Source organism: Apium graveolens, chromosome 10, assembly GCF_009905375.1.
Source record: "Apium graveolens cultivar Ventura chromosome 10, ASM990537v1, whole genome shotgun sequence".
Classification (NCBI taxonomy): Eukaryota; Viridiplantae; Streptophyta; class Magnoliopsida; order Apiales; family Apiaceae; genus Apium; species Apium graveolens.
In genome coordinates, this window is record NC_133656.1 from 103,704,857 (window position 1) to 103,776,945 (window position 72,089).

General features: G+C 34.9%; 3 protein-coding genes across 3 annotated transcripts; all 3 read right to left on the reverse strand.

The window, feature by feature from the left end:
• Positions 1-25,334: 25,334 nt before the first annotated feature.
• On the reverse strand, positions 25,335-26,226 carry LOC141690822 (uncharacterized). Its single transcript, XM_074495585.1, has 3 exons — positions 26,109-26,226; positions 25,896-26,014; positions 25,335-25,811 (listed from the first exon to the last, which is right to left on the reverse strand). The coding sequence occupies exons 1-3, from the start codon at positions 26,224-26,226 to the stop codon at positions 25,335-25,337; spliced, it is 714 nt and encodes a 237-aa protein (XP_074351686.1).
• A 42-nt stretch (positions 26,227-26,268) lies between these two features.
• On the reverse strand, positions 26,269-27,365 carry LOC141690823 (uncharacterized). Its single transcript, XM_074495586.1, has 3 exons — positions 26,900-27,365; positions 26,595-26,852; positions 26,269-26,492 (listed from the first exon to the last, which is right to left on the reverse strand). The coding sequence occupies exons 1-3, from the start codon at positions 27,363-27,365 to the stop codon at positions 26,269-26,271; spliced, it is 948 nt and encodes a 315-aa protein (XP_074351687.1).
• Positions 27,366-36,006: 8,641 nt separating this feature from the next.
• On the reverse strand, positions 36,007-37,210 carry LOC141688854 (transcription factor PCL1-like). Its single transcript, XM_074492978.1, has one exon. It carries the CDS (start codon positions 36,997-36,999, stop codon positions 36,163-36,165), a length of 837 nt encoding a protein of 278 aa, XP_074349079.1. The 5' UTR covers positions 37,000-37,210; the 3' UTR covers positions 36,007-36,162.
• Positions 37,211-72,089: the final 34,879 nt, after the last annotated feature.

Consider the following 72,089-nt stretch of genomic DNA (forward strand, 5'->3'; position numbering starts at 1 on the left):
AATAGGTATTTTGTTCAATACAGAGCCATAGTCCCGTAGCTGATTCCTAATCCACAAGATCTGAGCACAACAGCTTCTAGGAGCAATATATTCAGCCTCGGTCGTTGAAATGGAAACTGTTGTTGTTTCTTGCTATACCATGAGACTAGTCTGCTACCTAGGAATTGACAACTCCCTGAGGTGCTTTTCCTATCAACAACACTTCCTGCGTAATCTGAATCTGTATATCCAACAAGGTTAAAACCAGATTCTTTAGGGTACCAAATACCTAGATTTGGTGTTCCCTTAAGATATCTCAAGATTCGTTTAACAGCAACGAGATGAATATCTCTAGGATCCGCTTGGAACCTTGCACATAAGCATGTAGCATATATAATATCTGGTCTACTTGCAGTAAGATAGAGTAACGAGCCAATCATACCTCTGTAGCTTGTGACATCTACCTTAATAGAGTTTTCACATGGTCCAAGCTTGACAGCTGTAGTTGATGGAGTCCTTGCTGATGCAGAATCCTCTAGATTGTACTTTTTGAGGAGTTCCTTGAGATACTTGGATTGACAAATAAAAGTTCCATCTAACCTTTGATTTACTTGTAATCCAAGAAAGAACTTCAGCTCTCCCATCATGCTCATTTCAAATTTGCTGTGCATTAACTTAGCAAATCTCTTACAGAGATTATCATTAGTAGACCCAAATATTATATCATCCACATAGACTTGGACTAATACAGTATCATTCTTATGCTTTTTAGAAAAGAGAGTTTTGTCTATGACACCTCTAATAAAGCTATTTTCAATAAGAAATTCAGAGAGAGTGTCATACCATTTTCTCGGAGACTGTTTGAGTCCATAGATAGCCTTGAAAAGAAAGTAGACAAAATTCAAACAATCTGGATCTTCAAAACCAGGAGGTTGCTCTACATACAACTCTTCATCCAGCTTTCCATTCAGAAATGCACTCTTGACATCCATTTGATAAACTTTAAAGTTAGAGAATGCTGCGAATGCCAGAAATATCCTGATGGCCTCTAGTCTAGCCACTGGAGCATAGATTTCATCATAATCAATGCATTCAGCTTGAGAATACCCTCTAGCTACCAGTCTTGCTTTGTTTCTTGTAACCACACCATCTTCATCTAGTTTATTCCTGAATACCCACGGAGTACCAACAGCTTTCTTGTGTGTAGGTCTAGGTACCAGTTTCCAGACTTGTTGATGTTCAAACTGATTGAGTTCATCTTGCATAGAAATCACCCAATCTGGATCAATCAGTGCTTCTTCAATATTCTTAGGTTCCATCTCAGAAAGAAATCCTGAGAATAGACATTCATTTTAGTAGCACGTCTAGTTCTGACTCCAACATCTGGATCACCAATAATCAACTCAAAAGGATGAGCTTTATTCGAGACAGTCTGTCTTGGAAGATTTGATCTTGATGATTCGCCTCGAAACACATTGGGATGTTGTGTCCTACTAGTTGATCCTTCAGCATCTCCCCCTGAGTTATTGTCAGGTTGACTTGATGATTCTTCGTCAGTAGCAGTGGTATCTCCATTGTTGCCAATGTTTCCATCACCATTACCTTGAGTATCATCATGATTAACAGGTTCTTCACCAGCAACAACCTCAGGTTCTTGATCATGTTCTGATTCTGAATCTGACATATCATCAAACTTCAGTTTCTCAGAAGGATCTTCAGTTTGGATACTAGGGAGTTTAGTGTCATCAAATGTAACATTTACACTTTCAGTTACTTTGTGTTGATCAATGATATACACCCTGTATGATCTTCTTCCATATCCAACAAAAATACCCTCATATGCCTTTGCCTCGAATTTACCACGACGATCATCTCCATCCTTGAGCATGAAGCATCTGGCACCAAATACATGAAAGTATTTGATAGAAGGTTTCTGTTCATTCATAATCTCATAAGGAGTTTTCATGAAGTCTTTGCTGATTAGAGTTCGATTTTGAGTATAACATGCAGTATTGACAGCTTCAGCCCAAAAGTACATTGGAAGACCTGATTTACTTAACATCATTCTTGCAGCTTCAATCAATGTACGATTCTTCCTTTCTACCACTCCATTTTGCTGAGGGGTTCTAGGAGCTGAAAATTGTCTGGTAATCCCTTTGTCTGTACAAAATCCATTGAGAAGTGAATTCTTGAATTTTGTTCCATTATCTGACCTTATTGCTCTAACAGGGACATTAGAATCTAACTCGATCAACTTGATATGATCAATCACAACTTGTGGTGTTTCATCCTTAGAGTGAAGGAATAAAACCCACGTATACTTGGAATAGTCATCAACTATCACAAGACAGTAACACTTCTTTGACATCGAAAGAACATTAACTGGTCCAAATAAATCCATGTGCAATAATTGCAGAACACCAGTTATGGAGGATGTGTCAGTGCCTTTATGACTTGCTTTCTTTGACTTTCCTTTCTGGCAAGCCTCACACAGTCCTTCTGGGGAGAATTCCAGCTGAGGCAGACCTCTGACCAATTCTCTTTTGACAAGAGAATTCATTGTTTTGAAATTGAGATGGGAAAGTCTCTTGTGTCATAGCCAACTCTCATCTGACGATGCCTTTGAATAGAAACAATTGACTTCAGGATTGCTTCCAGAGTTCATGTCAGCTACGAACAGATTTCCTTTCCGGATTCCCATCAAGGAGGGTTTTTTATTTTTCTTGTGCAGAATCTGACACTTCAGCTTGTCGAATAAAACATTGTAGCCGCTGTCACAAAACTGACTAATACTAAGCAAGTTGTGTTCAAGTCCTTGCACAACATACACATTTTCAATGATAACATTACCAGCTAGCAAACAACCATATCCCTCAGTTAGACCTTTGCTGTTATCTCCAAAGGTAACCACTGGGCCAGCTTTCTTAACCATATTTGATAGCAGGGCTCTATCTCCGGTCATATGTCTTGATGATCCGCTGTCAAGAATCCACACTACCGGTTGTACTTGTTTAATGCCCTGCAATACAAATGGATTAGACCTTCTTCGGAACCCAAGCTTGGTTGGGTCCGGCATACTTGTAAAATTGGCCTTTATCAGGAAAAACAACATTCTTAGCTTTAATGTTCTCAACTTTCTCAATGACTGTACATTTGACCTTGTAAACAGCCTTGACAAATTTCTGTTTAGGCTTAGGCACAAATGTCTCCTTTCTAGCTTTAGAAGAACTAGCCGTCTTAGACCTATCATGCTTCCTATTATTCACATGCTGACGAGGAGTAGTCTATCATTAGAAACATGCTTACCATTAAAATAAGCATACATCAAATTAAAAGCACAAGACATACAATCAGGAACACCACATGCTTTATAAGAGGGATTAACAACAGGCAACTTATGCATGGTAGACATGGCATTTGGTTATCCAACTCATGTGTGTCTGAGTTAGTCTCAGTTGCTTTCACAACTTTGACTGGGACCTTTGATACACTTGACTTGGAAACAACTTTCTCATTAGCAAGATCTTCAGCATGGATTTCTTCTTGAATAATAAATGAGGTATCATCAAATGGTTCAACAATTGATTTTTTATAGAGGGGTTCATCAACACCCTTAAGCACATGTGGTACTTCCCTACCTTTAGCACATACATGAGGAGGGGAGTTTATGCCTAATTCTCCAATAGCAACATTATAATCATAACCAACTCCAGATGTTTGATTAATAGCTTGCTTATTGTAGAACTCTTTAGCCTTAGAGCAAGAATTAAAGTAAGCTTTGACCTTAGTCTCAAGACCGGTGATCTTGTCTTTGAGAATAGTTTCGAGTTGTCTATAACAGTCAACTCTATTCTCTAGAAAGATACTTGTTCTTTTAATTTATCTTGATTAATGTGCACAAGTCTTAATTCATTGACCTCTTTCTCAAGGTCTTTGATTTGTTGAGTTAACATTTCATTATCACGACGAGCACAATCTAAGGAGCCTCCTAGATGATAAACTAATTCAGCATCAGTAAATTTTACCTCTTTTCTTGACGATGAGGTGTTTGCATCACTAGCCATGAGAGCAATATTCCCAACTTCTTCATCTTCACTGTCAGTATCATCCCAGCTTTTCCCTTTGCCAGGTAAGCCCTTTCAGATTTACTCTTCTGATTAGAATCATAAGAGTTCTTCCTAACTTGTTTTGGCTTCTTGCATTCTGTGGTAAAGTGTCCCAACTCATTGCAGTTGAAGCATCGAATGGTGCTTCGATCAACCATCCCTGTTTTGTACCCACCACTGCTGGTGTTAGAGGATGAAGATCCACCTTTCTGGAATCTGTTGTAGTTGGACTTGTACTTGAACTTGGGATTCCTCTTGAATCTGACATTGGAGAATCTCTTGACAATCAGGGCCATTGACTCATCTTCCAATTACTCCAGTTCTTCCAAGGAATAAAATCATCTCCTGATTGATTTGTAGTAGGAGGATCAAATTCTGCTACTATCACATTTTCTTCAGCCTTGGAAGACTGTACCATTCTCTCTGACTGTTGAGATTGTTGTTGTTGTTGTGGTTGTTGTTGTTGTTCTTCAGCTACTAGAGCAGTAGACGTGCTGACCACTCTTCCTTTCCCGTAGACTTCCTTCTGCTGAATCTACTCCAACTCATAGGTTTTTAACACACCATAGAGCCTTCCAAAGAAATCTCACTCAGATCTCTTGCTTCTCTTATGGCAGTGATTCTATGTTCGAGATGAGTTGGCAGTGTTAAAAGGAACTTTTTGTTGACCTCCCTGATTTAATAGTATTTACCATTAATGTTCAGGTTGTTGATCAATGCATTGTACCTCTCAAACACTTCAGTGATTCCTTCTCCTGGATTGGATTTAAAGTATTCATACTCAGAGGTTAGGATTTCTAACTTGTTCTCCCTAACTTCCTCTGTGCCTTCATTAATCACCTCAATAGTTTCCCAGATGTGTTTTGGAATCTTTACAGTTCATCACATGTCTATTCATCAAGGGATCAAGGGAATCAACTAAAATTAATTGAAGGCTAGCATCCAGGGAGGCTTCTTCTTTTTCAGCAGGAGAAAAAATCCTCAGGATTCTTTACATAAGTTCTAGCTTTGGTAATCACAACATCATTTTCTATTACCTCTGGTTCAATAACCATCGGAATTTTTGGACCCTTCTTTAACACTTCCAGATATTTGGGATTTGCAACTTGTAAAAACAATAGCATCTTCTTCTTCCACATAACATAATTTTCTTTATCGAATAGTGGAATTTTAACGGTTCAACTTTTTGTGTAGTCATTATGAATTTTTGAGTAATAAAAATTCAAGGAGTGGAAGAATCACAAAAGTCTAGGATCTTGATTTGTTCGTTAATCAGAAGGCTCTGATACCAATTGTTAGGTCTCAATATGTTTGTAGAAGGGGGGTTGAATACAAACAATACCGTTTAATCGAATAAAATGCGGAATAAAAAAAGTGAAACAAAATTCAAGTTAAATAAAACTATTATTAAACTTGAAAGGTGTTACAACAACGGTATCGTTTACAAGTGATTAATCTTAAATAAATTATTCCAAATCTAGAATAAATTCGACATGAACTTTTTCTATTTTTGAAATAAAAAGGATCAAATGCTAAAAGCAATTTGAGATTAAGTTCTAGGGATTTTTATTCGCTAGATAGTTACACAAGAACAAGAAAAGGATTTCTAGTGGTTTAGATTTAACAATGAATACTAGAAATTAATGATCTGAGAAATTGCAATAAGTTCTCTGTTGTTTTCTTGGTTCTGTGTTCTTCTGTATATTTGATATTCAATGCTCTGTCTGTTGAAAATCAGCTGCTGCTTTTATATTAAATCAATCCTTGATTTAACTGGCAAGACAATCCTGTCAGCTCAGCAAGACAATCCTTTTAACTGGTACAACTTTCGGTAGGACAATCTATTGAACTGGCATGACTTTCGGCAAGACAATCTAAATGAATTGGCATGACTTTCGGTATGACTATTGATTGTCATACTGATTGTCATACTAATACAAAAGATTGACTTGCTGAATTAATTTTGAATTTAAATTCAAAATCAATTCTGAAAAACCATAATATTAATTCAGAATTAATTAATCAATTAATCCAATTAATCAATAAATTAATCTTTGCAGATATAATTTATTTTCTTAATTAAATTATACGACTTAATTAATAAATAGAGAATTAATACTATTCTTGAACAGCAACCATTCTTTTGACAATCTTCTGAAAATCATGAATCCATTTCACCACTTCAATGTTGACACTCGATGTACTGTCTGGTTCATGAATGACTAACTTCTGTGATGTTTCTTCATGTCTTGATTTTCTTCAGATTAAATCCCTGTAATTAATTGATACCCTGACGAGATCTCTGTCACTTGATTAAATTCACAATCTTGATTTATATCACTGAAGCTTGATCAATTTCTTGAGCTTCTTCCAGTGAATTAAGTCCTCAAGTCTGTAGATGAATAATGTTACTTAATCCTTTGACATATGTACTTTGAGAGATCTCTCTGACGATAGAACCACTATTTACTTGTTACATCCTTATTTGAGTTGAGTTAAATCCTCGAATAAACAAATAGGCTATGACATATGCCTTTCACCTTATATCTCACAATTTTATTTCTCTCATTTCGTTTTCGTACAAACACCCATCTATTCCCGACAGGACTACACCAACTGGTGTTTGGATTGCAGGTCCAAATATATTTATCTTGCGCAAGGATTGCAATTCTTCTTGAATCGCAATTTTCTATTTTGGCCAATCATCTCGGTGTCGACACTCTTCCACACTTTGTGGTTCAGGATCGGATTTCATAATAATATCATATGCCACGGAAAAAACATATACATCATCAACCTCAATACTCCCACGATCCAGTAATTTCGCGTTATGGACATAATTCATTGAGATCTCATAATTTTCAGGTACCTTTGCTTCTGTGGAAGCATTTGCCACTTCTGGGGCATGTGCCACTTCCGGGGAAACATTCTCTTCTGGAGGCAATCCCATGTCTGGGAGTTTTGTTACAACCACTTCAGGGGCTTGAACCTCTTCAGAAGGAAATACCACTTCTGGGGTATTTTCTGAAACTTTTTCCACTTCTAGGGCAATTCCAATCAATTTCTGTTTTCGTGGTACAATATTTTTTGCACCAATAGGTCTACCACGCTTCTAGCGTGGCTTTGAATCACCAATCAATTCTTCATGAATTGATTTCTTAGTAGGGATTTAAACTTGTGTCGGAGCATTAACAGCAGGTATATGTGACCTTATAATATGTCTAGAGTCATTAAAGGCATCCAACATTTGATTAGAAATATTTTGCATTTGAATAATTCTTTAAACTTTAGATTCACATTGATTAGTGCGTGAATCAATAGAATTTAATCCTGATGCATTCCATGATATTTCGGAATTTAATTTATGCAAATCATTATCTCCCCCTAATTTAGGGAACATGGATTCATCAAAATGATAATCAGCATAGCGAGCAGTAAAAACATCACCAGTTAATGGTTCTAGATACCCTATAATAGATGGAGAATCATAACCAACATATATACCAATTCTTCTTTGAGGTCCCATTTTATTTCTTTGTGGTGGTGATATAAGAACATACACAGCACAACCAAATACTTTTAAATAAGATATATTAGGTACTTGACCAAGAACTAATTTTTGAGGGGGTTGTTTGTGGTAAGCAGAAGGCCTTATTCTAATTATATTTGCAGCATGAAGTATTACATGACCCCAAACAGATATAGGTAACTTTGCCCTTAGGAGTAAGGGACGGGCAATAAGTTGAAGTATTTTAATTAAGGATTTTGCTAAACCATTTTATGTATGTACGTGAGCCACCGGGTGTTCGATTGAGATTCCTACTGACATACAATATTCATTAAAAGTTGCAGATGTAAATTCAGCAGCATTATCTAATCAGATTGATTTAATGGGATGGTCAAGAAATTGAGCTCGGAGTTTAATTATTTGGGCAAGTAATTTGGCAAAGGCTGTATTTCGGGTTGTAAGTAGACATACATGAGACCATTGAGTTGACACATTAATTAAAACCATAAAGTACCTAAATGGGCCAGAAGATGGATGAATAGGACCACAAATGTCACCTTGAATTCTTTCTAAGAATTTCGGGGACTCGGTTTGAAGCTTAACTGGGGATGGTCGGACAATCAGTTTTCCTAAGAAACATGCTGAACAATGAAGTTCATCTTGGGATATTATCTTTTGAGTTTTAAGAGGATGTCCCACAGAATTTTCAACGATACGACGTATCATAGATACTCCTGGATGACCGAGTCTTTCGTGCCAAAGGGAAAGTAGTTTTGGGTCTATGACTTTGGGGATGTTGACACTATGAGATTCAAGAACTCGTATACTCGTAACATATAATCCTAAAGAAACCGAGTGGAATTTTTCTAGGACCCGTTTATTGTCAACGGTGTTCGAGGTGATGAAAAGGTATTCTTTCTCATTCTCATTAGTAGTTTTAACGTGAAACCCGTTAAGTCGGATATCTTTAAAACTCAGTAGGTTTTTAGTTGACTTGCTAGAGTATAGAGCCTCTTGTTTGTGTATGTGTGTCTTATTTGGTAGAAGAAAACTAGCTTTCCCAAAACCTTCTATTATATTTGATGTACCCGATACCGTCCAGACATGTGAGTTGGTTTTAGTCAACTATGAGAAGTATTTCCGACTCTGTAAAATAGTGTGTGTGGTTGCGCAGTCAACAATGAATATATCTTCCATCTCTATACATATATAAACGAAAAACATCTTTATTAAAAACACACCAAGTACATAGAACAACAACATGAAACAAGTACGTAAAATGAGTACATAAGTAAAACACAAAGAAATTAAGTAAAGCAAGACATTACATATGAAGTCTAGTCGTCTAAACCATAATAAAGATTAGCACCAGTGTCTATTTCATTTGAGGCCTTATTGACTGGTTCATTAACTAGATTATAATTAACGAAGTTGGTTTCTACTCTCTTTCCATTATTCCTTTTGGATGACTCGTAGAGATCAACAAGATGTTTGGGTGTGCGACAAGTACGTTGCCAGTGCCCCTCAGATCCGCACCTATGACAGATGTCTTGGTTCTCTCCTTCTTGGGGTGCCTTTCTTTTATTTGGCACTTCACGTTGCCATTTCTAGTGGCCAGAGTTATAACCATCATGTTGCCACTTCAGGTGGCCAGAATGATATTGATTGTGAAACCGACCACGAAAATTTCCACGTCCATGGTTTCGTCCATAACCCCGTCCTCCTCTATGCCCTTTCCTACATTCATTCTTCAGGAATGACGTGTTATGTACTTCAGGTAACTGGGCAGAGCATGTGGGACGTATCTGATGATTTTTCAGTAGCAACTCATTATTCTTTTCAGCCACAAGAAGGAGACATATCAGCTCGCCATATTTCTGAAAATTATGATCCCTATATTGTTGAGCCAGGATTATAGTGTTGGGGTGAAAGGTTGAGAGGGTCTTTTCAATCATTTCAGCATCAGTAATATTTTCACCACATAAAATTAATTTTGAGCTTATCTTGAAAAGAGCAGAATTATATTCAGCTACAGATTTGAAATCTTGTAACCTCAAATTAATGTAGTCATATCGGCAGATGGCAAGTGAACAAGTTTCTGGTGATCAAATCTATCCTTGAGATTATTCCAAAGGGTGAGTGGATTTTTGATAGTGAGGTATTCACACTACACCATAAAATGCCTACTGTAACACTAAAAAACGTTACATTAGGGGGAAAATATGTTGCTCTTGACCCACTTTTAAGCTAAGGTAACATTTTCTTAAAGATAGGTTTTTCAATGCCGCCTTAGGGGTCTAAGGTAACATGTGACCCCGCTACTGCAACATATATGTTTATGTTACCCTAGACCCCTAAGGTAACATAAAACATGTCTATTGTAACTTAAATATATGTTACCTTTGAGTGGCACAAAGTTTTTTTAAAAAGGGACCCAATATGGGCCCCACACTATCGTGATGTGACATGATGACATGGCATACTGACATGGCATTTGTGGGGCCCACAATGCTAACATGGCTTGCAAACTCTATACTGGAATATGAGCCCACAATGGTGATGTGGCATGTGGGTCCCACTTTTTTCTTGTATCAATAATGTACCTAGGGTAATATTTTAGTAGCTTTTATAACATATGTACCTTGGCTATTGAAATAATTTAACAAGCTATTGTAACACTTTAATAAGCTACTGTAACATTTTACAAGAAATAAAATGAAAAACTATTATTTAAAAGTATACCATTTCTTAATTAAACATCACAAGTATAAAATGACAACCACAATATTCTTAACTACAAGTGTTGAGGACATTTCTAACAGTCCCCTTCTACATGCCCAACCCCCAGTTGACGCCTTAGATAAGGTTCCTGATGCAAGAGCTAGAACATTTGAATGCAACCTGTCCACATACCTCCAATGACCATGGAGGTTTTTCAGACAATAATAAATTAGCCAACTGGTTAACAATTGAAAAAAAAACATTACAGGAAACATTTAAACATAAGGGTATAAGTTCTGGACTTCAACAAAACCATTAAAGACTACTCTAAATTAACTAGTCGTATAAACTGAATAAAATACATGACTAGTATAGCGAATTAGTAGGCATTGTTCCCCTGGTTAAGCTTGTAACTATTATTACATAACTAGATAAATCTATGTTATTACGTTAGTACAAGTTATGTAAGCACATAACTAGAACTCCTGCATTCAACATAGTGTATCAAAAGTTTAATTTTCCTAAGCAAAAGTTGCAAATCTGAGATGTAAATGAACAATTTAATTAGTTGATTTACATACCTCATCTGATTTGGACTATTTAATTTGTCGAATTCCTTTACAATTCTCAAGGCTTTAGCAGAAGATATTAAAATAATAGCACCAGACTTGTATAACTATATTATAGAGCAAGAGAATTTAATTACCTCTGTGTAGAATGAATCTGAAATCCCAGACATCACACGACACAGATTGAAATTCCTCAATATCGGGATTGTAGCATGCCAATGGGATGCTTATAAGCCAAAACCTACAAGGGATTGTACATGCAATATTTGGTTTCAAGTAATAGGACAATATAGGGATTGTACACACACATAAATATGTTACATCCTTTAAAAAATAAGTATCAAACTTAATGACATTTGCATTAAAAAGGTTAAACATTATAGGAGTCCTTAAGACTCTATTAGCTACAACCATTCATTTATAAATTTAAACGAAAAGAGAATGAGAGGATATTATTTGGTAAAAGCACTAAAGAGACCAGGATGATTATAGTATTATATTTCTTATTACCATCCTGCCTTTCTTCCATTCCCATGCCAAGCACCAATCAGAACTAAATCAAGAGAATCATTTAGACCTTCTATGTAATCTCGCTTAACCTGCAAAGGTGGAGCTAATAAATAAATGCTCATAAATGGAGGCTTTCTAATAATGATAATAATTACTCGATTTTATGTAGATTAACAAATAATATATTTTTCTTGCAACTCTGATCTGCCAGTATTCACCGATAGTAAACTTCTCAGCTTATAGGTATTGCAGGATGGAAAAGAAAATCAGCAAAGATATGCAACATTCTTTGATTATTATTGTTGCATATGACCTTTCCAAAACATTGCAATTCAGTGAAACCAAGCATGGTAATCTTGGTTGATAGGTATTACAGGACAGAAAGAACTGCAACTAGTTAATAACATATACTTAGGACCTCGAGAGGAATATAAATATTAAAGCTTTACCTTAGGACCTAGAAAACGTGTATACATTTTTTTGCTGCTATGTACAACTATAAGTTCCGTGCTTGATAAATAGCTTCCGTATTCCATGTTTGTCATTGTTAACATTTGGCCACAACAGCCAGCTGAAAAATATAACGTAAAGATAATAACTTGAAAAATAGAAGCAGGTGAGTCAGAAGACTAATATTCCAATTGAATGCACGTAAAGTTAAATATGAAAGTGGAAAATATCTAGAACTAAACTAACATGATTTTGTCGAAACTCTAATCTGACAAACCATCCACAACGTTTGCAACTAGTTTTGATCATCTTCTCATTAGCAATTCATTTCAGGATGAATATTTTGAGGTACTTGGGCATCTCCATAAAAGGTCACAGTTCTTCCTTTATGAAGGGGAAGATAAGTTATTGGCACTTTTGTGTATTCTGGACATGCGCCAACACCATCTCTATACAGAAGGTTATCATCTACTGACTGAAATTTAACACTAAGCTTTCGTTCTGTTTTAACATCACAAATATATGTCTGGACTGTTAGCAATTTTCTACTAATACAATGCAACTCCAGTAGACTATCTTGCATATCAAAAACAACTAACAATCTTAAATAGATAAATATAGGATAAAAATTTGAAAAGAAAAAGGAAAATAACACCTTTAACAAGATGAATACTCCTTAGAGACAACTAACCTCCAAGTCATATGAGTTAGGATGGCTTACAGGCTCTTTAACTAGCAAGTAAAGACCAAAACAACTTCCAGGATATATTAAACACCATTAAGAGTGGTTAAGAGCTCAATAGCCATCACCAAGAATATGACAAATAAACAAGGGCAAGCCCGAGAGTCATAGCTTATAACCACATCAATAAAAGTTGCTGGTTTATGATAATATAACATTATACAAAGTCTGAAAACAAAAATAAAATGATATAATATATAATCACATCAACAAAATAATGTATAATCACACCAATAAAATAACATTACACAGAGTCTGAAAACAATCATCAAGAGATAATGGCGTTCTCTGAAGATAAAAACGTTACCTTGCATATTCTAAGATGACCATCGCCAATGAACAAAGAAGTAGATCTGCAAGAAAATGAAACTCTGCAATTACAAATTAACTAGTTGCAGCTTGCATCCCTTCCATCCCACTCATTCCAATGCCAATCTAACTAGAAGTAGATTCCCAATTATATAATCCCTAATTGAACTGGAATCAACAACCTTAATTTCAAAAGGAGAGATCAATTAATTAAAGTATAAAAAGAATAAAATTAATAAATAACCTTAATTTCAAAAAACCCTGATTTCAAAGAGGCCTAATTTGAAGAAACCAAGTCCTCAAATACAGTCTCTATAGATGCCCTTATTTAAAATCAGTTATTTTTGAAGAATTACGATATACACTGGACAAAGAGATTTGCTAGAGAGAGTTGAGAGAGAGAGTGTGAGACTGAGAAAGAGTGAGGCGAGAGAGACGAGACAGACACGGTGAGTGGTTATTTGGATAGGCGGCCCAAATAATTTGGAAAATCAGGTAAATTTTACCGCTCAGCATTTTCACGGGTCTCCGTGCCATTTTTACTAGTTTATTAAAAAAAATTATGTTTATGTGAATTTGTTTTCTTGTAAAAACTATTAAATTTAAATTTTATAAATAAATACTTTATCATATTAAACCTAATAACTCATTTATAAATTAAACTCTTACATTTTATAAAAAATCAGTTCATTTGAAAATAAATATAACTTAAAAAATTATTTTTAAAATTTTATGCAGGAAATTAGTAATAAAATTGTTTATAAATGACCTAAGGCAACTTATCCTTACATGTTGCAATATGAAACATTTTTTAGCCAAAAGTAACACCACTTTATAGCTAAGGTAACATAAAAAATAAAGTGTTTTACTATGCCAAAAGTGGCATAACTAATGTAACATAATTTAGCAACACCCAGCTACGAGATGTTCCCGTAGGTCATTTATGGTGTAGTGTCAGATTTTAGATCTTCGTGGATGTGATGCCTAAGAAAGATAATCGCTTTTGCATTTTGTTCAACAGTTGGGATTTTTTCCAGGTCAATAGTATCTTTTAGGCCATTAGCACTAAGGTGTAATTCCGCATCAAGGACCCATGAAAAATAATTATTATCCTTGATATTATTCCAAAGGGTGAGTAGATTTTTGATAGTGAGGTATTCAGATTTTAGATCTTCGTGGATGTGATGCCTAAGAAAGATAATCGCTTTTGCATTTTGTTCAATAGTTGGGATTTTTTCCGGGTCAATATTATCTTTTAGGCCATTAGCACTAAGGTGTAATTCCGCATCAAGGACCCATGGCAAATAATTATTCCCCGAGACATCCAAGGCAACAAACTTTAATTTTGCAAGATTCTCCATTCTAAATAGATTTTAAATAAGATATAATATGTCACATAATATGTTAGGTCACACACACTGTAGAAGGGGGTTGAATACAGTGTTTACTACAATCAAATCGAATATAAGAACTCAAGTAACAAAACACAGATTTTATTCAACACAATAAACTCTGTTATAATAGAACTGTCCTCTCTCAGTGATGAACAAATATCACGAGAGCTGCTAGGGTTACAATGAATAATAATCACGATTAAGATAACACATATAGTGTAAACCCTATGTCTGTGTTTATATACTACACAGTTATAAGATAATCTTCTAATTGATATCGAATATGATTCTGCTTCCTAATATATATCAACTAGTTATCTTTTCTTCCAAGTATTCTATTCTTCGTAGAATTCTTCTCCATGCATATCTCTTCTTATGTTTGTTTAGATCTTCTTTCCTTTCAATCAGCCGCCTTCCTTATCTGAACTTCTCCTTAAGTCCTGATATTATCTCCTGATAAATATCTCCTGATAACTTAAGTTCGGACAACTTAAGTTCTGATATCTTAAGTCCTGACTTCAGTATAAGTACTGATTTCCAGTTAAGTCCTGATTTGTCCTGTTAAGTAAGATCTAAAAACTAAACACAAATCATATTAGACATGACATCACAAATATATCTAACAATCTCCCCAACTTGTAAATTAGCATAATATACAAGTTTAACAGATATTTGATGATGTCAAAAACATTAAGTACAAATGCATGAGAATTTGACTAGATAACTACAACTTACAGTCCTTCTAGCTTTATCATCCTCAAAGTTTGATATCAGCTTCAGTCTGTATACACTTCAGAATTTAAGCAGTTATAAATCTTTGACTTGGCTTCAATTTCTGATCTCTTTGATATCAGGAGTTGTTCTGAGATAGTTATTCAAAAGACATCTCTCAGCATATTCAAGTTCATTGACCATCCTCCTTTTAGCATTTTTCAATTCAACTGTATCTTCACCAGTTTGAAAGATAGCAGCCCTGAGATCATTTATTTTAGCTTTCCTTATATCCTGATCTAGTCTGATGATATAGGCTTTATCAGACTCTAGATTGAATTTAAGTCCCTTAATACCAAAAAATGTAGTGATGATTTTAGCAGTAGGCTTCATTTCAACAATTTCTCCACTGTGAGATCTGTACTTAGGACATTATGGGCTGTCAGTCTTTACAGAGTAAAGCTTCTTCTGTCTTTGAATATTTGATTTTAAATAACCTGCAGCACCATCTGTTGATCTATTTTTCACTTGAAGTAGAAATAGAACATGTCCTAGTTCTTCAAAATACTTCAATAGAATAGCATTCTCCCTGATCTGGAATACTCTCCCATCTGTCATAAAGTATAGCATGATATCTTCTTTCAAAACAGAGTGGTAAACTATTTGTACAGATTCAAGTTGATTCAATCTCTCAGGAGTTGCTCCTACACCTGGTTCACTTAAGGAAGTTGGATCATTGGTAGTATTGTTTATTCTCTTCTCTTTAGAACTACCCAATCCTGATTTGTCTCTTGTTTCCTTTCCTGTAACAACTCTTGCTTCAAAACCACTTGATGTAGCCTTCAAAGGTTGAGTCTGTTGAGCTTTTGTGAATCCTGGTAGTAGCATCTTTGAAGGTTTAAAATGAGCAATGTCAGAGGTTTCCTTTTTATTATCTTCTGATATCAAGCCAACTTGAGCTATGTCAGAGGTTGCTTGCTTCACTGTAATATCAGAATTTACTAAGTCCTGATCTTGAACAACATGAGCTATGTTAGAGGTTAATTGAATATCCATTTTCTTCAAAATAAGACTAGCATCTTTATCATCAATTATTTCTTCATCCATGACTGGCATATATACCTTTACAGGTTCACCAATTTTTTCTTTGCCCTTGGATCTTGGATCTACCTCCACTTGTGATTTGGCTTTGGTTGCCTCAGAATTTGTCCTTTCTTTTATCGCAATGCCCTTAGGCTTAGGTGGTTTCTTTTCCATGACTTGAGCTTTAGACTTTGACTTGACATTTTCAGCTTTAAGTCTGGCTTCTTCTTCCTTCAGACTTTCAATATCCATGCCTGGATTGTCTTTTAGGAATAGCATTTTGGAAATCTCTTCATCAAGTTCCAGATGTTCACTATAACTTATCTTTTTACCAGTATCAGAACTTATTCTTCTCCCAGTATCAGAACTTGTTCTTTGACTTGTAGTTCCATCTTTGCTTGATGAAAAACTTTTTCCTTGACCATGACCTCTACCCATTCCAGAGTTTCCCTGGTCATCATTTCCATCATCCTTTCCTTTCAGTACTTGACTAGATTTCAGAACTTATTCTTCTCCCAGTATCAGAACTTATTCGTTGACTTGTAGTTCCATCTTTGCTTGATGAAAAGCCTTTACCTTGACCATGACCTCTACCCATTTCAGAGTTTCCCTGGTCATCATTTCCATCATCCTTTCCTTTCAGTACTTGACTAGATTTGCATTTGGACTTAATTACTTTCTCCCCCTTTTTGGCATCAGCAGGTAAAAGAAGAGAGACAAGCAATTCCACTGAGGATTGGATCTCATTGAGTTGAGTTTGCTGAGAAGCTTGATTCTTTAGAATTTCAGAAATCTGATCTTGATGTTTCTCCTGAGTCTTTTCAATATACCCAATTCGGTCAAAGACTGGCTTGAAAAATCTGTTCTTTTCCAATTTGATATTCATATCTTGCTGGATCAGTGATTCTTGAATTTTGTTCACCTTGGCATCAGTTATTGAGTGTTGACCTTGAAGGTGCCTAGTACTCATTGCAGTAACTCTCAGTTGTGCCTTGAAATCATCATTTATCAGCATTTCATCAGCCTTAGCAGGTGCTCAACAAAATTTTTCAGTAGGAACAAAACTAACTGTGTTCCATTCCTTAGTCCACTCCTTTCCTCTAGGAGTTTCACTCCAAGGTACTGGTGCATCCTCTCAAACAAACTTCTTGATCAAATCAGCTTTGCATGGAGCTTGTTGAGGTGCATGTCCTGATGGACCAACTGCATCAGCATCTACATTTGTAGCAGCTTCACCAGTAATTTCAGCATTGTCAGCATCAGAAATTACAGAGCCTGCAGTATCAGCATCCTCTGATAAAATAACAGTATGTGAGGCTATAGAGGCTTCAACATCATCCTCTAAATTCTGATCTGCAACTAAGTTCATATCAACATCCAAATTTTGATGCCCACCTAAAATCTGATTTTCATCATCCAGATTCTGTAACGCCCCCAGATCTGGGGTCGGGGATCCGGGTTGTCACGAGTTCTATTTTCCTTAATAACACTTAATCTTAATAAACAACCAACTATTACGCACTGTGACCCCACAATATACCCACACTCCACAAGTTATAGTCTCAGAGATGAATACCAAAAATAACACCACTCATTTTATTCCACAATTATAAACCATTACACCTTAAATGGGTTTCTGAATAAATTTACATATTCTTTGCCATTAGTACAATTCTTAAATATACATAAGTCCGGCACAATAAAAGTTGAAAGCCTAGCCTACTGGTAGTTCCTACCTCAGCTACAACGGCATCAGCGCCTACAGGAAACTGCGGAACGTTTCCTAACCGCTCACGAATTGGGAGATTGGTCTTGTTCATCTTGTCTATCTGTTGTTGTGTGATGAAAGAAGAAGCAAGGGTAAGCAACAAGCCCACCGAAATAATATGTATAATAATTAACAATATATGAGCATTCTCACAGTACTCATTAAAGTCTTGGTCAAGTAAAAATGAACCAAGTTTGATATCTTAACGCGACCAAGTCGCAAAATATTCAGTATATATGTATATGCACTTTTCAAAATCTTGGAAGTCCTCTTCTATGCATAATATACACAGAGTTCCAGTTTATAACTGTATAAAAATATCGTTGCAAGGTGATCTCATATATCTAACCTTGTCTCAACATTTTTGTGAAAATATTTGTCATGCATAAGATAATCATTAACCAGATATAAGTTGAAATATGAAGTTACAAGATACTTCAATATACTTATATCTTTTCCGAATACTACTTGAACTACCACCGTTCAAGGTATCATCAGTTTCAAAAGTTCATCACATAGATGAGATTACAAGAAAAGACTTGAATAGATTCAATCTTTGAAATATCATTATAAATAATGAAGTTATGAGATACTTCATTAAGTCCCGATATATATATACACCTATATATATACATTTCATACACTCCTTGAAAACCTCTGTTATGAAAATTATAAACAGAGTTGCAATATCCAATAAATTTGGAAAGGAGAAAACCTTAGCATAAACCTGATATCTTGTTGATCAGGCAAAGATACCAATAAGTAACATTTTCTACTAGTAGATGGACGAATTCCCCACTGGTCATCACCCTGGCCGTATTAGGACCTATGCTGGACTGCCACTCAGCCACTTAAGCATTGATGGACTCCCACTGAGCCACTTATACTTTCATGGACGCCCATTGAGCCCATGTTGCTTATGCCGACTCAAATAGATGGACTTACTTCCCGAATGTTGGGCAAGTAATCAAAATGCTATCTCAAAACAGCAACCTCATTGCGAATATAAAATACACCACAGAGCCGGATCCCTCGGGTTTTGAGCGAGTATTTAAATCCCCTTCGAAAGGAAGATCTTAAATCTAAAAATGAGTTTTGGGATCCACTCTAACTTTTAAAAATCATTTTTGAAGACTCGAAAACATTTTAAAGAATGTTTAGAGTAACACTGATTTAATAAAATAAATCAGTCCCGATATGTTGGAGAAAATATCTGAATATTATTACTTAAATAATATTCCCATAAAGGATAATCCTTATAAAAATAATTGAAGTGGAAGTTTTACAACTCATACTTGAAATGAATAATAAATAACCAAAGATATACTTATACGAAAGCACGATCTTTATTTGAATAATCAAAAATAAGTTTGATTATCGAAATATTATTCTTTAATAAAATAAAGAATATTATTTAATAAAATAAGCGGAGTCATAAGTTCTCGAATGAATATTCAAAATAATATTCATTAAATAAAGTAAACGGAGACATAAGTCCTCGAATGAATATTCAAAATAATATTCATTAAATAAAATAAAATTATCGAATAAACCTTATTCGATTAATAGTTTTGAAAACTATATCAATATACATATATATATATATATATATATATATATATTATACTCGGGAATATCGACTCCCGGTTTAGAAATTGTTCACCTTTGGGTCCCCTATACTAAGGGCATACGCAACTACTGTTTATCTCTAGCATAGGTATTATGCAACTTATAAGCATTTGAATCAACAATTAGATATCAAGATTACGAAACAAACATGCATATATACCATATCAGCATGCTCCAATATATCATAAAATTTGCTAATAACAATCATGCACTTATCACAAGATAATGCATATACATATATTTACATCACAACAACAGTATAACGGGTAGAAAACTTGTCTGAGTGTTCCCGGATAGACTTAAGCTTAGAGTGGGTCCGATAACCTATAAACAACAACATAAGTCGGAATTAAACCCCGGTCGCTTAAGAAACTAGACTTTAACCAATTGAACCCTAATGTTCGCTTATGGTCACTTCTACGCTTAACAAATCACATAAGTCGTTCGAGTACCCTCGGCTCCACCATTTTTAATAAATTAACCAATAAGAATTTTAAGGCGATTCTTTCGCGAGTACCCTTCCAACTGACTTATTAACCTTACACAATTGTTTCATACTCCAATTAGTTATTTAAGGACCTTAACCAAGGTTTCAAAATAAGGCGAGGGGAAATGGTTTGTTCGCGAAACGTCGTTACTTAAAACGGTCGTTTCTCCTAAACCGTTCATTGGAATCAAGCGAACCACATATCACAACGAAGCTCGTAACATGAACTATCTAAACATGGCAATGGTCAAAATCTAACAGTGAGTTCACGGGTCCTGAAGTTAAGAACAAAAACAGTCTAAGGTAAATCGGGCATTACGACGGTTATATTTACGCGATTACCAAATTTTAAACTACTCCAATCAATCCACAAATCAACCCACAATCATCATTACAACCAAACTCCATCCATACTTTACTACAACAGCCCCAACATCTCAAGATTTCCAATTTATACTACCCTCAAACATGAACTAAAAGCTATACTTAAGTTCATTAACCAATAATCCAAGATTTACAACTTCAAACTCATTACAAATCCAATAACACTCTAAGTATACAAGAATCATGCTTCTCATGAACCATACCAAACATAAAAACTCTAAATATTCAAAAGTAGGGCTAGGGTATGAGATTATACCTTCTTTGGTGAGTAGAAGTAACTAAGGAGCTTGAAACCACCCTTGAAAATCCTTACAAAAGCTATATCTAAACAAAAACATAAGATCAAAATTTTCAAGATCTTGAAAACACTATTCACCCTCTTCTTCCATGAATTATTGGAAGAGATTGTGAAGGAAATGGAAGCTTAGATTCATAGGATAACTATATCTATGTATAATGAACCTTGGATAATTACCTCACAATTTAACAATACTTGGATCTTGGATTTTGATTTTCTTCTCCTTGAAGAAATGAAGAAGCCGAGAGCTTCTTTCTTCAAAATGAAAGTCAACTTTTATTTTTGTGTTATGATTTGTTTTGGCTTGGTTGATATCCTTTTGTTGCTAATTAACTTTTTACCATGGTAAGAAATGAATGGCTCACAATCAACCAACCAATCCCTCCATTTGTCATGCTTAAGTCACCATGCTTATGTCATCTTTCTCATGTCATCTTCTTACACTTGTCTTCTTCTTGTTGGTGTGATGACATCATCATCCACTAACGTCTATGATTAACTCCTAATTACTTGGCTAATGATCGCTTATCTGTTATACGGTTCGCTTAACTTTCGTTCTTGTTTATCGTTTGAGGGATCATACCCGGGATCTTATTACTTGGGTTCCCCTAAACCTTTCTCAATATTTTATATTCCTTTTATGATCCACTTATATACCATATAGAGTACTAATAAGATCTCAGAATATCAATAAAAGAAGCCCTACATAGTGTGGCATGAAAAGTTTTCTTATTCAGCATAATCAGCATAATCAGCAAAATCACTATTCATAAGGGTTACAAAAAGTCCAAAAAAATTTTGTGGTTATTATAATAACTAACTCTTTTTCTAAATAATCATTCCTCTTTTTATAAGAAAGATTTTCAGAAGTTAATCTTTCACATATTAAAGTTTGATCTCTATAACTAATGAACATGGTTTTAAGATATCTTCTCAACTCAGTAACATCATCAGTATGAAAAGCATAAGTTTTTGAGGTACCTTTAACTCAGCAGCTTCAAAACTGTTATCAGCATTTGCCATCAAGGCATAGTTTACCTCACTTTCAGAATCTGAAGTGTTTGTACAGCTTTTTTTCTTTGTGACAAGAGCCTTGCATTTGTCACTTTTTCCTTTCTTGCAATCAGAAGATATGTGGCCTTTCTCACCACAGTTGTAGCATTTGACATTTGAGTAATCTCCTCTGTCAGACTTTCCTCCTTTGCCTTCAGATTTTCTGAAACCTTTCTTATCAGAACTTGCACCTTTCCTGGAAAACTTCTTTCCCCTTCTGAATTTCCTGTATACAATCTTTGTGATTCCTTTCACCATAAGAGCACACAGCTCCATCATCTCTTCATCAGGGTCCATCTCAGATAGACTTTCAGTTTCTGAATCCTCATCACTATCAGAACTTGATGACTCAGTATCAGACTTTGTGATGAGAGCCTTTCCTTTGCCTTTCTTTGAGACAGCCACTTTAGGGGATTCCTCCTCAGCCTTAAGAGCAACTGCCCTTGACTTTCTCCCATGTCTCTTGCTTCTTTGATCCATCTCAAGTTCATGAGTCTTAAGCATACCATAAATTTCATCAAGAGTAGTTTCATCAAGAGCATAATTGTCTCTTATAGTTGTGGCCTTCAAATCCCAACTTTCAGGAAGAGCTAAAAGGAATTTGAGATTAGTATCTTCAAGATCATATTCCTTATCCACCACTGACAGATCATTCAAGAGTTTGACAAATCTATCATATAAACCAGTTAATGACTCATCAGGTTTTGAGTCAAAGTGCTCATACTCTTGAGTGAGTATAGTCCTCCTGTTCTTCTTAATTGAATCAATTCCCTGGCATCTTGTCTCCAAGGCATCCCATATCTCCTTTGCAGTCTTGCAGTTAATTACCCTATTTGACATGACATTATCAATGGCACTGTGCAACCAATGTCTTACCTTTGCATCCTTTGCAATAGATGCGATATCTTCAGCTGTATATTCACTTTTCTCCTTTGGTATAGTCTGTGCTGGCTGATCTGCAACTACAATAGAGAGCTTGGTTGGCTTATGTGGTCCTTCATTAATTCTGTCAAGGTATTTTGGATCTGTAGCTTCCAGAAACATAGACATCCTCACCTTCCATATTGGATACTCAGAAGGTTTCAGTATGGGAACCCTAATAGTCTCATACCGATTATGGATTTGAGTCTTTGGAGTTTCTTCAGTTTTGGTGGGCTTGGTTGGAGTTTGTGCTTCTTCAGACATGATTGTTTTTGGATCTTTACTATATGTATGTTAACAGATGGCTCTGATACCACTTGTTAGGTCACACACACTGTAGAAGGGGGTTGAATACAGTGTTTACTACAATCAAATCGAATATAAGAACTCAAGTAACATAACACAGATTTTATTCAACAAAATAAACTCTGTTATAATAGAACTGTCCTCTCTCAGTGATGAAAAAATGTCACGAGACTTGCTAGGGTTACAATGAATAATAATCATGATTAAGATAACACATATAGTATAAACCCTATGTCTGTGTTTATATACTACACAGTTACAAGATAATCTTCTAATTGATATCGAATATGATTCTGCTTCCTAATATATATCAACTAGTTATCTTTTCTTACAAGTATTCTATTCTTCATAGAATTCTTTCCATGCATATCTCTTCTTATGTTTGTCTTGATCTTCTTTCCTTTCAATCAGCCGCCTTCCTTATCTGAATGTCTCCTTAAGTCATGATATTATCTCCTGATAAATATCTCCTGATAACTTAAGTTCTGACAACTTAAGTTCTGATATCTTAAGTCATGACTTCAGTATAAGTCCTGACTTCAGTATAAATACTGATTTCCAGTTAAGTCCTAATTTGTCCTGCTAAGTAAGATCTGAAAACTAAACACAAATCATATTAGACATGACATCACAAATATATCTAACATAATATTTAAACAGGCAAGTTAAAATAATAACTTTATACAAAAGTTACGACGGTATAGCCGGCCAGAAAACTTTTGATTATTACTTGACGGCAACGCCATCTTTATAGTTGTATTACTTGACGGCAGAGCCATCTCTATATTACTTAAAGCATAGACATCTTTATAGATTTCAATCAGTAACATAAATATGTAATAATATTTAGAAGAAAATGAGGAAAAGAAAACGTTTTATGAAATAGTTTTAGTTGATAGGGACTCGTGGATCATAATAAGTCGTAGCTCTTTCGAGAATAAAGCTTTAGTTGGCAGAGACTCGTGCTGATAACGTGTTATAAACCTTTGTTATAAACCTTGACTAAAAATATGAGTTATGTTTAATGTAGAGGAAGTATAGGAGAATAGAAGATGGAGAGAAAGTTCTGTTTTATTTCATTAGCTAAATGAGCTATTTATAGTAGTTGGTTTACAAGGCTTACTAAGTAAGCTATTCAAATCTTCTTCATTAAGTATTACAAAACTTCCTCAATAAGCTTTACAAGTCTTCCTCGATAAACTTTACAAGTCTTCCTCGATAAGCTTTACAAGTCTTCCTCGGTAAGATTTGAGAGACTTCCTCGATACGCTTTGACAATTACTTTATTTTTATTCAAATATTTTAACAATTCTTGTTATCCAGAAAATAAGTCTTGTTACACAGAAAATGAGGAAGGCTATTATTGTAATTACTAGTTACTGTGTTAAGCAATTTTTTACTGCCTTTAGCAATCAAGTTAGGTTGATTTTTATTGGTTTGAATTTTTATGCATGCAGTGAGTCATCATAATTATTAAAAATGAAACAATTAAAATTTATCACCTAACTCCTTAGTGTGTTATAGAATAATCATTCAAAATATATTCGATTCAAGTTAACAATGCTAATAAATGTACTTAAAGAAAAAAACTGAAATACACAGCAAAAAAAGAGGTAAAAAGATTCAAGGATTGATATTGTATTTACATGTTCTTCTATTTTGCATTAACAATGGAAACTAGTCTGTAATTTGTTTGTTTAATATAGGGTTGGCAGTTAAGTATTTCTTTAATACAACAAGATTGCTCGTGATATATTATTTGCTCGTGATATTCTTTTATTTTATTATTTTAGAAATATCTTCCGTAAGTATTAATATTTAGCATGTTAATATGCATTTAGCACCTTTTTTTTACTTCTGCATTTGACATTTTCAAAGAAAAACAGAGGAAGTACAAATCTACAATCCGGTGCAATACGTTGATATGCAGTGTGCACTATTTATTTATTACTACAATTTACAATCATGTGCACTTTACATCAATTTCACCGATAACTTCAATATAGGACTTGGTTTTATCCGCTTAATGAGATTATTCAATTATTAAGTTTAAAAATATATATCTCTATTATGCTGGAGAAAAATTATTTATTTGACTAGTATTAGGTCCCGAAGTATCGTAGACGCTGACGCCTAATGCAATCAAGGTTATCACGGCGCCAAGTCGAGGCTCGGCGCCCGGGTACCTTGGAATCGCCTAGTTGACAAGTCGTCCGACTAGTCGAAAAAAGTCGACAAGTCGTTCATATACCTATTTTTAGAATATTTATACATACACTAAAGGTAAACACATATCAAACTCATAGTTCAAAGCAAAATTAGTAGATAATAAGTTCAAATACCAAATATCAAGCATTTCTAAGGTCTCAGAAATTAAAAACATAAGCAATGAGTGAAATCAACTAATCAAACATAGTCATCCATCATGAAATCATCATGAAACTCTCCATCTCCTTGAGAATAAGTGTTCTCCACAAGTGAGTCGGGTGGTAAACCATAATCATCTTCCATATCCTCATCATCGATAATAATATTGTCTTCATCTTCATCTTCATCTTCATTTTTATGTGAAGTCAAACTAGAGTTGCGTCTAGTATAAATAAGCACATCATTAGTCGAACCTCCTCTAGCTCTCCTTGGAAGATTGCGTCCTTCAAGTGCTTCTGATGCACCAGAAGCTATATCCACTGCACTCCAAAACCTATCATCAATATCACCAATCCACTCATTGGTCCACTCCAAGTCTTCAAGTACAAGTGGATCATATTTTTTTCCTTGTTCACGCCTCTTTTTAAATCTTGTATATATCTTCCGGTTGTATGGGACATACACCAAATCATTTAAACGTTGATGTTCCAACCTATTCCTTCTCTTTGTATGTATCTAAATTAAAAAACAAATAATCAGGCATTAACTATAAATAGTTGCAATTTGGTGATAATACTTTAAGAAATAATAAGCTCTTACAAATTCAAATGTACTCCAATTCCGTTCACAACCGGAAGATGAAAAACATAAACCCACGATACGCTTTGCAAATTCTTGAAGCTCAATTGCACGACCTCCATAAGCATCCCACCAATCAACTAATTAAAATAAGAATAACATAAAATCAGAATTTTTTATTAACTAACCACTGACATGCTTTTCTTATTTTCATTGAATTTAAAGTGAACTTACGAGGACTTTTTTTTGTCCAGTGCTCAATTGCCATCTCCCTTGCAAAGCCTTCTCTTGAATTTTTGTAGGCATCGGCAAAACTGCTTATTTTGTTCCTTATCTGCCTATCAGTAACCATCTTCTCAAGAACGTCATTGAAGTCCTCTCTTATTTGAGAGGCTCAGGTAGAATCTTTTTCAAGTATATGGAAGTATTTCCCGGGGTTAAGAAATAAGGCAGCCCCGTACAATGGCTTCCCTATTTGGTTACTCCAACGCTCCTCCACTATCTTTACTATCTTGTTTTGAATTGCTACCTTTTGACTTCCAAATGCCTTTTTAACTTGTGTTTTTGCAAAGTCAACAACATAAGCAACCTCGGCCAAAGCAGGCCTTTCATCACCATCTGCAATTCACAATACTTGAAGAAGTGGTTGTGCTGATAGTAAACAGTCATCTACCCCCTACCAAAAAACAGTTGACAACATAGTCTCACAAAATTTCCTACCATTTTCAGTTTTCGATAACTTGGAACTGTCCCAATCAAGGTCAGTAAATATTAAGCGCAATGCAGGCCTATGCTTCTTCAAGCTCTGCAATGTTACAAATGCAGTGGCAAACCTAGTAGCTCCGGTCCTCACTAAATTCATCCCATTTGTTTTCTCCCTTAGAGCATAAAGGACACGTCCATGCCTATAAATAAAAGTTGTACATCTTCTGGCTTGATTAATTGATTTCTTAATGCTCGGAATCTTGCCAATGTCCTCTAGCATCAAGTCAACACAATGAGCAGCACAGGAGTCCAAAACAAACCAGGTAATCTGATCTCTAATATTCCACCAGCTAGCTTGTAATTTGATCCATTATCGAACACCACTTGCATCGCATTTTTTTCACCAATGTCCTTGATTAGTTTCTCGAGTAGGTTGTCCAACATCTGTCCATCATGTGACTCACCTGAAGCATCAACGGAACCCAAAAAAATTGTACCTTCAGGACTATTAACAAGAAAGTTAATCAGATGTCTTCCTCGTCTATCAGTCCATCCATCAATCATTAAAGTGCATCCATATTTTCTCCAAGCCTTATCGTGCTTCTCCCTTAATTTTTCTGTTTCTTCCTTTGATTTTTTGAGTAAAGGCATCCTTAAGTCATGAAACGTTGGAGGTTTTAAACCTGGTCCAAATTGGTAAATGGATTCAACCATAACCTTGTAACTCCGCGAATTTGCAGCATTGAAAGGAATGCCATTTTCATAAAAGAAGTTCGTGATGTGCATATGAACTCGTTCTTTTTCTTCTTTTGTTCTTACTCTGCTTTCTAGTGTTCTCTGACTTGGACCATTGGTGTGTCTCTCTTCAATGACTTGTTTAGGTGTCTTCATCAGCATTGACGCAACTTATTTTGGAAGGTGCATGCTTGCGAAATTTAAATGATTTATTGCCTTGGACAGCCTTACCTTTACTATGCCCAGTTGTTCTTGAATTTGTTAGAGTATTAAAGCCAACAGTAGATATGATCTCAACTTCGTCATCATCCTTTTCTTCATATACATGATTCTGGACAATTTTGCTTTTCTTTTTACTTTGCATATAATCAGCCATTTCTTTGGCAATTTTCTTTGTTGTTTTCGGGCATTTTCTGATGTCTGGAAACCCACCGATCAAATGTTGCTTGAACTTATTAATACCACCACGATTTTCGTTCCCACAAAGAACACACTTCACCATATCTTTATTATCGAGGTTTGGCCAGATAGAAAATTTCCATCCGGGATCGCATGATTTACCTTTCCTTTTAGGATCCTTAGCAAGCTCTTGCAGATTTTTCTCAGGCTCCATTTTTTTGTTGCAGAGACAGAGAAGACCACTACAAGAAGAAGAAGAAGAAGAAGAACAGTATAAAAAACGAAGCAGTGCTACAGGTGGCAATGGTGAAAGATTGAAAGTTTGTAAAATAATACAGAGGCAAAGATTGAATGTGAAGATAAATTTGTAAAGTTCAGAAATCAAAACATGTATCAAACAGAGGCAAAAAAGAAATATCAAAACATGTAATAATATATGTTAATTTCAGTTTAAAACTGATGAAATCAATTTCAAACGAAAGAAACTAAATAAAAATTGATTATTTTTTAGCAAAGAAGTATTAAAATAAAGAAATAACAAAAATTGGTTTTTATGTGTGGATAAATATTAAAAGTAAATAAAAGAAAAAAAGTAAGAAAAAATAATTTAAAAAATATTTTTTTACTAAAACTGGAAAGAAAAAAGTGAATATATACACACACACGCGTGTATATATGGGCTGTGTATATATGGGCACAGGAACAGAGAGATGAAAGAGACCAGAAGAAAAGAAAAAGGAAGAGATTAAAAGAAAGAGAGAAGAAGTCAGAGAGAGAAGAAGTAAGAAGAAGTCAGATAGAAGATGAGAGAAGAAGTGCTTACCGATTTGTTAATTGGAGAAGATGAGAGCGCTCTTTTCCTCTTGTAGCCGATTTTCTTTCTTTAGGATCCCTCAGCCTCTCTTTGGAAAGTAAAATCAAGTAAGTTTGACTTAAAAACCCTATTTTTTCATATCTGGGTCGGGTCGGGTTCCGGGTCGGGTCGGGTAAAATTCACAAACGACTTAAAAATTAGGCGCGTGTCGACTTATTTTCAGAGGGCGACTGGGCGACTAGTCGCCGACTAGTCGTCTAGTCGTCGACTTGATAACCATGAATGCAATTGGTCTGGTTCACAGACGATTAACTTAGATTCAGGTATTCGTATTATATCCTTGATTACATTATTAAACTTGCAACAATTTTATTGTTTCGAACACGGACCGTCAATAAACACATGTACTTTCACTAAAATCTTTTCTGGTACTCAGACAACGTCTTCATTGTTACTACAATCTTGAATACATCATTTAATGTTCTTCACTGAAACTTGAATATATAAATGAACTTCTTTCAGTGAGTATAACTTCAAGAATACAACTGTCTTCTTTAACGTCTGTCTATACCCTATCTTCAATTTTTGAGATTCTTATACTTCGTACACTGTCTATCTTCAATCATTGTTGATACACTGGAATCTTCTTGTGACGCTTATACACTGAATCTTCAACATTTCTGAAAGAGTTAATTGCACTTTACGCCCTCATATTATGTTTCAAAAACAAATTTTTACCAGAACTTTGGAAAATTCAGTTTGCACCCCTACACTTCAAGTTTGGGATTCATTATGCACCCCTTTCCAGAATTTTGTTGAATTGGGTAGGGGTAAAATTGAAAATTCAGAAAAAATATTAAGTAAATTAATTTCATATCTTTTAAAATAAAGTTAAAAATTGAATTTTGATACAAAATTGTAAGTTTCTAATTTTTTAAATGATAATAGTAATTTCAGTTTTGATTTCATTTTATATTATTAATGCTAGTTTTTGTAATTTTACAAAAAAAAAATTAACAATTAATTTTGATTATATAATTAAATTTAATTAAGTAGAGTAATAAAAGTTTGAAATTATATTAGAAAAATGGAAATCGAATGTAAAATTAATAGTGGTATTTGGAAATAAAAAATTATTGTTTTGTAGTTGATATAAAATAATATACAATTTTTAATAATATTTGAACAAACTAAATTTTATTTTGATTAAGTATATTGTTGAATTTCCGGTTTTACCCTACACAATTCAACAAAATTCTGGAAAGGGGTGCATAATGAATTCTAAACTTGAAGTGTATGGGTGCAAACTGAATTTACCAAAGGTTTTGTACAAATTTATTTTTGAAACATAGTAGTAGGGTACAAAGTATAATTAACCCTTTCTGAAATCCTGAATACATTGTTACTACAATCTTGAATACATCATTCACTGTTCTTCACTAAAACTTGAACATATAAATGAACTTCTTTCGGTGAGTATAACTTCAAGAATGCAACTGTCTTCTTTAACGTCTGTCTATACCCTATCTTCAATTTTTCAGATTCTTATACTTCGTACACTGTCTATCTTCAATCATTGTTGATACACTGAAATCTTCTTGTGACATTTATACACTGAATCTTCAACATTTCTGAAAGAGTTAATTGCACTTTACACCATCATATTATGTTTCAAAAACAATTTTTTACCAGAACTTTGGAAAATTCAGTTTGCACCCCTACACTTCAAGTTTGGGAATCATTATGCACCACTTTCCAGAATTTTGTTGAATTGAGTAAGGATAAAATTGAAAATTCAGCAAAAATATTAAGTAAATTAATTTCATATCTTTTAAAATAAAGTTAAAAATTGAATTTTGATACAAAATTGTAAGTTTCTAATTTTTTAAATGATAATAGTAATTTCAGTTTTGATTTCATTTTATATTATTAATGCTAGTTTTTATAATTTTACAAAAAAATATTTTAACAATTAATTTTGATTATATAATTAAATTTAATTAAGTAGAGTAATAAAAGTTTGAAATTATATTAGAAAAATGGAAATCGAATGTAAAATTAATAGTGGTATTTGAAAATAAAAAATTATTGTTTTATAGTTGATATAAAATAATATACAATTTTTAATAATATTTGAACAAACTAAATTTTATTTTGATTAAGTATATTGTTGAATTTCCGGTTTTACCCTACACAATTCAACAAAATTTTGGAAAGGGGTGCATAATTAATTCTAAACTTGAAGTGCAGGGGTGCAAACTGAATTTACCAAAGGTCTTGTACAAATTTGTTTTCGAAACATAGTAGTAGGGTTCAAAGTATAATTAAACCTTTCTGAAATCCTGAATACATTGTTACTACAATCTTGAATACATCATTCACTGTTCTTCACTGAAACTTGAACATATAAATGAACTTTTTCAGTGAGTATAACTTCAAAAATGCAACTGTCTTCTTTAACGTCTGTCTATACCCTATCTTCAATTTTTTCAGATTCTTATACTTCGTACACTGTCTATCTTCAATCATTATTGATACACTGAAATCTTCTTGTGACACTTATACACTGAATCTTCAACATTTCTGAAAGAGTTAATTGCACTTTACACCCTCATATTATGTTTCAAAAACAAATTTTTACCAGAACTTTGAAAAATTCAGTTTGCACCCCTACACTTCAAGTTTGGGAATCATTATGCACCCCTTTCCAGAATTTTGTTGAATTGGGCAGGGATAAAATTGAAAATTCAGCAAAAATATTAAGTAAATTAATTTCATATCTTTTAAAATAAAGTTAAAAATTGAATTTTGATACAAAAATGTAAGTTTCTAATTTTTTTAAATGATAATAGTAATTTCAGTTTTGATTTCATTTTATATTATTAATGCTAGTTTTTGTAATTTTACAAAAAAATATTTTAACAATTAATTTTGATTATATAATTAAATTTAATTAAGTTGAGTAATAAAAGTTTGAAATTATATTAGAAAAATGGAAATCGAATGTAAAATTAATAGTGGTATTTGGAAATAAAAAATTATTATTTTATAATTGATATAAAATAATATATACAATTTTTAATAATATTTGAACAAACTAAATTTTATTTTGATTAAGTATATTGTTGAATTTCCGGTTTTACCCTACACAATTTAACAAAATTCTGAAAAGGGGTGCATAATGAATTCTAAACTGAATTTACCAAAGGTCTTGTACAAATTTGTTTTCGAAACATAGTAGTAGGGTTCAAACTATAATTAACCCTTTCTGAAATCCTGAAAGTCTTTAACGTTTATTCTTATGCATGAACATATTAATGAACTTTTTCAGTTATTTATAAACAGACTTCGAACCTTTTTCTAATTTTTTAATTCTTTATATTTACCTTATCTTCATTTCTTCCTGATTTCTTGTGTAAACATAATATTATTTATTTGTCATATTCTAATGTTGAATTATCACGTATACTGTTTATACATTTACACAATCTCACCAACAACGAGATTCTCACCAACAACGAGATTATTCGTTGATCGAATATTCATTTATCGAGATTCTATTATGTAACATGTATTGAATGACTGTCTTAAAAATGATCAACACTCTTTATCCAGACCCAAATCCCAGATTAAAGATGTGGGTCGTGGGAGGAGAAAGCAGATGCTGAGTGTAAAATGTATAATTGTATAATATACAATTATATACAATGTATATAATGCTTGGCTTCGCTTGTCATAATTGGACAGTTCAAAAATAGACCCATCATCTGGAATTTTCTATCTACTTGTTCTAGCGCTCAGGGATAAGATTGGATCGCCTATTCACCCCCAACAAAGACAGCCCTCGAATCTATCTTAATGAAAATAATATACTACTCTTTCGTAAAACACAAAGAGACACCATGTAATCAAACTCTGACAGATGAAACCAAACTAGAGCATATTCATAGAGAAAACAAATCAAACAAGAACCATAACCAACTAAAAGATAATATAGTGCCACTCTGCACATATAGAAGTTATTGACACATTTTTCTTACTATTGAATGGAACCACGAAAATACGGATCAACTGAGTTCGATTGATATCTTTTCCTCCACCTTGATCTTCTGTAAGCAATGTCTAATCTTTTCAGGAGGGCACAAGGACTACAAATATCATCACCTATATCAAGCATAATCAATCAAAATTATGACTCCTACACCTTTCAGAAATTGGGTATACTACACCAGTACACCTGAACGACCCTCTTTATTTGTCTTCAAGCAGCAGCCCCTTCCCTAGCCCTTAAAATGCAACTTCTCTAATATTGAGTCGCTCAACAAGATTACTTATAATCATGTTATATCTCTGCATAGGACTATAATAAAGTTGCATTGAAACAGTTTTCAAATGCATAACATGAAACATGTCCTAACATGAAACAGAGTGTGTCATGTTAAATACACTTCGTTCAAAGTTTCAGTACAAGATTAATTCATTTATACCACTATCAAAGAGAAAAAGACAGAAACCACTCTTTAACATATAACTTTCCATGCAACAGCAGACTCCAGGACTGAAGTGGCTGGCTCGATAACCATCCATAATCCATACCTACCATAAGATTTCTATGCTCATGCTTAATGAGAAAAGTGTCTTTTATGATCATTCCATATACTTCGTATTAAAGTTAATGATTAATCACAATATAAGAAGGCTGCTAATATAGATGAAGCTTTAAACAGGGCTCAGAACAGGTATAAGCAGTTTACCGGTCATTTTTGTAAAACGTTAGTAAGTAGAAGGATGAAACAACAGCGATAAGAAATACTAAGAGGGTGATTAGCCCACCTGCTTATCAGCAGTAATTAGTGTTACATCAGTAGATTGAGTCACCACTACCAAAATGCTAAAGTATATTCATCACATTCAACAGAAAAAACATCTATGTGCAAGGCCAAAATTGAACTAGTGACTATTCTTGTTGTTACATGTTATTAAGCATTCAAGCATCAGTAATAGCCATTAGACTTATATCTGGACAAAATAATGCGATATTCTGGAATAAAAATGCATAATGATGTGGCAAACAAAAGAAGCATGAAGTACGAATATAAAAGAAAGTTGCTACTGAATCACCGTTCCAAAATTTCTCTCTTATTTTTTTCTCACTTTACTTGTCTAATCACATTAAAAGGGGAATATTGTAAGCGCTTACTGATTTTGGGATGACAACCAATACGTTACATAGTTACGGTTTTTGTAATGTTCCTATAACTCAACAATTAAGAGAAATGCATCACGGTTGGATTCGGACCCACATCTCTTGCACTAAGAGCAAGTGCCTTCCCAATTAGACGACGTGATCATGCAAAATATTCCCCTTTTTGCAAATAGACAGTAGATCACTCTCAACTTCCTAAAACGTTGGGTTTTTCTATGTTCTGCATAATTATGATCTTCTCTGTGCTGCAAATCTTAATAAATAACCAGGACACAATTATGCCCTTCAGACATGTCACATTGCATGTCCCCCCATATATTTTCAAATTCACCAATAGATGTTGCTTCTTTTTATTACCTTTCCAACTAGTAAATACATACGGAAAAGTGAAAACCATAGCAAGAGTTCATAAGCTGCAGGAGGTAGTAAATTTTGAGATAAGAGCAACAAAGAAAGACATAGAAGAATAAGACCAGTTGTATAGAAACTAAAGAGTGGAAGACAAATATTTAGTGGATCTCAAGACTTAATATTTTTAGAGGTGCAACTGCCAGATCTTACTGCGCTCCCGCAAATATTACAAGGACATGCAAGGCAGAGGCAGAACAGTCAAAATACAATGCAAGAAGAGACTCTCAGCAGATAGAACAAAACTTCTAGATATTTAAACATCACTGGCTTACACTTCACAATATCAGAATTAGGTATGACGAGGTAATAATTAAGAAGCTCGAAATCATCTATTCAAGTAGTAAACCAGTAATGATTAAAGAGCACTTGATATCCTTAACTGACAGTGTTGTGAGGCATATGAAACCTTATATATAGCACAATACTCAACCCATTTTTTCAACATTATCACATAACAATCTTCCTAAACTGACAGTGTGCAAGGCATATAAAATCTTATCCACAGTTTAAATAAAATATTGGCAAAAAATATATAAACCGCTTAACTTGACCAACAAGAAATACTTAACTGCGTTTCTTCGTCTGACACTCTTTTCTTTTCCGAGATCTGTAAGATCTGGATAAAATGTTTCAAAACAATAGGAAGAAACGGACAGAAATTTCACCACGGCCTTTAATGCAGCTGCTTCACATCATTGATTAAGAACAGTGATAACATAAGAGTGAAAGAATAAATTGCAACTCACCCTATACTGTTAAAACCATCAAGTGGATAAATGTAGCTCACTCTCTTACCCTTAACTAGACCCAAAAATATAAAATAAAGACATGATCAGCATCGCCTTTGCATAAAGTAGCATAAAGTACAAAATGTAGCTGACTAGCTGTGGTGGGGGAGGTAGCAAATGCAATCCAAAAGGAAAGTTGCTTATCCAAACCCCACATATACAGGGTCACATTGATATATCATTAAATGTATGGCCACATTGAAATATCATTAAACTCGACGGTCACTTACAATATAGTTCTCTCTTAAGCAAAAAACTTAGTTTCCCTAATTATTTAGTTTTGTTAGTTAAAGAATGTATGTTTATACTGCAGCATCCAAAACTGGTGTTATCACCCCGCATATGTAAATGAATACAAGCTATGTATCTATCGATTAAACACAATCATAATCCAAAACAAGAACGTGAACAAAAAAATATAAATAAATATTGACTAAAAAAATATAAAACCGCTTAACTTTACCAACCAGAAATACTTAACCCGGTCTCTTCGTCTGAAACTCTTTTCTTTGCCGAGATCTGTAAGATCTGGATAACGTTTCAAAACAATAGGAAGAAACGAACACCAATTTTACCATGGCCTTTAGTGCAGCTGCTTCACATCATTGATTAGGAACAGTGATAACATAAGAGCGAAAGGATACCATCGAATGGATAAATGTAGCTCACTCTCTTACTCTTAACGAGCAAAATATAAAGTAAAGACATGATCAGCATCGCCATTGCATAAAGGAGCATAAAGTACAAAATGTAGCTGACTAGCTGTGGTGGGGGAGGTAGCAAATGCAATCCAAAAGGAAAGTTATTTATCCAAACCCCACATATACAGGGTCACGTTGATATATCATTAAGTATATGGCTCCGTTGAAATATCATTAAATTCGATGGTCACTTACAATATAGTTCTTTCTTAAGCAAAAGACTTAGTTTCCCTAATTATTTAGTTTTGTTAGTTAAAGAAAATATGTTTATACTGCAGCATCCAAAACTGGTGTTATCACCCAGCATATGTAAATGAATACAAGCTATGTATCTATCAATTAAACACAATCATAATCTAAAAACAAGAACGTGAACAAGAAACAATTCGAAATCATTCACATAAATTATATATCATCATCCATCATCACAATTATAAAAGTTAAAAAATCTAAAAAAACAACAAATAAAGCTCCAAGAGAGCAAAAACCTAACCTTTCCGTTCCAACTTCCAATTCAACCACCAAATGATCATTTATCACTCGGAGTGATCCGTTGATACGAATTAACAGAACCAAACCTATTCCCAGACCAATCCTTCTGTTGCATCATACTATACTCTAATCCAGAATAACCCCCACCCTGAGGCATCCCCATATGCCCGTAAATCGGCATAGGAACCATTTGTGGTCCTCCATAAGGCATCGGAAGATGTCCATTACCATTACCATTACAATTACCATATCCAATTCCATTACCACTTCCATTTCCCTCATTTAAACTCCGAGGCACCGGAGTAGAAGCAAACAAATGATCCGAAGCACTCGGACCTTCATTCGACAAACCCTCCATTCTTTTCAAATAAAGCCTATACTTCTGTAAATGGCTAGCTACATTCTCTCTGGTCAATCCTTCCACATTCATCAATTGCATAATCGTTTTCGGAACCGCATTCTTAATCCCTAAATGAGCAACCACATCCACAAACCTCTTATGCAATTGCGGAGTCCACACAAGTCTTTGCCTCTTTCTCGAATCGGCTTCCTCCACATCAATTCGCCTCGATTTCTTCGAATCTGTTTGATCAGTTTCCGTCTCGTCTCCGTCAAATTCTCTAAACTTTTCGGTCTCGAAATACTTGGAGAACTGTCCACGGAGACTGGAGAAAGTGTTCTGAGAGGCGCGATTGACGTCGACAGAGGTCCGGTAGGGTTCCGGCGAGATACTGAACGCCGAGGCGAGTTCCGGGGGGATTAACGGCTGAGATAACGGCGGTAAGTCATCGGCGGTAGGTAAACCGAGCTCCCAGTCGGAGACGTGATCGTTGTCGTCGACTTTTCCGGCGTCGAACTTATAGGCATCTCCCATGTGTGTGTATGGATGTGTGTGTATGGATAGCTATAATAAGTGAAGCATATAATTAGTTTGATGAGGCGGTGAGATTAGACGGAGAGAAAGTCAGAGAGAAATGAGGAGAGAGATCGAGAGAGAGAGAGAGAGGGAGGGAGGGCGTGTTTGGTTTGAGTCTGAGAGAAATAATACTCCTACTCTAGGAAGTAGTCAGGGAGGTTGGCACTTTTTAAGAAGAAAAGCGCATTATTTATTGCCAGCTTGGACTAGATATTTCGTATTATCACTTTCTCACTCGCTCTTCTAAATATCTTCCTTCCACTAATCCCTATCGTACATATCCTGTACACATTCGACTCTAAATTGTACTAATAATGTTTTCAATTAAAAATATGAGAAAAGTTTTATGAGAAAAGTTTTATGGGACCATTTTTTTATCGGAGACGTTGGAGACCATATATGTTCTGCAATCAAAACACTATCAAATATATTATTTTGTGAAGTATGTTCTACGAATATCACTAATTGATTAAAATTATTGAAGATCATTTAAGTTTAATAGGTATAATGTGTATGTTCTGCAAGCTGAACAAATGTTATGTAAACTTAACATATTTTGCAGAATAAAGTATTTTTGTAATATTTTACATGCAGTACATATATGATATTCAAGATTTTGAATAAAATAAAGATCTTTTTAGAGCACGATTCTCAAATAATATGTTTTGCAATGTTTTTATGCAATATTTAACTTGCAGAACACAACTGGTCTCCAAGGTCTCAAAAAAAAGTGGTCTCCATAGAACTTAACCCTTAAAAATATATGTTTTTCGATTATTATTTTTTTCTGGTAGAAATCAGAAACTCTTTGATTTTGCAACTTCATGTATAATAGTTTTGTGTATAATTAGTTACTGGTATATCACCCGTGTGATGCACGGTTAATTTTATTAATATATATTATAAATTATAATATTAATATGTTGTTGGTATTCAAAACTTATATAACAAAAATAATAATTTTTAAAAGTATATCTAACGGTTCTCTTTAATTTAATCCGATGACTCAAAATAGAGTGACCAGAGGATCAAGAACGATCAACGACCAACAAAATCAAAATTTTAATATTTTATCTTTAACATAATAGTATAGATTTCTGATTTCTTTTAATTTATTTGTATTTAATATATATATATATGGGTTTTGGTCCACAAACCCGGGTGGTTGTAGTAACCAACGGGTGCCACGGATTGTTTCATTGCGGAGTACCTACATCAATGAGACAATGCTGAAGACTAGGAGCATTGAAATATTGCGGCAGACCACGAGCATTGAAACATTGCGGGTAGTCCCTGCGCAATGAAACAATGCAGCAGTGATTTAATTTCTAAAATAACAAAAAATCATATTTTAATGAATTAAATTTTTTTCCGATAATAACGGAGTTAAAAAATATATAATTAATTTTAACAACCATTTGTTCTATATTTTCTAATTTTATTACTACTTCCCATTTATTATCAATTGTATAATGAGTTAAAAATTTAAAATTAAATTAGATACATAATCGGAAAAATAATTAAAATATTAGTTTTAATGAAAAACATAAAAAACCGCAGATTGTAACTGAAATGTATGAATAGAGTATTGCTAAAATTGTTTATTGGGAAAGGTGTCGCACATAAATGAAACGCACCTCACGTGTACGTTTCTCATGTGAAGGAGGAGCACTTGGATCAATATGCATATCCTGTGCACGTGAGGGTCTATCAAAACTGGGTTTACTGAATGCAGGACCCCTCCACTCAGTGTTGACTCGATCATAACGAATCAGAAACTCATAGAACCAGTCTGGGGGATCATGGCTATGAATAGCATGCAATGTCCTCATCCCACAGTCAAGCTGTATAAATCATTAACTATTATCTACCTAAACACCCTATAAAAATGCAATAATGAAATAAATGAATACAAGATTCAAATATTAAACTAAACTCTTAAATATACCGCATCAACCATGTCCTGCTGAGAATACTAGTCACGCGGCACTATCTTGCAGGGATCCCCTCCCACAAAATGAGCAATCCTCAGCTTACTATGGGTCCCATACCAGTACATATACTGGTTAATGCCCACGTACTTCCCTTCTCCAACGGGCTCTATCTGGCCATCAAGAAAAGCATATCACTCATCCCGATACTGTCTCAGAGTAGTCATATGCCGGTCCCTCTGCCAACGAGATAACATGTCCCTCCGCAGAGCATACATGTCAATAGGATCATCTGGAATATGCTGCATCATACCGAACTGTCTCAAGACTCTGTCCGGCATGACATACTCGACAATCTCGAAGCAAATAAGTGGAATACGACCGAGACTCATATACGAAGAATCCCTCAGATCGACATCATACTGCTCCTCAGAATAGTCCACTGCATCAAAGAATAACCAATACGGCTCCCATGTCAGCCAACTCATCTCAAATCGGTCAAAATCCCCCCGGTACTGACCTATAAGCATAACAATAAGGAAACATATGAAACTGGATAGTTCAAAAGCATGCAAATGTTTGGTCGAAGGAGAGTTCAAATAGTAAATATGCAAAAAAGAACAGTACATGTATGGTGGTGAGGGTTCTCCCTCCGATCAGGGTTCGGCTCAGCCCATGCCAAAGCCCTCGCCCAAACAAGCTCCACCCCGGGTGCAATCTTAGGAGCACAAGGTAACAACCTCTCGTGTGCCCACAACATCAATAGCATCGTGCATCCATTAAGTGCTATTGGACTCTTATGAGCAGCCTTGGTCAAACCTCTAAACAAATAGCTCAATACAACAGCTCCCCATGCATACGATTTAATCCAAGGTGAATCCTGGATGAGCTGTAAGTACCTGCGACACATGAAATACAGAGTAAGTAAGAATACAGGGCATGATATGCAAAAACTGAAAGAGATGTGTCCTAAGTCCAATCATGTATGATGATTTAGGAATAACTTTTATGTAATCTGTTTTGATTTCATTGATATTAATAAAAGACTTGTTTTGGTTTTATTGCGGGCTTTATCTATTTAAGTGTTTAAATAAGATATACCATAATTTAGAGTAAAACTTTTTATGGATTATGATGAGATCACAATAATGAGACCTAAAAGATGATAAAATATTTCCTGGTCATAGGATTACTAACTGGTAATTAGTAATCCGTAAAGATCGGTACATACTATGCTTGCTTCATTATGAAGGATGTCTGTTCTCATAGACATTTGTGTGGTGACACTATAGCTAGTATGTAGGTGCTTATTATAGAATAAGTTCACTGAACATGACTCACACAGCTGAACAACTGATGGAGTTCACTCACGTGTCGGCAATTGTTCACATAGTGATAGTTGTACAAGTATCCTTAGACTTGAGGTCATCATAGTCATCTTGTGTACACTGAACTATGCTTTGGTTTAGTTCTTAGTCTCCAGGGACAATTATAAGGGCTCTACTGGGTATAGGAATTTGTACACGAAGATAGTGTATGATCAATAAAGGATCTACCCCTTCCAGTGAAGGAAGAGAATGTTCAATGTTGATCCACTTATGCTAGTTCAGGAATCTCTGGCAAGAGTGAATGAAATTAGAAAGGAGTTTCTAATTTACATTAAATAGAACTAAGCATAGTGAATGGGAAAGCAAATGATTAAATAAGATAGGCCTGACACAAGTTACATGCCTTGTATTTAATCGTGACATTGCAGGATAGAAGAAATTGATTGTACGGTAACTACTCACTGAATAGGTTCTTGGTATTCTAAGCAGTGAATTCGTATTATCCAGATATTCACGATATGCTGAGAAGTATCCCTCACGATGTAGAATAAATATGATTAATTTATTAATTAATCATATTTAATGAATTAGAGAATTTATATAAATAATGATAAAATAGTTTTATTATTATTTATTTCTACTACCGGCTTAATATTGAACCTACAGGGTCACACCATAAAAGAGAATGATTTAATGGTGGATGAATTAATTAATAATGGCTGGTAATTATTTATTTGTGAAATAAATAATTAATTAGCAGATTTAATAATTGATTAAATGAGATTTAATTAATTCTTAATATTATTAATTAAGAATTTAATTTTGGAAATTAAATCAAGTGAGAGAATTATTTTTCTAAAGTGTTTTAAAAAGGGATTAATGATTAAAAGGTGTTTTAATTATTAGTTAATTGGTTAATAAGAATAATCAATTAAAGGGTTAATAATAATAATATTTTATGGAAAATTTTCAGCTGAAAATTTTGCCTATAAATATACTATTATAAACCCTATTTGCTTCAACCCAAATAATTAACCCTAATTCTAAAGCAGAACAAGAGGGAGGCAACTAATTCTCTCAACCTCTTCCTCCTCCATCACATTGTACTCTTGGTGGATACCGGTGGAGTGCTTCACACTTGAGGAGCAGCTGCTAGGGATTTCCGTTCATCGTTCTTGGATCACTATTAAAGACCTCCATCTTTCCATTAACGTAAGGCTTTTTAAGGTAAACATACTGAACTACGAATTAAATATTATTTTTTGCATGGATCCTGCGGAGGGTTTCGGTTTTTTTTAAGATTTAAATTTACGTTTTCGTTGCGTTTATATGCTAAAAACCCTTCAAAAACAATGCGGCATTAATGTCAAATTAGAACTAAGATGCTATAAACTACAATTTAAGAACTAAAATGCATCAATTACAAGAATTATAGTGTCAAATTGGAAATAAATGAGAATAGAGGACTTCATATGCAAAATCAAGCAAAAAGGACAAGTGAAGGACTAAGATGCTATAAACTACAATTTAAAAACTGAAATGCAACAAATACAAGTAAATACCTCGGATGCACGGTATATCGACTCGTTGAAGGAAACAATATGCTCCCAATGATGTAGAAAAGATAAGCTCGTGTGTATACCACAAGATCCCGTTTGTTAGATATATTTGTGATGTCATGTCTAATCTGATTTGTTTAGTTTCAGAACTTACTATCAGAACTTAACTGGAAATCAGAATTTAGTGAAGACAGGAAGTTATCAGAACTTAAGCCATCAGGACTTACATCAGAACTTAAGTGCGGATACACTTCAGGGATGAAAAGCGGCTGATTTACAAGAGAGGATCTGGATTAAACAAAAGAAGATATGCTTGGAGAGTTGTACAGCTAAAGGACTACAGTAGATAATCTCTGATTGATGTATTTTAGGAAACAGAACATATCATATCAATTAGGAGATATCTTATAATTGTGTAGTATATAAACACAGATTAGGGTTTACACTATATGTGTTATCATTCACGAGAATATTATTCATTGTAACCCTAGAAGCTCTTAGTGATATCATACATCACTGAGAGAGTAGATTAAACCTACTGTAACAGAGTTTGATATATTGAATACACTTGTTTTCTGTTACATACTTGTGTTTAGAATCGAATTGATTGTAGATACTATATTCAACCCCCTTCTATAGTATCATTGAGGCCTAACAAGTGGTATCAGAGCCAATCTGTTAAGCTTACAAATAGTTAAGATCCAAACAAACAATCAATCATGTCTGATCAATCAAAAACACAAGACCCTCAAGAATCTGCAAAGGTTCAACCCATTCAAAACACCAGTAGATATGAAACTGTTAGTCCCAAAGTATCGTAGAAGGGGGGTTGAATACGATACCTACAATCTTTTTCGATTTGTTTCAAGTTCTTCGTTAAAAGTACGGAATCAAAAACAACACAAAACAATTCGAGGAATATATTATTTTATTAATATAAACCTTGAGGTTGCTATAATCTAATCAATGTATTGATTAGCTACAATAAATTAAGCAGCATAGTAATATGTTTACAAGGATAATAAATGTAAAGATTTAATGGAGCTCTCGTAAACAGAAATATATTGCTGGAGAAGATAACTCACTGAATGAAATTATTCATTCAATTTGATTTGTAGTCTTTCAAAATTCAATGGACAGGTGGCCAATTCTTGTCCACACAATTCATTAATTTTACTGCATGCATTTCTGTGAATAACTCATCTATGGCGACAGCTCTGTGGCGACAAGATCTCCTCTGTGGCGACAGCTCTGTGGCGACAAGATCTCCCCTGTGTCTCCTCTGTGGCGACAAGATCTCCCCTGTGTCTCCTCTGTGGCGACAGCTCTGTGGCGACAGAGTTGTCGTGTTCATCTGTGGTGACAACCTCTATGGCGACATCTCTGTGGTGACAGAGTTGTCTTGTGTTCATCTGTGGTGACAATATCTGTGGCGACAAGCTCTATGGTGACAGTTGCCTTGAGCATTTGTACTATCACCTCTATGGCGACAAGAACTTCTGTGGTGACTAGTATAGAGAGAGTTGTCATGACTTAGAGTATTTTGGCTTTTTGACTCTAAAACAGAAGTCAAAGAAAAGTCAACTTCTAACAAATTAAAACAGGATAAACCATCTTTGGTAAACATTGGCTTAATGACAAAGACGCAGCTTAAGTATAAGCTGAAAGAGATTAAAAATGTGAACAAGGTAAAGGAACCTAGGAAAAATAGGAATGGAAAGGAAGGTGTGAATAAAAGTAATAATTATATGCCTGTTCCTAATGCTCCTAGAAAGAAATGCTATAATTGTGGAAACACTAACCATCTTGCTTCTTTTTGCAGGAAAAATAAAGATATAAACTCTTTACCTCCTAGATCAGGAGTTAAGAGTCAGTCTATTAGGTTTAAACCACAAAATCCTTGTTTTCATTGTGGTAGTCTATGACATTCTATTTATACTTGTAAGGAATATCATAGTTTGTACTATGATTATTATGAAATAAAACCTTCTTTAAAGAAAATTAGTGTAATTCCTTCTAGTGTAAATTCTGATGCAAAGTCTGATATAAAGTCTGATAAAAAGCATGTTAGCATAAACTCTGAAACTAAATCCGCTGCAAATGCTAACAAACTTAATAAGGCCAAAGGATCCAAGCAAGTCTGGGTCCATAAAACTAATCAATAGTGGTCTTTGTGATTGCAGGGCAATAGGAAAAATATCCTGGTTCTGGACCGTGGATGTTCAGGACATATGACGGGAAATAAAGCCCTGCTATCAGACTTTGTGGAGAAAGCTGGCCCAGGAGTTTCTTATGGAGATGGAAACATGGGAAAGACTCTGGGATATGGCAATATCAATCTTGGGAATGTCATAATTGGATCAGTAGCTCTTGTCTCAGGACTTAAACACAATCTGCTAAGTGTGAGTCAAATCTGTGACAGAGATTATCATGTGGATTTCTTTGAAGAACATTGTGAAGTTGTAAGTAATTCTACAGGAAAAGTGGTTCTGAAAGGTTACAGACATGGTAACATATATGAAGCCATACTTTCAACAAATTTTGATGGTTCTGCAATCTGTCTGTTAAGCAGAGCATCAATTGAAAAAAGCTAGAATTGGTACAAGAGACTCTCTCATTTGAATTTCAACAACATAAATGAGCTAGTAAAGAAAGATCTTGTGATAGGACTGCCAAAATCAATATTTGCTCCTGATGGTCTTTGTGACTCATTTCAAAAGGCAAAACAAAGAAAATCTTCATTCAAGAGCAAAACTGAATCCTCAATTCTTGAGCCTTATCACTTACTGCATGTTGATCTATTTGCTCCAGTCAATGTCATGTCTATTGCAAAGAAGAAATATGCTATGGTTATAGTGGATGAGTTCACAAGATACACTTGGGTGTACTTCTTGCACAAGAAGAATGAAACTTCATCTACTCTAACTGATCATGTTATACAGTTGGATAAATTGGTCAAAGATTATGTTAAAATAATAAGAAGTGATAATGACACTGAGTTCAAGAATTCAATCATGGAAGAGTTCTGCAAAGAGGAAGGAATAAAGCAGGAATTTTCTGCACCTGGAACTCTATAGTAGAATGGAGTTGTAGAAAGAAAGAACATGACTCTTATTGAAGCTGCACGAACTATGCTTGATGAAGCAAAGCTACCAACCTATTTTTGGGTTGAAGCTGTGCAGACTGTTTATTTTACACAGAATGCTACACTCATAAACAAGCATGAAAAAACACTATATGAGATGGTGAAGAAAAAGAAGCCAAATCTGAAATACTTTCATGTATTTGGATGCAAGTGTTTTGTTCTTAAGACTCATCCTGAACAGCTGTCAAAATTTGATCAAAAAGCTGATGAAGGAATTTTTGTTGGATATCCACTTTCCACAAAAGCCTTTAGAGTCTACAATTTAAGAACAAGGGTTGTCATAAATCTATCAATGTATCTTTTAATGATAAAAAGATTACTGGACTTGAAGATTTTAATGATCATGATCAGCTGAGATTTGAAAATGAAGATGTAAATTCTGATGACCTAAATCCTGATCCTGTAAGTTCTGACGGGTTAAATTCTGATGTCATTGAAACTGTGGTAACTGATCCAAAGGAAAATGCACCTGTTCAGGGGGGGGCAAGCTGACGATCATACCACATCTCAAGACTCTCAAGAAGCATCAGAACCAGTCACTGGTTCTTCAAGTTCTGATTAATCTAGTTCTGATGAGCCTAATTCTGACAATTCTGGAAACTCTAATTCTTCAATTCCTGAAGGATCCAACTCAAATTCTGGAATCTCAAAGAGCATAACTTTAGGGGGAACATCAGAAAATGTTGATGGAGACAACATGGATCATGGGGGAGGATCCGGTTCTAGAGATCAACTTCCATCTGCAAGGAAGTGGACTAAATCACACACACCTGACTTAATAATTTGAGATCCTGAAGCAGGTGTCAGAACTAGAACAGCAACAACAAATGAATGTCTCTATCATTCCTTTTTATCTCAGACTGAACCAAAGAAAATGGAAGAAGCTCTTCAAGATGCTGATTGGGTGCAAGCAATGGAGGAAGAGTTAAATGAATTTGAAAGAAATAAAGTCTGGACCCTAGTACCAAGACCAAAGGACAGATCAATTATTGGTATAAAATGGGTGTTCAGAAATAAAACTGACAGTGATGGTATAATTACAAGAAACAAAGCAAGGCTGGTTGCTAAAGGTTACTCTCAACAGGAGGGCATTGACTATGATGAAACATTTGCCCCAGTTGCTAGATTGGAAGCCATAAGAATATTTTTGGCTTATGCTGCTCACAAGAAGTTTAAAGTCTTTCAAATAGATGTGAAAAGTGTTTTTCTCAAAGGAGAATTGGAAGAAGAGGTATATGTTAAACAACCTCCAGGCTTTGTAGATCCAAAATTTCCAAATCATGTCTACAGGCTTGACAAAGCACATCAGCATTAGGTACCATTTCATAAGGGAACATGTGATGGAAGGTACAGTGGAATTGCATTTTGTTCCAACAGATCAACAACTAGCAGATATCTTCACAAAACCACTATGTGAAGCTACTTTTACAAGACTGGTAAATGAACTTGTAATGGTTTCAGGTTCTTTCTCAAAATCTGTTTAGTTTTTGTTCTCATACATCAGACTTTATGATTAGTGTTTACAGATTTTCCTATCTCAATGTAGTTTGTGCTTAAAATTGTCACATATTAAACACTGCTTATTATCTGATATGATTCTATAAACTCTGAAGGTGTTTTGAATGTTCTGTGACTATTCAATCCAATGAGGATTATGTTAGATGCTGACTTAGTAATCTTTAACAAACTATGTATCTCATGTTTGAATAAGTTATTTATGTGGAAATCAATAACACAAGCAAATTCTGATTTTGATCTTAGTCAAATTTACTTCCTGTATCTTATTACTAAGTCACAAACTAGATTATTGCTTCTTATCTATCAGATTCTGATGTCAGTAAATCTTAAGGATGAACTACATGCTTGATAAGCCTCACTTATTTGAAGAAAATAAAAGAAAAGAAAAAATTGAAATCAGGTACTCCTTTGAGATCTAGAGTAATTTATGTGAAAGGGAAGATCCAAGTGCATTGTTGGTATTAAGTTATATGCATTAGAAAAGCAAATATTTTCTTGGTGACTTTTCACATTCTCTGATTACTGTAGAAATATTATGATAACAACATTAATTTTGATGGCAGTTGTAACTCATTTACACTGAGAAGCCCTTGTCAAAAGAATTTCAAAAGATGTATAAAATAAGCACAAACAGTTGAGGTGGATTCTTGCTTAACTTTATTCTACAGTAGACTTCACAATTCAAGCTAAACTTTAAGCATTTTTCTTAGTTATGCCTTATTTATAAGATATACTAAGTTTATCAGACTTTAATCTTTATCTGATCAATTTCACATACACACACTATCACTCCATATGAATGATGAAAATTACTGTGGTGATTAAGTTATTTCTGATAAAGATTTAATTATTATTTACATAAATTCCGAGGACAAGTTCTGATTATGTTCTGATGATTAAACTCTGAAGAAACCAGTCAATATTTATGTGAAGGAACATAGAAACAATCATTCACTTTTTGAGTACAGAAGCCATATTTTGATGACCGTTAAATTATGATAATAGTCAAGTTCTGATGCAAATCCTGATGCTTGTGTGGCATTATTTATTTACTTGACTTATTTTTGGTATTTACTGTAACGATTATATTTCTCAGAAAAATAATTAGGTGAGATAAAAACAGTCATAATCATTTGTTAGTGGGTTGCGTGTTGGTTTTGGTATGTGCATGTGTGCAATAATTACTGCATGTTTACCGTGCCCTCTATTTATGTTTTGACTGATTACACGCTGCCAAGTGTAAAAACTGCCGGTTCTAATTCAAAAGAGACGTTACCATGTGCAGAGTATAAATATCAGAGATAAAAGATTTTACAATCTTTTACCCACTCTTTTACTCTATTCTCTCTCTCTCTCTCTTATTTTCTTACTCTCTTATTTTATGACGTTCTCTTACAGGCATTTTATCAAACACTTTGCAAACACAAAATTTTCACTTGATTTTTCAACAGAAATGGCACCAAAGGATGTTATTTTTAATGGAGCTAAGTTTGTCCCAAACAACTACTCTGCTATCTTGAATAAGGATGAAACTCCTTCAAAACTTCACTTTGTTCAGGATTTCTTGGCTCACAGTGAGATTGGGTATGCTCTGACCCAACCTCAAGCAATCTCTGGTAAACAAGTGCTGGAGTTCTGGAAGACTGGAATCTATGATGATGGAGGTGAAACTGGATCTCCAAGCATCATCTTCTCATCAGGAGAAGATCAGTATATGGTAACTTTTACTACAGTGCGACAGGCTTTTCATCTGCCTGAAAACTGCTTCAGAGTCTCCTATAGCCACACAAACCTTGGTGTTATTTGAAGATGAGGAGATTCTAGCAAGTTCTAGAGAGTCAGCTCCAGTAAACACTCCAGTGCCTACTGTAATAGCCCCAATTTTTGGAATTTTTGAAACCCTTATGAATAGTGTTTTGCTGATTATGCTGAATAAGAAAACTTTTCATGTCACACTATGTAGGGGTTCTTTTATTGATCTTCTGGGATATTATTAGTACTCTATGTGGTATATAAGTGTATGTAAAGATCGTCAGAATCCAAATCCGAACACTTTGATTTTTCCCGAAAATCCACCAGATACCGAAAGAATTGAGTATAAGGTAACAGGATAAAAAGGATTTAAATTCAAGGATTATAAGAGAGGATCATAAAAGGAATATAATGTATTGAGAAAGGTTAAGGAAACCCAAGTAATAAGATCCCGGGTATGATCCCTCAAACGATAAACGAAAACGAAAGTTAAGCGAACCGTATAACAGATCAGCGGTCATTAGCCAAATAATTAAAATCTAATCAAAGAGATTAATGAGGATGATGTCATCAAACCAATAAGAAGAGGACAAAGGAGGGAGGGTGACATCACATGGTGACATAAGCATGACTAAGCAAAGTGTGTCGTTGGTTGAATTAGAACCACACAAAAGTTACCATGGTAAAAGGGTAACAAAACAAAACAAATAAAAAAAACAACCAACCAAGCCAAAAACATTTCATTTTCACCAAAACCACAAAAAATTTTCATCTCCTACATCAAAGCTCTCGGCTTTTCTTCTTTTCCAAAGAAAGAAAATCAAAATCCTAGTTCCAAGCTTTGTTAAATTGCAAGGTAATTATCTAAGACTCCTTATGCATAGTTATGGATATCCTATAAGTTTGAGCTCCTAAATCATTCACAATCTCTTCCTAAAAATCATGGAAGAAGATGTGAATAGTATTTTTCAAGAACTAAAATTTTTGTTCTTGAAGTTTTGTTTAGATTAAGCTTGGATAAGGACTTTAAGGATGATTCCAAGCTAATTACTTGATTCTCCACTCTCCAAGGAAGGTATAACCACTCCAAACCCTAACTTTATTTGAGTAATTAGGTTTAGTTTTGTTGTTATAATTCATGAGAGGCTTGCTTGTTGTGAATGTAGAGATTAGTTGGTTTTGTGAAGTTTTTGGAGTGGTAGTTCTTGGATTGTTGATTAATGAACTTAAGTGTAGTTTAAATTCATGTTTAAGAATAGTATAAATTGATAATGTGGAGTTTTTGGGGCTGTTATGATGAAGTATGGATGGAGTTTTGATTGGGATGTTAATTGTGAGTTGATTGTGAGATGATTTGGAGTGGTTTAAATTTGGGAAATCGCGTAAACATAGCCGTCATAATGTCCGATTTACTTTAGACTGTTTTTGTTCTTAACATTAGGACCCGTGAACTCACTACTAGGTTTTGACCATTGCCATGATTAGATAGTTCATGTTACGAGCTTCGTTTTGATATGTAGTTCATTTGATTCCGATGTACGGTTTAGGAGAAACGGCCGTTTTAAGTAACGACGTTTCGCGAACGAATCATTACCCCTCGCCTTACTTTGAAACATAGGTTAAAGACCTAAAAGGACTAATTGGAGTATGAAACATTTATGTAAAGTGTGTTAGGAAGTTGGTAAGGCACTCGCGAAAGAATTGCCTTAAAACTTGTAATGGTTAATTTATTAAAAATGGTGGAGCCGAGGGTACTCGAGCGACTTAAGAGAATCATTAAACGCAAAGCGAGCGTTAGAGTCTAAATTGGTTAAAGTATAGATTTATAAGTGACTTTGGTTTAATTCCAACTTATATGTTGTTTATAGGTTACCAGACTCATCCCAAGCCATTTATAACCCCCAGTCGCTCAGGCAAGTTTTCTACCCGTTATATTGTTGTTGTGATGTATACATTTGTATATGCATTATCTTGTGATAGATGCATAATGGTTAATTAGCAAATTCTTGCGATATATTGTAGCATGTGATATGGTATATATGCATGCCTGTTTCGTATTCTTGATACATATATCTGTTGATTCAGTTGATAATACCTATGCTAGAGATAAGCGGTATTTGCATATACCCTTAGTATAGGGGACCCAAAGGTGAATATTTTTTCTAAAACCGGAAGTCGAGGCTCCCGAGTATAATATATATATATTTATATATATATATGAATAGTTTTCAAAACTATGAATCGAATAAGGTTTATTCGATAACTTTATTTTATTAATGAATATTATTTTAAATATTCATTCGAGGACTTATGACTCCGCTTAATTTATTAATGAATATTATTATTTGAATATTCATTCGAGGACTTATGACTCCGATTATTTACTAATTATTATTCTTTATTTTATTAAAGAATAATGTGTCGATAATCAAACTCACTTTTGATTATTCAAATAAAGATATTACTTTCGTATAAGTATATCTTTGGTAATTTAATATTCATTTCAAGTATAAGTTTTACAACTTCTACTTCAATTATTTTTATAAAAATTATTTTTTATGGGAATATTATTTAAATAATAATATTCAGATATTTTCTAATATATTAGGACTGATTTATTTTAGTAAATCAGTATCACTCCAAACATTCCTAAAAATGTTTTGCGAGTCTTCAAAATGATTTTTAAAAGTTAGAGCCGATCCCAAAACTCATTTTATATTTAAGATCTTCCTTTCAAAGGGGATTTAAATATTCGCTCAAAACCTGAGGGATCCGGCTCTGTGGTGTGTTTTATATTCGCAACGAGGTTGTTATTTTGATAAAAGAGTTTTTGATTACTTACCCAATACTCGGGAAGTAAAATTCTTGAAACAAGTTAATCCATTAACAGGCATCGCCTGGGAAATATCGGTGAGTTTTCCTTTCCAACTAGATACGACTTCTTGGTGGAGCCGTATCAACAAGTTTCTACTTGGGGAAAGGGGGGACGAGCTTTACGTTTCAGAGTCATGGATTTCATCTGAACTAGGAGTGGCGTAAGTGGTCGAGTAGCGCCGGCCCAGCCTTATTATATTGGCCCAAATGGCCCGGAAGTTCCGCTAAGACGGTCCATTCCTTAGGAGTCTAGTGTTCGGTTGACAAGTAAATCCGACAGGTTCTCCTCTACATGTAGAAAATGGTGGGGTTGTACTACTACAACTGATCATCGTAAGTGGTCTTCCTGGCGCGGCAAACTCCCGTAATGAGTTCATCATCCAATTGGATATTTCTGCAACACTACCCAGAGCACTTCGATAGAAAGGCTACGGTTGGGCGATTGTTGAGTGTTGGCAGGGTCAAGTTTTCAAAATGATGTTTGCATCAAATGAAGTATCTCGTAACTTCATTTTATTTTGATGATATTTTAAGGATTGATTCTATACAAGTTTTGTCTTGTAGCTTAATCTATGGGATGAACTATTTATACATTGAACGGTGGTAGTTCAAGTAGTATTCGGAAAAGATATAAGTATATTGGAGTATCTTGTAACTTCATCTTTTAAACTTATATCTAGTTAATGATTGTCTTATGAATGATAACGGTTTCAGAAAAATGTTGAGACAAGGTTAGAGATATGAGATCACCTTGCAACGATATTTTTATACAGTTATAAACCGGAACTCTGTGGATATTATACATGTCAGAGGATTTTAAATATTGTGAAAAGTATATATATATGTATATATATACTGAATATTTTGCGACTTGGTCGCGTTAAGATACCAGCTTGGTTCATTTCTTTTGACCAAGACTTTCATGAGTACTATGAGAATGCTCATATACTGTTAATCATTATACATATTATTTTGGTGGGCTTGTTGCTCACCCTTGCTTTCTTCTTTCATCACATAACAACAGATAGAAAAGATGAACAAGACCAAGCTTCCAATTCGCAAGCGGTTAGAAAACGTTCTGCAGTTTTCTAGAAGCGTTGATGCCGCCGTAGCTGAGGTAGGAGCTACCAATAGGCTAGGTTTTCAACTATTGATGAACCAGACTTATGTATAATATGAATTGTAATAATGGAAAAGAAATGTAAATTTATTCAGAACCTTCTTGAGGGGTAATGTCTTATTATGTGGAATAAAATGACTTGTGTTTTTTTGGTATTCATCTCTGAGACTATAACTTGTGGCGTGTGTGTATATTATGGGGTCACAGTACAGAGTAGTTGATTGTTTATTTAGATTGGGTGTTATTAAGGGAAATGGAACTCGTGACAACCCGAATCCCCGACCCCGGATTTGGGGGTGTTACACCTACAGGATAGGAGGCATTATTCCAGTTTGAGGAAGAGGATGCTCCAGTTCCATGGGAGGAAACCTTTAGAGGGGCTGAGTGGATACATAAATGGAATGATACTGATTTTATTCCCAGCCCACATGTTCTGACAGAACATGTCTCAAAAGCTGATGAGTTGCTGACAAGTTCTGACTTCAAGCATCAACTAAAGGTCACTGCTCTCAATACAAGAACTCTACTAGGTTAACACTCCAAGACTCATACAAAGGTTGATAAACTTCAGGAAACAGCTGATAAGCTAGCCATGATGCAAAAACTAGACAAGAAGAGGTTTATCATACCAATTCAAGAAAAAGTGGATGCTATTGAGCTTGTTCAAACCAAGCAGCAGGCCCAACTGGATGAGGTATTATAAAATCAAGCTACTCAACAGACTCAGTTAAATGAGATCCAATCTTCAGTAGAACTCCTTCTTTCTCGGCTCCTGACAGATGATGCCAAAAAGGGGGAGAAAGTAGTTAAGTCCAAATGCTCACTAAGCCAAACACTGAAGAAAAAGGATGATCATGGAGATGACCAGGGAAACTATGAAAAGAGTAGAGGTCAAAGTCAAGGAAGGAATAAGGAAGGAAAGAAGCCAACAAATCAAGATGTTCCTTTGTTGATCACAAATGCTGATACTTTAAATACTGATGATCAAGTTCTGAGAACTACATCTGATGTGATAGTCCAAGCTGGAAGCCAAGAGTCACAGAAGTTTTTGCAGACTTTGAAATTCAAAGGAAAGAAAGCAACATTCTTCTACAAAGATCCCAAAATTCAATCTGTTGATGAAGAATTGGCCAAGAGACTATTCCTTAAGGATAATCCAGGAGTGGATTTAGAGGATTTAAGAGAAGAAGAAGCTAAATTTGTTGCTGAGAAGAGCAAACCCAAGTCAAAAGCAGTTGATGCTAAAAAGCCACCAAGGCCAAAAGAAAAGGGGATTGTGATAAGAGAAAGATCTGCCACAGAGATTCCTAGGTCAAGGACTAGATCTCAAACTACTACTGATCTCAAAGACAAGGGAAAAGGAAAAGTTGGGGAGACAGTCAAGAAACAGAAGATGAAGATTCCTCACATCCATTCATATTGACTGACAAGCCATATGAAGAGATCACACAGAAGCACCTTAACAAAGTGTTTTCTTCTCAAGTAGTGATGGATACTCATGATGATTATGAAGAAAAAGAGAAATTGATCTTATTTCTGATTGATGGAAGAACTTATTGATTATCTGACTCTGATGTGCTGAAGAAATTTGTCAAAGAGCTCCAATATATTCATTATCTACTGGAGGTAAATTCTGATGTTACCAGGAAATGGTCAGAATATATTCTGAAGGCAATAAGAGATTTACTCAGAATTTCTGGTGCAAGAATGACAGAGTATACTCCAATGATGACTGAGGATGATGGAAGAGAAATTCCTATGAGGAAGAATTCTGCTAAGGTAGAAGTAATTCTAAAAGGAAGATGCTTATGCTATAATGAAGATTCTACAAATCTAAGGGTAATCATACTGGGAGATGGACTTGAAAGAAATCCAATTTCTGCACTCAGAGCTGGCATATATCAGATTGGTGATACTGAAGATGAAGAACTGCAACAAGTCAAAACTCAGTTACTTGAAGTTAAAAGAAATGCAGAGACCAAGCTGGTATCAGACTTTATAAGGAATCATTATGGATTCAGGCTGATTCAGTGAATTTGGTAAAAGCTGCATGGACTGTAAGTTGTATTTAGTTGTACATATAAACTCTCACTGCATTTGTACTTAAATGTTTTTGACATCATCAAATCTATAAACTTGTATATTTTTATAATTTACAAGTTAGGGGAGATTGTTAGATATATTTGTGATGTCATGTCTAATCTGATTTGTTTAGTTTCAGAACTTACTATCAGATTTTAAGCTAATAGGTTACTCAGATGTAGATTTTGCAGGATACAAAATAGACAGGAAAAGCACTAGTGGAAGCTGCCAATTTCTTGGAGGTAGATTGGTTTCTTAGTTTAGCAAGAAACCGAAATCAATATCCATATCAACTATAGAAGCAGAATATATTGCTGCAGGAAGCTGTTGTGTACAGATTCTTTGGATGAAGAATCAGTTACTGGACTATGGGTTAGAATTTTCTAAAATACCTATTTACTGTGATAATCAAAGTGCTATTGCTATGACTGGAAATCCAGTTCAACACTCAATGACAAAGCACATCAGCATTAAGTACCATTTCATAAGGGAACATGTGATGGAAGGTACAGTGGAATTGTATTTTGTTCCAACAGATCAACAACTAGCAGATATCTTCACAAAACCACTATGTGAAGCTACTTTTACAAGACTGGTAATGAACTTGGAATGGTTTCGGGTTCTTTCTCAAAATCTGTTTAGTTTTTGTTCTCATACATCAGACTTTATGATCAGTGTTTACATATTTTCTTATCTCAATGTAATACGTGCTTAAATTATAACATATTAAACATTGCATATTATCTGATGTGATTCTATAAATTCTGAAAGTGTTTTGAATATTCTGTGACTATTTAATCCAATGAGGATTATCTAGTTAGATGCTGACTTAGTAGTCTTTAACAAACTATGTATCTCATGTTTGAATTAGTTATTTATGTGGAAATCAATAACACAAGCAAATTCTGATTTTGATCTTAGTCAAATTTACTTCCTGTATCTTATTACTAAGTCACAAACTAGATTATTGCTTCTTATCTGTCAAATTCTGATGTCAGTATATCTTAAGGATGAACTACATGCTTGATAAGCCTCACTTATCTGAAGAAAATAAAAGAAAAGATTGAAATAAGGTACTCATTTGAGATCTAGAGTAATTTATGTGAAAGGAAAGATCCAAGTGCATTGCTGGTATTAAGTTATATGCATTAGAAAAGCAAATTAATTTTTCTTGGTGACTTTTTACATTCTCTGATTACTGGAGAAATATTCTGATAACAACATTAATTCTGATGGCAGTTGTAACTCATTTACACTGAGAAGCCCTTGTCAAAAGAATTTCAAAAGATGCATAAAATAAGCACAAACAGTTGAGGTGGATTCTTGCATAACTTTATTCTACAGTAGACTTCACAATTAAAGACTGATTTTAAGCATTTTTCTCAGTTATGCCTTATTTCTAAGATATACTGAAGTTTATCAGACTTTAATCTTTATCTGATCATTTGCACATACACACACTATCACTCCATATGAATGATGAAAATTGCTGTGGTGATTAAGTTGTTTATGATAAATAGTTAAGTATTATTTGCATAAATTCTGAGGACAAGTTCTGATTATGTTCTGATGATTAAACTCTGAAGACACCAGTCAATATTTGTGTGAAGAAACACAGAAACAATCATTCACTTTTTGAGTACAGAAGGCATGTTCTGATGACCGTTAAATTCTGATAATAGTCAAGTTCTGATGCAAATCCTGATGCTTGCGTGGCATTATTTATTTACTTGACTTATTTTTGGTATTTACTGGAACGGTTATATTTCTCAGAAAAATAATTAGGTGAGATAAAAACAGTCAGAATTATTTGTTAGGTGGTTGCGTGTTGGTTTTTGTTTGTGCATGTGTGCAATAATTACTGCATGTTTACCGTGTCAACTATTAATGTTTTGACTGATTATTGAGCTTGTTCAAGCCAAGTAGCAGGCCCAACTGGATGAGGTATTACAAAATCAAGCTGCTCAACAGACTCAGTTAAATAACACTGAAGAAAAAGGATGATCATAGAGATGACCACAACAGACAAGTTCTCATCAGAGAATTTCTGGTAGCAAGAACTCTGATAGATCTGCTATGCAAGGGAGGAATAAGGAAGGAAAGAAGCCAACAGATCAGGATGTTCTGTTAGGTCCCAATTTGTTTGTAGAAGGGGGGGTTGAATGCAAACAATATCGTTTAATCGAATAAAATGCGGAATGAAATTGTGAAACAAAATTCAAGTTAAATAAAACTTTTATTAAACTTGAAAGGTGTTACAACTACGGTATCGGTTACAAGGGATTAATCTCAAATCAATTATTACAAATTTAGAATAAATTCGACATGAACTTTTTCTATTTTTGTAATTAAAAGATCAAATGTTAAATGCGATTTGAGATTAAGTTCTAGGGATTTTAATCCGCTAGATTGATACACAAGAACAAGATAAGTATTTCTAGTTGATTGGATTTAACTTTACAATCTAGAAATTGATCTTGAAGTTGCAGATGAGATGAAATATTTTATCTGCTCCTTTTGCTTTTGTTCTTTTTTTTTGTTCTGTTTGATTGCCTATCTTTATGAACTGGTCTTCTGCTTCTTTTAAACAACACAGCCGAGTAGATTGAATTGGAATGACAATCCTTTAAGCTTGTGAGACTTTCGGTAGGACAATGTTTACAACTAGCAAGACAATTAAAAATGAGCTAGCAAGACTTTCGGTATGACTATAGATTGTCATACCGATTGTCATATTAGTTCAAATAAATTGTCTTGCTGAATTAATAACTGATTTTAATCTAAACAGAAATTCTAATAAGACAATTAAATGTATTGGCATGACTTTCGGTATGACTATCAATTGTCATACCGATTGTCATACTAGTTCAAATGAATTGTCTTGCTGAATTTAAGCAGATTTTAAACCAATTAAAATCTTGTAAATCCTTAATATTAATTCTAAATTAATTAATCAATTTAATTCAATTAATCAATAAATTAATCTTTGCAGATATAATTTATTTTCTTAATTAAATTATATGACTTAATTAATTAATAGAGAATTAATACTAACCCTTAGCAGCATCCATTCTTCTGACAATCTTCTGAAAGTCACTGAGACTTATGAATCAATTCCGCCACTTCAATGCTGACACTCGATGTACTGTCTGGTTCATGAGTGACTAACTTTCGTGACGTTTCTTCATGTCTTGACTTTTATATTCTGATTGAATCCTTGTAATAAATGATACCTTGACGAGATCTCTGTCACTTGATTAAATCCACGATCTTGATTTATATCACTGAGGCATGATCAAATTCTTGAACTTCTTCCAGTGAATCTTCAAGTCTGTAGATGAACAATGTTTCTTTATTCTTTGACAGATGTTACATTGTGAGATCTCTCTGATGATTAATCCACTATTTACTTATTACATTCTTATTTGAGTTGAGTTAAATACTCGAATAAACGAGTAGGCTATGACATATGCCTTTCAATCTCCCCCTATTTGCTTGTTAGACAATAACAACAAATACCTAGAGGATAACTCAACTAACAAATAAGAAAAAGATATAAACAGTAATGTAAAGTAAATAGCAGAAAAGTTCTGGATTATATTTAACATTTTCCAGATTCCAAATGAAATTTACAAGTGAATACAAGATAGATGTTCCTCTAGCCTGAACATATAACTACATTAGACTATCTTGATTCATAAAGCTCTAATCATATTACATTGAGTTTTGAGCTAATTGACTTCAGTTGTCTTCTCTTCTGACTTCACCTTCTTCTAAATCTTGAAGCAATTCCTTGTCAAAGACACGATCCTTTTCTGAAGTGAAGCTTTCTGGTCTGACTGGTTGAACTCCAACTGACTTCAGCTTATTCTTGAGTTGAGTGTACCTTTTAACATTCTTTTCACAATAAGCTTGAATCAAGTCAGCAGCTTGAGTCTTCAACATGGATGAATATCCAGCAGTTCTCAAATGATGTTCCATCCAGACCAGATGCTTAGCTGAGTAGTCTTTAAGAGATTGTACATCTAGCTGACAGATTTGAAGACAATCAGACTTAAAGAATCTCATCTGATGAGGATTGTTGACCATTTGAGGACTAGCCCTGCTGGCAAACTCTTTAAGCCTTTCTCGAAGAACTTCATTCAATTCTGAGCTTCTTTTGACTTTGTTTAAAAGAACCCAAATCTCTGACAAAGAACGATTCTCAAATAGATGAAGTGACACCTTGAATGATCCTTCACTCTGACAATATACAAAAATGCTCATCTCATTTAGTGATCTATCAAAAGCAGCTGTGATCCTTGAGACTTCAGTCTTGATAGCATTCATGTACATGTCATTGTTAGGATTTGAGATTTCCAGCTTGTCAAGAAGATGTAAGAACTGCCTATCATTGTTAGTGCTCAGCTGAGGCATATCGAGTACTCTCCTAGCTTCATCCCATTTTTCACCAATCTTTAGTCTGACATCTCTTCTCCTTTCTTGAGCCTTAATGTCATGAAGACGTTGCTTTTGAAGAGTTTCTGTTCTTTGTATGTCTTTCCTCCTGTCAATGATCTGAGAGACCTTCTTGAGTTCAGCTTCTTTTCTTTTCATCTATGACTGCTCCTTCTGAAATTCTTTCTCAAACATAGGATCCACTGTATCTTCCTCTTCCCAATCTTCAAAATCACTTTCCTCTTCAGCTTCAAATAACCCATCTTTATCTTCCTGAACTGGTTCAGTGGGAATGTCAAAAATATCAAAGTCATCCTGTTCTCCACTGTAGTAGACATCATCAGCCTTTCCTTTGTTTCCAGCAGAGGTATCTTTTTCTTTCCCTTTGGCACTACTTCCTTTCTTCTCCCCCTTAGTTGAGGGATCCTCTTCTGATCTTCCTTTGGAACCTCCATCACCTCCAGAGCCTGATCCTCCACCAGACGGTCCTTCAAAATAAGTTCTTTGTTCTTCATTAGGGCAATGAGAATTCTTGATCATGTAATATAGGTGCTTCATCCCTTCATTGAGATGTTCCATGCCCGTCTCTATCTTTAGAAATCTTGAGGAGTCCAGTGAATGATTCATCTCAACGAGGTCTTCAAGAGAAGTCATTCTTGTATGTAGAGAGCAGAAGTTGGATATGTCATCAGCTGATAAAGTTGGAGTGTCCTGAATAGAATTGAGCTTTGGTATTACAGTGGTCTTTAGATCTGAGATGTCGTTCCTTATGATTGCAAGCTGATTGTTGACAGAGGTGGAAGAAGAAGACCGTTCAACCACTTGTGCTTTGAATGCTTGAGCTTCAGCTTGGCTTTTAGCAAGTTCTTCTTTTAGGGCAGCAATCTGAGCTAACAGGTTTACAGTATCAGTGTCTGTGTGTGCTCTCACCTGAATTTCACTCGTGTTTGGTTCACTCATCTCACGTGCATGTGTTTCTCTCAATATAATTGCTCGTGAGGAGTCTTCCTGTTGCTGTTCTTCTGTACCTGCATTAAAAATCACCCTAGCCTCTTCAAGAGAGGTCAGTGGTGGTGCAATGGGAATTCGCGAGTCCCGATCCTCAGTCAAACCTATCAAATCTTTTGGAATAGATGTCTGAATTGCTTCAGGGATAGATTGACCGAGTTGCCCTCCACTTTCTCCAGATAAATCTGCGAGTGGAGAATCCCATAAGGGAGCCAGAGGTGTTGGATCTGGGAGGGGAGAAAATGACTCTATTAAAGATGGCGGAGAGTCAGATTTTCCCTCTGAAGCATGTGACTGCTCTTCTGCCGTAACTATGGCAGGCACTGTAACCGACTCTACGTGCACTCCTCGCTGTGTGTCCTGAGTATGATCTGGGGAAGTGTATGGTTCCATTGTGAGTAATGGAATTGTGCTTGACTCAGTACAAGATGCCATGGCCCTATGGCGAATTTCAATAGATGCATCCTGTTGAGAGAATGCCTCTAGTAACTGTTCATTGGCCATTTCAAAGTCCATGTCCTGTTGGGAGGACAAGGATGGGCTTTCAGATGCCTCAGAATATGTTCTTCTTTTCTTAGGAGGAGGCAGAGCTGAGGGTTCACTCATATTTAACAATGAACTACTTCCTAGTAATCTCCTGGGTAAAATTTTAGACAGTGGGGGAGAGGTTGAGATAGAATGTGACTCTGTGTTTGGCTCTATGACCTGGGATTGAAGCTGTGGTTCTACAACTTCATGGTCAGCCCTATCAACCACTGGGGGTCTTTCAACAGAAGTAGGAAGAGAGTGAGAGTGAGGAATTACTACCTGTAATGGAAGAGCCTGGGTGGCTTGAACCACTGGAGGTTGAGGTTGCTGTTCATGGCCGGGAAGATTGAAAATAGGTAAGGGAATATAAGTGGCCATGAAAGCAGATACAAGTACTGGAACTTGCATGAATTTGAAGGTTGTGTCTTGGCGAGTGTAAATCTTTTTACTAACTGGAGGGGGTTCGGTTACAGCAGAGTTAGCAAAAAGGGCTTTGTGTTCAGGTGCGAGAAGATGATCTGCTATAAGCATGAGAAAACGAGCATAGTAACATGATACCCTACGATTTGTAGAATGATCACGTAAAGCAGAAGTTAGACGTCTCAAGAGAATGGGAAAAAGTAGTTTGCCAAAATTGATCCTTTGATTGAAAACAACCGCAAGACCAATATACTGCAGAGTGGAAGTGATGTTATGAAAATTGGATTTTGTGCAGTTGGCAAACACTTTGGAAAGTGTATCAAAGAAAATATACCATTCAGACACCAAATTTGATTTAGAAAGTTTGGTTAAATTGATCACCCCCTGATAGTGAATAGCATTGAAAAAATTTGTGATATCATTTTCAGAGGGTAAATTACAGAAATTGTCTAGTGGAAAATTTAACGCACGATTGACGACTGTTTCATCAACTACATACTGTGTGTTTGCGACGGTGAATGAAAAAGATTTTGAATCATCGGCCACAGTAGAGGTTGTGCAAATCAGTCTAAGTAGATCGACGTTTAAAATCACATTTGATTTAATAGCAGAGCTAACAATCGAATGGTCATTTAAAAATCTAATCCATGGCTTAAATTTTTCAACATCACATTTTTCCGGATTAAAATAACCAACCTGATTATGCGCGACAATTTGGAAATTGAGAGCCATTTAAAATAATAATAAGACACACGCTTTTCAGAATTTTAAGAGTAATATTAAGAAAATTCGAATTAATTAAATTAATTTAATAATTCGAATTAAATTAATTATAATCGAAAAATTTAGACAGAAATGTATCTCGTTAAAATTCTTAACTCACAAACGCAGTTTTGACAAACCAAAAGACACAAATCAGAAATTGAAATAAAAATAAAAAGAACTGATTTTGGAAAAAATCGATTTGAAGAAAAAGAAAAGAAAGAAAGAAAGAAAAAAAATGGGCAGCACTTCCGTAAGTATATACGTGTGTATATATCACAGGAGTGAAGTTTTAGTATGCTGAGTGAAAACTCGAGCAAGGAAGACAGACAATTCGATGGTTTTAGTTCGAAGAGAGAGAAGAGAGAAAACTGAATACAAATACTGTTCGAATTTTTTGAGAAGAAATGAACTGATGAAATGTGGTTTAAAACAATACAAACACACGCTTTTATATGACAGTTGGTATGACAATCCTGGATTGTCATACCGATTGTCATACCAGGCAAAAGAAGGGAAAAAAAACAACAGAAATAAATACTAAAATTATAACTGGTATGACAATCTGATAGTCATACCGATTGTCATACCAGTACAATAATAAAAGGAAAATAATTATATATAAGGTTTAAAACTGGCAAGACAATTGATAGTCATACCGATTGTCTTGCCAGTATAAAACTATACTGAATAACATAATAAACAACATTTAAACTTAAATGACTTTCAGCAAGACAATTTCAATTGTCTTGCCGATTGTCATATCAGCTTTAAACACAGAAACACACATATATAAATATGTACTGGAATAAAGACTCATATAACTTAGTAAAAATATCAGAAAATATTTACAAAATCAAAGACAATATTTCAGAATTAATTATTTTTATTCCAAAAATAGATTTCTGTTGAATTTTAGCAAATAAAATTCATAGAAGAATATTTTTAGAGAAAATAAAATATTCTGAGATATTTTAAATTAACAAGAAGGGAAAATAAAACAGATAAGATACTATAAATTACATAGAATTAAGCAAGAAATATGATAAAATGATAACATAAATTTGCAAATGAATTTTTCATTTATGAAAAATTCATTTGTAAATTCATTCAAGAACAGATCTCAGATATTAACTAAATTAATCACTAAAACTATTCAACATGCCCAATTTACCAACTAATCTGGTAAATGTGGATTCGTCAAGTGGTTTAGTGAAAATATCTGCTATTTGTTCTTCTGTTGGAACAAAAAATAGTTCAACAGTACCATTCATGACGTGCTCTCTAATAAAATGATACCTGATGTCAATGTGCTTTGTCCTCGAGTGCTGCACAGGGTTGTTGGTGATGGCTATTGCACTTGTGTTGTCACATAAAATAGGAATCTTGTTCAATACAGAGCCATAGTCTCGTAGTTGGTTCCTAATCCATAAGATCTGAGCACAGCAGCTTCCAGCAGCAATATATTCAGCCTCGACCGTTGAGTTGGAAACTGTTTGTTGTTTCTTGCTGTACCATGAGACTAGCCTGCTTCCTAGGAATTGACAACTTCCTGAGGTGCTTTTCCTATCAACAACACTTCCTGCATAATCTGAATCTGTATATCCGACAAGGTTAAAACCAGATTCTTTAGGGTACCAAATACCTAGATTTGGTGTTCCCTTAAGATATCTTAAGATTCGTTTAACAGCAACGAGATGAATATCTCTAGGATCCGCTTGGAACCTTGCACATAAACATGTAGCATACATAATATCTGGTCTACTTGCAGTAAGATAGAGTAACGAGCCAATCATACCTCTGTAGCTTGTGACATCTACCTTAATGGAGTTTTCACATTGTCCAAGCTTGACAGCTGTAGTTGATGGAGTCCTTGCTGATGCAGAATCCTCTAGATTGTACTTTTTGAGGAGTTCCTTGAGATACTTGGATTGACAAATAAATGTTCCATCTAACCTTTGATTTACTTGTAATCCAAGAAAGAACTTCAGCTCTCCCATCATGCTCATTTCAAACTTGCTATGCATTAACTTAGCAAATCTCTTACAGAGATTATCATTAGTAGACCCAAATATTATATCATCCACATAGACTTGGACTAATATAGTATCCTTCTTATGTGTTTTAGAAAAGAGAGTTTTGTCTATGACACCTCTAATAAAGCTATTTTCAATAAGAAATTCAGAGAGAGTGTCATACCATTTTCTTGGAGACTGTTTTAGCCCATAGATAGCCTTGAAAAGAAAGAAGACAAAATCCAAATGATCTGGATCTTCAAAACCAGGAGGTTGCTCTACATATACCTCTTCATCCAGCTTTCCATTCAGAAAGGCGCTCTTGACATCCATTTGATAAACTTTAAAGTTTGAAAATGCTGCGAATGCCAGAAATATCCTGATGGCCTCAAGTCTAGCCACTGGAGCATAGGTTTCATCATAATCAATGCCTTCAGCTTGAGAATACCCTTTAGCTACCAGTCTTGCCTTGTTTCTTGTAACCACACCATCTTCATCTAGTTTATTCCTGAATACCCACCTAGTACCAACAGCTTTCTTGTGTACAGGCCTAGGTACCAGTTTCCAGACTTATTGACTTTCAAACTGATTGAGTTCATCTTGCATAGCAATCACCCAATCTGGATCAGTCAGTGCTTCTTCAATTTTCTTAGGTTCCATCTCAGAAAGAAATCCTGAGAACAGACACTCATTTTGAGTAGCACGTCTAGTTCTGACTCCAACATCTGGATCACCAATAATCAACTCAAAAGGGTGAGCTTTATTCCAGACAGTCTGTCTTGGAAGATTTGATCTTGATGATTCGCCTTGAAATTCATTGTGATGTTGTGTCCTACTAGATGATCCTTCAGCATCTCCCCCTGGGTTGTTGCCATGTTGACTTGAAGATTCTCCGTCGGTAGCAGTGGTATCTCCATTGTTGCCAAAGTTTCCATCACTATTACCTTGAGTATCATCAGGATTAACAGGTTCTTCACCAGCAACAACCTCAGGTTCTTGACCATGTTCTGATTCTGAATCTGACGTCTCATCAAACTTCAGTTTCTCAGAAGGATCTTCAGTTTGGATACTAGGGAGTTTAGTGTCATCAAATGTAACATTGACACTTTTAGTTACTTTGTGTTGATCAATGATATACACTCTATATGATCTTCTTCCATATCCAACAAAAATACCCTCATATGCCTTTGCCTCGAACTTACCACGACGATCATCTCCATCCTTGAGCACGAAGCATCTGGCACCAAATACATGAAAGTATTTGATAGAAGGTTTCTGTTCATTCAAAATCTCATAAGGAGTTTTCATGAAGTCTTTGTTGATTAGAGTTCGATTCTGAGTATAACATGCAGTATTGACAGCTTCAGCCCAAAAGTACATTGGAAGACCTGATTCACTTAACATCGTTCTTGCAGCTTCAATCAATGTACGATTCTTCCTTTCTACCACTCCATTTTGCTGAGGGGTTCTAGGAGCTGAAAATTGTCTGGTAATCCCTTTGTCTGTACAGAATCCATTGAGAAGTGCATTCTTGAATTCTGTCCCATTATCTGACCTTATTGCTCTAACAGGGACGTTAGAATCTAACTCAATCATCTTGATATGATCAATCACAACTTGTGGTGTTTCATCCTTAGAGTGAAGAAATAAAACCCACGTATACTTGGAATAGTCATCAACTATCACAAGACAGTAACACTTCTTTGACATAGAAAGGATATTAACTGGACCAAATAAATCCATGTGCAATAATTGCAGAACACCAGTTATGGAAGATGTGTCAGTGCCTTTGTGACTTGCTTTCTTTGACTTTCCTTTCTGGCAAGCCTCACATAGTCCTTCTAGAGAGAATTCCAGCTGAGGCAGACCTCTTACCAATTCTCTTTTGACAAGAGAATTCATTGTTTTGAAATTGAGATGAGAAAGTCTCTTGTGCCATAGCCAACTCTCATCTGACGATGCCTTTGCATAGAAACAATTGACTTCAAGATTGCTTCCAGAGTTCATGTCAGCTACGAACAGATTTCCTTTCCGGATTCCCATTAAGGAGGGTTTTTCACTTTTCTTGTGCAGAATCTGACACTTCAGCTTGTCGAATAAAACATTGTAGCCGTTGTCACAGAACTGACTAATGCTAAGCAGATTGTGTTCAAGTCCTTGCACAACATATACATTTTCAATGATAACATTTCCAGCTAGCAAACAGCCATATCCCTCCGTTAAACCTTTGCTGTTATCTCCAAAGGTAACCACTGGGCTAGCTTTCTCAACCACATTTGATAGCAGGGCTCTATCTCCGGTCATATGTCTTGACGATCCGCTGTCAAGAATCCACACTACCGGTTGTACCTGTTTAATGCCCTGCAATACAAATGGATTAGAACTTCTTCGGAACCCAAGCTTGGCTGGGTCCAGCATACTTGTAAAATTGGCCTTTATCAGGCAAAACAACATTCTTAATTTCAATATTCTCAACGTTCTCAATGACTGAACATTTGACCTTGTGAACAGCCTTGACAAATTTCTGGTTAGGCTTAGGCACAAATGTCTCCTTTCTAGCTTTAGGAGGACTAGCAGTCTTAGACCTATCATGCTTTCTATTATTCACATGCTGACGAGGAGTAGTCTTATCATTAGAAACATGCTTACCATTAAAATAAGCAAACAACAGATTAAAAGCACAAGACATACAATCAGGAACACCACATGCTTTATGAGAAGGATTAACAATAGGCAACTTATGCATGGTAGACATGGCATTTGTGTTATCCAACCCATGTGTGTCTGAGTTAGTCTCAGTTGCTTTCACAACCTTGACTGGAACTTTTGACACACTTGACTTGGAGACATCTTTCCCATTAGCATTATCTTCAGCACGGATTTCTTCTTGAATAATAAAAGAGGTCTCATCAAATGGTTCAGCAATTGATTCTTTATAGAGGGGTTCATCAACACCCTTAAGCACATGTGGTACTTCCCTGCCTTTAGCACATACATGAGGAGGGGAGTTTATGCTTAATTTTCCAATAGCAGCATTGTAATCATAACCTATTCCATGTGTTTGATTAACAGCTTGCTTATTGTAAAACTCTTTGGACTTCGAACAAGAATTAAAGTAAGCTTTAACCTTAGCCTCAAGACCGGTGATCTTGTCTTTGAGAATAGTTTCGAGTTGTCTATAACAGTCAACTCTATTCTCTAGAAAAGATACTTGTTCTTTTAGTTTATCTTGATTAATGTGCACAAGTCTTAATTCATTGACCTCTTTCTCAAGGTCTTTGATTTGTTGATTTAACAATTTATTATCATGACGAGCACAATCTAAGGAACCTCCTAGATGATAAACTAATTCAGCATCAGTAAATTTTACCTCTTTTCTTGACGATGAGGTGCTTGCATTACTAGCCATGAGAGCAAGATTCCCAACTTCTTCATCTTCACTGTCAGTATCATCCCAGCTTCTTCCCTTTGCCAGGTACGCCCTTTCAGATTTACTCTTTTGATTAGAATCGTAAGAGTTCTTCCTAGCTTGTTTTGGCTTCCTGCATTCTGTGGCAAAGTGTCCCAACTCATTACAGTTGAAGCATCGAATGGTGCTTCGATCAACCATCCCTGTTTTATACCCACCACTGCTGGTGTTAGAGGATGAAGATCCACCTTTCTGGAATCTGTTGTAGTTGGACTTGTACTTGAACTTGGGATTCCTTTTGAATCTGACATTTGAGAATCTCTTGACAATCAGGGCCATTGACTCATCCTCCAATTGCTCCAGTTCTTCCAAGGAATAATAATCATCTCCTGATTGATTTGTAGTAGGAGAATCAAATTCTGCTACTATCACATTATCTTCAACCTTGGAAGACTGTACCATTCTTTCTGACTGTTGAGATTGTTGTTGATATTGTGGTTGTTGTTGTTGTTCATCAGCTACTAGAGCTGTAGACGTGCTGACCACTCTTCCTTTCTCGTAAACTTCCTTCTGCTGAATCTGCTCCAACTCATAAGTCTTTAACACACCATAGAGCCTTTCCAAAGAAATCTCACTCAGATCTCTTGCTTCTCTTATGGCAGTGATTCTATGTTCGAGATGAGTTGGCAGTGTTAAAAGGAACTTTTTGTTGACCTCCCTGATGGAATAGTATTTACCATTAATGTTCAGGTTGTTGATCAATGCATTGTACCTCTCAAACACTTCAGTGATTCCTTCTCCTGGATTGGATTTAAAGTATTCATATTCAGAGGTTAGGATTTCTAGTTTGTTCTCCCTAACTTCCTCTGTGCCTTCATTAATAATCTCAATAGTTTCCCAGATATGTTTGGAATCTTTACAATTCATCACATGTCTATTCATCAGGGGATTAAGGGAATCTACTAAGATTAATTGAAGGCTAGCATCCAGGGAAGCTTCTTCTATTTCAGCAGGAGAGAAGTCCTCAGGATCCTTCACATAAGTTCTCGCTTTGGTGATCACCACATCATTTTCTATTACCTCTGGTTCCATAACCATAGGAATTTTTGGACCCTTCTTCAACACTTGCAAATATTTGGGATTAGCAACCTGTAAAAACAGTAGCATCTTCTTCTTCCACATAACATAATTTTCTTTATCGAAAAGTGGAATTTTAACGGTTCCAACTTTTTGTGTAGTCATTATGAATTTTTTGAGTGAATAAAAAATTCAAGAAGTGAAAGAAACACAAAAGTCTAGGATCTAGATTTGTACGTTAATCAGAAGGCTCTGATACCAATTGTTAGGTCCCAATTTGTTTGTAGAAGGGGGGGTTGAATGCAAACAATACCGTTTAATCGAATAAAATGTGGAATAAAATTGTGAAACAAAATTCAAGTTAAATAAAACTTTTATTAAACTTGAAAGGTGTTACAACTACGGTATCGGTTACAAGGGATTAATCTCAAATCAATTATTACAAATTTAGAATAAATTCGACATGAACTTTTTCTATTTTTGTAATTAAAAGATCAAATGCTAAATGCGATTTGAGATTAAGTTCTAGGGATTTTAATCCGCTAGATTGATACACAAGAACAAGATAAGTATTTCTAGTTGATTGGATTTAACTTTACAATCTAGAAATTGATCTTGAAGTTGCAGATGAGATGAAATATTTTATCTGCACCTTTTGCTTTTGTTCTTTTTTTTTGTTCTGTTTGATTGCCTATCTTTATATACTGGTCTTCTGCTTCTTTTAAACAACACAGCCGAGTAGATTGAATTGGAATGACAATCCTTTAAGCTTGTGAGACTTTCGGTAGGACAATGTTTACAACTAGCAAGACAATTAAAAATGAGCTAGCAAGACTTTCGGTATGACTATAGATTGTCATACCGATTGTCATATTAGTTCAAATAAATTGTCTTGCTGAATTAATACCTGATTTTAATCTAAACAGAAATTCTAATAAGACAATTAAATGTATTGGCATGACTTTCGGTATGACTATCAATTGTCATACCGATTGTCATACTAGTTCAAATGAATTGTCTTGCTGAATTTAAGCAGATTTTAAACCAATTAAAATCTTGTAAATCCTTAATATTAATTCTAAATTAATTAATCAATTTAATTCAATTAATCAATAAATTAATCTTTGCAGATATAATTTATTTTCTTAATTAAATTATATGACTTAATTAATTAATAGAGAATTAATACTAACCCTTAGCAGCATCCATTCTTCTGACAATCTTCTGAAAGTCACTGAGACTTATGAATCAATTCCGCCACTTCAATGCTGACACTCGATGTACTGTCTGGTTCATGAGTGACTAACTTTCGTGACGTTTCTTCATGTCTTGACTTTTATATTCTGATTGAATCCTTGTAATAAATGATACCTTGACGAGATCTCTGTCACTTGATTAAATCCATGATCTTGATTTATATCACTGAGGCATGATCAAATTCTTGAACTTCTTCCAGTGAATCTTCAAGTCTGCAGATGAACAATGTTTCTTTATTCTTTGACAGATGTTACATTGTGAGATCTCTCTGATGATTAATCCACTATTTACTTATTACATTCTTATTTGAGTTGAGTTAAATACTCGAATAAACGAGTAGGCTATGACATATGCCTTTCATGTTCCTTTATTGATCACAAATGCTGATACTTCAAATACTGATGATCAAGCTCTGACAACTACTTCTGATGTGATAATCCAAGCTGGAAGCCAAGAGTCACAGGAAGTTTTTGCAGACTTTGAAATTCAAAGGAAAGAAAGCAACATTCTTCTACAAAGATCCCAAAATTCAATCTGTTTATGAAGAATTGGCCAAGAGACTATTCCTTAAGGATAATCCAGGAGTGGATTTAGTGGAATTAAGAGAAGAAGAAGCTAAATTTGTTGCTAAGAAGAGCAAACCCAAGTCAAAAGCTTCTGATGCTAAAAAGCCACCAAGGCCAAAAGAAAAGGGGATTGTAATAAGAGAAAGATATGCCACAGAGATTCCTAGATCAAGGACTAGATCTCAAACTACTACTGATCCTAAAGACAAGGGAAAAGGAAAAGTTGGGGAGACAGTCAAGAAACAGAAGATGAAGATTCCTCAAATTCTGATGGATCCTATGTTCAAGATGGTTCAAGTCTTTGATGATGCTGCTACTGAAGATAAAACAGTTGAAACTCTGAAGAGAAAGAGGATGACAGAAGAATCTAAGACAACCTCTGACATAGCTCAAGTTGTTCAGAGTTAAAAAGTTCAGAACTTAATAAATTCTGAAGATATTTCAGAACAACAAGCTACAGATGAAAATACAAACCTTGACCAATTCATCAAGACATCAATCTCTGACACTGCTCAAGTTGACATAGACAGCATAACATTAGAAGACAAGAAGAAGCTGCTATGGAACAAGTCTATTCCAGTTCAGCCTAAGACAAATCAGATGTTGAATCAACTTGCAGCATTTGGGGTAAAAGCCAAGCAAGCTAGAGACAGTTCTGGATTAGGTTCTGACAGAGAGAAATTCCAGACTGGGATAGAAGTTGATATTAGAGATTCATTCACATTGACTGACAAGCCATATGAAGAGATCACACAGAAGCACCTTGACAAAGTGCTTTCTGCTCAAGTAGTGATGGATACTCCTGATGATTATGAAGAAAAAGAGAAATTGATCTTATTTCTGATTGATGGCAGAACTTATAGATTATCTTACTCTGATGTGCTGAAGAAATCTGTCAAAGAGCTCCAATATATTCATTATCTACTGGAGGTAAATTCTGATGTTACCAGGAAATGGTCAGAATATATTCTGTAGATAATAAGAGATTTACTCAAAATTTCTGGTGCAAGAATGACACAGTATACTACAATGATGACTGAGGATGATGGAAGAGAAATTCCTATGAGGAAGAATTCTGCTAAGGTAGAAGCAATTCTGAAAGGAAGATGCTTATGCTATAATGAAGATTCTACACATCCAAGGGTAATCAGACTGGGAGATGGACTTGAAAGAACTCCAATTTATGCACTCAGAGCTACCATATATCAGATTGGTGATACTGAAGATGAAGAACTGCAGCAAGTCAAAGCTCAGTTACTTGAAGTTAAAAGAAATACAGAGACCAAACTGGTATTAGACTTTGTAAGGAATCATTATGGATTCAGGTTGATTTAGTGAATTTGGTAAAAGCTGCATGGACTGTAAGTTGTATTTAGTTGTGCATATAAACTCTCATTGCATTTGTACTTAAATGTTTTTAACATCATCAAATATATAAACTTGTATATTTTTATAATTTACAAGTTGGGGGAGATTGTTAGATATATTTGTGATGTCATGTCTAATCTGATTTATTTAGTTTCAGAACTTAACTGGAAATCAGAACTTATTGAAGAAAGGAAGTTATCAGAACTTAAGCCATCAGGACTTACATCAGAACTTAAGTGCAGATACACTTCAGGGATGAAAAGCGGCTGATTTACAGGAGAGGATCTGGATTAAACAAAAGAATATATGCTTGGAGAGTTGTACAACTAAAGGACTACAGTAGATAATCTCTGATTGATGTATTTTAGGAAACAGAACATATCATATCAATTAGGAGATATTTTGTAACTGTGTAGTATACAAACACAGATTAGGGTTTACACTATATGTGTTATCATTCACCAGAATATTATTCATTGTAACCCTAGCAGCTCTTAGTGATATCATACATCACTGAGAGAGTAGATTAAACCTACTGTAATAGAGTTTGATATATTCAATAAACTTGTTTTCTGTTACATACTTGTGTTTATAATCGAATTGATTGTAGATACTATATTCAACCCCCTTCTATAGTATCATTGAGGCCTAACACTGTTCTAGCCCCCCCCCCTCTGGTAGCTCCGCATATCGTTCCCTTAATTTGTAAAGCTTGACCCCGTCCCTGTACATATCTTTATGCCCCACCTCATCCAATCTTTCATCCTGCCATTCCCTCATCCAATACGTCTTCGGAGCGTCAAGCTTCCTATGAGTAACTGGACGACCCTTAACAGGGAGGCCCATAATCATGTATACATCCTCAAGGGTGATGGTCAACTCACCAAATGGA

What these genes read in the sequence shown, in the direction of transcription:
- LOC141690822 (XM_074495585.1), bottom strand. Translation starts at nt 26,226, where the DNA reads ATGGTTACTGATAGGCAGATAAGGAACAAAATAAGCAGTTTTGCCGAT. An exon ending in CTGGACAAAAAAAAGTCCTC is followed by an intron (nt 26,015 to 26,108) that starts GTAAGTTCACTT and finishes TATTTTAATTAG; the next exon opens with TTGATTGGTGGGATGCTTAT. An exon ending in ATTGGAGTACATTTGAATTT is followed by an intron (nt 25,812 to 25,895) that starts GTAAGAGCTTAT and finishes TTTTTAATTTAG; the next exon opens with ATACATACAAAGAGAAGGAA.
- LOC141690823 (XM_074495586.1), bottom strand. Translation starts at nt 27,365, where the DNA reads ATGCACATCACGAACTTCTTTTATGAAAATGGCATTCCTTTCAATGCT. An exon ending in ATTAGAGATCAGATTACCTG is followed by an intron (nt 26,853 to 26,899) that starts GTTTGTTTTGGA and finishes ACTTGATGCTAG; the next exon opens with AGGACATTGGCAAGATTCCG. An exon ending in GTTATCGAAAACTGAAAATG is followed by an intron (nt 26,493 to 26,594) that starts GTAGGAAATTTT and finishes TGTGAATTGCAG; the next exon opens with ATGGTGATGAAAGGCCTGCT.
- LOC141688854 (XM_074492978.1), bottom strand. Translation starts at nt 36,999, where the DNA reads ATGGGAGATGCCTATAAGTTCGACGCCGGAAAAGTCGACGACAACGAT.